The sequence below is a fragment of the Danaus plexippus genome, chromosome 4 (genome assembly GCF_018135715.1).
Source record: "Danaus plexippus chromosome 4, MEX_DaPlex, whole genome shotgun sequence".
NCBI classification, from domain to species: Eukaryota; Metazoa; Arthropoda; class Insecta; order Lepidoptera; family Nymphalidae; genus Danaus; species Danaus plexippus.
The window spans coordinates 2,445,295-2,506,242 of record NC_083538.1 but is presented as its reverse complement, the minus strand read 5'-3'; the positions used below and the strand labels follow the sequence as shown (position 1 = coordinate 2,506,242).

Below are 60,948 nucleotides of genomic sequence, written 5' to 3'. Positions count from 1 at the left end.
TAAATATATCCATTATAATTTATAAATATTGTAATGACGTCATATGCACTCGATGTAAGCATTTTTATTTTTCATAAGATTATTAAATACTTAAATACTCTTATTTACCATTTTTTTTAATGAAAAATTTATAAGGTTTCGTCATGAATGTTTTTTATAAATATTGGTCTTAAAAGTGTTTGTTACATTTTACAATATCGTAACTTGGACTAGACAGATTCTATTTTGAAAATAACAAAAACTTGTATTTTATCATATCATTTTAATCTTTAATATTTTTTATTGCTTTAAAAGAGTAACATAAACTTAAAGATCACTTTTCTTAAAATGCTTGACGTCAGTCAAAACAGTAATACAGAGTATATGAAATTTTTCAGACATCCACATGGTTTTGAGAGACGTTTCAAAAGACTAAAATTACACAATAAGGAGAGTGTTAAAATAAAAGCTGTTTATATCCTACACAGTTTCTATTTCTTTAAAGGTATTTTTAGTCTCTGGTCAGAGGTTTTTATTAGTATGATTGCTGGATGTACCTTATATCTCAATCATTATATAGGTTGATGTGGTTCTCGTTGTGAGATATAAGATAATGATATAAGATTTACTCGTCTAGATAAGTTTACCTATTTAATTAAACTGATTTCATCTGATCAATGAAACTGATCATCAGTCTCCAACATTATATATAGTTACATAAGATCAAGTTACTTAATTAGTCGATGTTGCTAATGTGCATATTAATCTTGCAAAAAGCTTCATTGACGTGTTAATTACGTAATACGGTACATGTATAGATTGGAGAGTAATTTTTAATGATTTTATCTCATTAATATATTACACTTTTATAGGGCTTCGTAAAACTGGAGGTTTTCAATTTGACTGTTCTTCCTTTTTCCTCCTATGAATTCAGTTTGGTTCATTGTAAACAAATATAAGATAATAGTGGTACACAAAAAATATCCAAGTGTGAGAAAATATGCAATTAGGAAAAAAATTATTACGTCTTCAGTATACCTCCCGGGCGAATCCCATTTGATAACCATTACGTAAAATTGCACGTTAAATTATTCCGCCATATGGTGTCGCCGGATTATTGATTTAATTTCACAGGTAACCATGTAAGCAAGGGTTGAATTTAGTTTATAAATAATATATCCTACTGCCTACATATTGAGGTTCATCATCTATCTATTGAAAATACCTAAGAATTTATAGTAGGAAAAAGACGAAGTAAATTGTCAAGTAGCTTTTAAAGTCATTAAAGAGGCAATTGTTGTGATCGAAACGTGAATATAAATTAATTCTACTTATTATTTTCAGGGCTAAAGTCTTATGCGTGTAAAAAGAAACTGGAAGCTACGTTATGAAATGATAAAAAGCTATGCCTTCTTCAAGAGACTCTATATCTCTTCCATTTTCTTTATTTGCTGTCTCTTTCTATATATATGTAAGACTTGTGATATCTCAAAGGTTTTTCAGTATTCATGGAGTACGATAAAAAATATAACCTTATATATAACCTCTTTACTTGTGCAAATATTTGTATTATTGTTATAACACAGTATAAACTGATATGCAAACATGTTAAATTAATTAAATTAATCAATTAAAGTTCTCGTATACATGGCTTTAATAAAACAATGTCCACATATACATATGTTCCGAATCAAAGTGAATTTTTAAATAAAAAAAAATATAGTTTTTCTCATATCTAACGAAACAAAAACTGTTTCAAATGCAAAGGGAATCCTAAAATAAACAATTATTATAAATCATACCATTAGTTTTTTCAATCACATCAATCAGAATGAAAGCCTAAAATATAACATTTAAAAAAATATATATTTTTTATATATTTTTATTATGTTACTGCTGTGATATATTTTATACAATTTTATCTTTGAAACTTCAACCGTGCTTTAAAACTAATGAAATAAAATTTAATAAAAAAACCATGAAAATAATATAGAATAATCATTCAGTATATTAATTCATTTAAAAAATGGTTTACAAAAAAAAAAAAAATGTGTTTATATTTTTTTGTATGTATTTCCATTAAGTATTTTTCACTGTTTGTGATCTAGCATTGGAAGTTTCTCATTTCACTGGATGTGTGTTCCAGTCACGCAATTGACTAAGGCGTCGCATTTACGCGCAAGCTATTTTAACCAGTTTCCTCTTTGTCGGCTACGCCGCGGTCGCCTCCGCGGTGATCGCTCCGAGCTACGAACAGCTACGAAGTGCTTAATGTGACACGACGCTGGAATAAAACCTGGTAAATAAGTTAAAGTGAAAAGTGATCACCAAAGTGTTGCCTAGTGCCGGAATATTTTAGAAGAAAAATTTGTTGATATGATTTATAAAAGTTTTTGCCGTTTCACGCGGATACTTTTATTTTTGTATCTTATTCAAGGTAATTAATTAATTTATTATAATATTATATTTACATTTTTAAAATTGTCATTCTTAATTAGTTATATATTCTTTTTTCGTTTGTAACTTAACATAGAACGCAATTTTTCCAAGGATAAACGATGTTTTATTATTTCCAGTGAATTTTATTTCAATTTTTAATAAAAACCCGATCATTACATAAACAGATTTAGATTGACAATTAGAACTCCAGAGAAAATTATTTTATTATAAAATTTATAAAACAAAATGAGTTCCCGGTAACTATTGAATCCTAAGTAGAAGGTATGATCACATGTTGTAGTGACGCGTTTTAAATATATTTATATAAGAAATAAGAATTTTTAATTTTAATCTTTAAATAAGAAGTTACAAGATTCATTTTTAAATAAATCAAGATTCATATATTTTAATTGTTTCACTATTTATTACTAATTATATGATAATTCACAACGTAATACCAAATAATAATTCAGATATGTATGTAAAATATATTTTATTAATCGGAGGACTTAAATAAAAAATAATCCTTCATAATAAAGTAAGCTAGTATAAAGGATTATTTGAGAGATAGAAATTCTGTGGATTATAATTATTTAGTTACGAAATCTGTTATGTTATATGGTTGTTTAAAATCTGTGTTCCTATTAACGATGTGGCGGCTTCATAAAACATAGACCAATTGGCTGTTACATTTCTTTTAACATCGTTGTATAACAACAAATACATACTTAAAGCTTGTGAACCTCAAACTATGTTACTAGTAAACATTAAATGAATACATTAAAATTATAAAAGCATTTATTATTATGTTCAATAAACAACATTACAGTGATTAAAAAATGAAAATTTTAGCTATTCCTTAATCTATCCAACCATCGATTTGTTAAATAAAATTTACAAGAAGCACTGTTTACCATATAAATTTACCAGAGATTCTTCCATCTCGACAGGTAATTTAGTGTTTTGTAGTCTTAGATTAAATGTAAATTTCTATTTTAACAGGGTCAATAATAACATAATGAAGTAAAAAACGATACTCGATTATTCAAACCGATACTTGTTTATTCAAACCGATACTTAACCGATACTTGTTTATTCAAACCGATACTTGTTTATTCAATCTCGAAAAATCTAAACACGTGGTGGAATGTACCGATATATACTTGTATTTCGATAACAGTAACCGAAGACTAACTTCTATATGTATATTTATAATAACAAGAATTTGCCGAACGACTGGTACCCGACCGTCATTACTCATTTAAAGTTTAATTGTTGTATATATAATTTATTATATGACAGTTAGTGACAATACATATATTGAGGAATCATCAGGAATTATGATTGTCTAAGTAATTGTAGTACTTAAAAAGTTTATTTAAATTGATTTCTTATTATTCAATTACATATATATATCTACTTCCACTTACTCTCCACGTTCATTTTCAATACAATTTTCATTAAAAATGCAAGAAATTTTGCTCGTCTCATATTAACATTATGATATTCTAAGTGCTTATTATACGGAAACACTGCTTAATAACCTTCGATAATACAGTATAGAAATATTAAAATTTTCATATACAGGATGTTTTAATTAATAATTTAACATAACTGTAGAAATGCCGTGCCAAACGCTCGAAATTCCTTTTCGTTTCCTAAAATAAAAAACGTTAAGAAATTAAAGAAACCACATTAAGTAATAATTATAGAATTTATTAACAATTAGTATTCATTCTGTAGATATATATATATACATTTGGTTTTTCTTAAATGTTTTTTGTTAACTTTTGTTGGAACTATAATAGAAACGTTAATATAGACTTTCAATAATTGGTAATGTATAATTCAAATACCTTAAACAGTAGCTTCTAAAATATCATTCTATTAAGATTTTGTTTCGTCATCCAGCTGCTGTACGATTCCGAATAGATGCAGCTTCTATGAATATATTCGCACTTGACAGCTCCTTATTAACAGAAGTACTTGCAGCAACTAAATAGTCTACATTTAGCTCCTTGACTAAAATTAGTCTTTTACTGTACTTTGTTGTTGCTTCTTGAAGTTTTCTCCTAGAGTCTCTTTTAAGAGGTTGAAAATGTATACCCAAAATGAATTAATATTATCTGATTAATAAAACAATAAACACGACTAGGCCATTGACCATTGTTTACTTCAAATACAAGTTATTTATAACTTTTGTTACGGAGTGGAGAAAAAACGGCGTAGTATTTTAATTGACATATATTGAATATTTACCAGCATAAGTTTTTCAATATTTAATATTAATTAAGAGATATTTCTCTAAAGGCATGAAATTTATTAACTTTTTTACGAAATTAACGGAATATTCCTTAATAAATTGGTCTTATATTTATTCCAGTATTGTAAATAATCCGTTTATTAATTCGTTACTAATAATGACTTCTTTATATTTATATTCTATTTTTTGCCCGCCATTTATGTATATAAAATTTTCCACGTATAAAAAATACACGAACTTAATTCCTTTTCTGTCAGTAAACCTTAAGGTCGTTAAGGATAATTTTATGGGATGTACAAAAAAGCAATAATGTAAGGACGTTAAAGCCACGTACATATTTGTAAGTCAATATAAAAAAAAAATGTTTTGTTTGATATTTAAACATGTCCAAAAAATAAATTCTATAGTGTTTGTTAAATCTTTTTCAAGCCGGCTTAAAAGTAAAATCCGAATAGATAAAAACAAGGCTAAAAAAAAATTATAATAAGATAGATACCGTCTCTCTTGGTCCTCAAACAAAAATAATATTCTATGTTTTAGAAATGAAGGATAGAGTAAGATCGAATACATGATACTGTTTGTTATAAAATTTCTGAAATTCTGCTCTGAATCATAAAAAATGTTAACTAACAGGAACACCAGCCAATCATATAAAATAATTTAATAATAAAAATTTTGTGAACTACATTCTTGAACTTCTAAGGCTAACTGTATAGGGATACTTTGACAAGACGTCGAATAGACTAGCGTAAATAACCGAGAGCAAAAACTTGAATTGTAAACAAAATAATCAGAGATTTTTCGAAAACTCTGCTTGATTGATGTAAAGTAAAAAATATGAAACTAATTAGGGAATATCAGTGAAACGCTAAATGATTAAAAAAATATATTTAATTAATTATTATTGCTGAAACATATTGTAAAGTAACTTAAAGAATTAATTTCATTGATAATTAATAATTATAATAACCGTCTGTATTTCATCGGTACAAGACGGAAATCGGTAAAATAATACACAGCATGTAGATCGAAGTTATTCCTTCATTAAATTGTTGAGGTATAAATTTGATAAAACATTTGCCTGATTCTTTTAGACGTAGCCTTTGAACTTCAGTTATAGAGCGACTTTCAGGTAGGATGCATTGATGAAAAATTTTTGTTTTTAAATCGCACCCTAGTAAATAATAAAACTCTTTTTATATCTTTGTTGAAATTGTGACAAGCTTCTGGGAACATCTGAACTAGGTAAAGATTCTCAGAGATGATTTCGTGGAAGAGTCCATTCAAGAACAATTCTCGTTAACCATGCTCGTTGGTATTATATACTCCCTTACTATACTTTGATTTTGTCTAAATAGACAAGAAAAAATATTATTGAAACGAACTAGCCAGACTGTCCAGAATTTGTTATAGGTCCTGAGAGTTTAAGCAATTAAAAAAATGTTGTTTGTAAATGGTAAGTGAGTAAAAGGTGTCCTTTATATCGAAATGGCGAGCAATCCATTGTCTAAGACATATTCTCTAAAGCTTTGTTGAATAGTTTCGGAAATATGTTTCGAAGATAATTTAAGTTTGTTGGTTTCGATGTTGGACGGACATCCTTGCAGCTTCGAGAAAATATTTCATCATCTCTATGTAGAGTCAATCGACACGACATCGTTGTAAGGAGTCCGGGAACAATGACACAAGCTTATACCGCCGCTCTTCATAAGAATCGTTTTCAGTTTTTCCTTCACAAGCCTGTGTTAATACTATCATGTATGAAGATTAATCAATAAAAACCGGGAAACATTTGAAATTTAGTGAATCGATGTAAATTTGTGATAAGGCCACAGGACAGATCTAGTTTCAACAATGTCCATGGCCTTTTCTTTTCCACAAAATGAGATACAATGCAATTGTGGCAAACATACTTTTAAACCTCCAGTCCGGAGGTTCGAACTTGTCAACTTAACAATAGCAGATCTGCCTGGAAACTTTAGGCGTGGTATATAAGGGCCTGCCATAAGACGATTTTGACAATAAACGCCACGACAGGCATGTAAATAGGTAAACGCAGGATGTCACTTTTTGCCATACTGACGTTGTTACCTGCCACACGGGTCTTGTAGCACTTTGCTACACGACTCTGAATGGTTGTATTTTTATTAAGGATATATGATTATTCATTTTCTTAGCGTGTCATCTTTTTTCGATGTTCAGAGAGCCTTTAATTTCAATTGTGACCTCAATTTTATCCTGCGAGCAAAGCGGCAAATGATAAAATAGTATTTTACCTACGTTGATTTTTTTACGTAACTCAACAGCATTACAGTGGTAGTGTTAATTAAAAGGCACTAAGTGGGTCTCAGCTCCAATCATGTCAATAAACCGTGTAACATAAATATTTTCGAAAAAGTGCTTTGCGTGATTTGTTTGTATTGATAAGTGATTTAAATAAATATTGGTATTTTTTTTTGGCTATCACGTTAATTGTGGTTATTTTTTTATTAGGTATATATTTTAACACCCAGGTAGTAATTAAAATGGATAAGTATATATCTACTTTGTTATTGATTTTATAGTATTATTACTATTTTGGGATTATTAAGTTAAAATACAAAAGCTTTCTTAATACCCGTATCTGAAATGTTTAGTTAAATAGATACTATCGATACTAAGTTTCAACTGCATAGGGTTTTAAGAAAGCCATTCCATACACACTACTTTATCCAAAGACATAAATCTGGTGTATTTTAGATTTTAAGTCTATGGAAGTTTGTTGAAATAAAATTTTGTGATATTGTTTTATTGTTAAAATAAAAGTAGTAGAGGCGTTTTATTAATCAAATTAAATATCTTTGAATTAAGGTTTAGTTTGTTTTATAATTTTTATGTAATTGACTGAAGTTTTAAATTTTTGAAAGACGTTTAGAAGTAATTATGTCTATTAAAAAAAGAAATATGGCTTATTTAATAATTCCATTGGCTTTGTGGAATATTCAATTAAATATATCTTAAATTTTTATCAAACTTGATACTTTTACATTAAGATTAAAATGTGGTAGAAACATTTATTGTAGTAAGAGAATTAGAAATACACGTTATCGGATCTCATGCTGAGTTGAGAAAATATCAATATAACAAGAACTATTGAACAAGTGAAAGAATTGTGCCTTATACTATATAAATGTAGAAAATGGCAACAGTGTCCATCCATAGTTGACCCCAGATTATATTTCCCAGAATAGAACATTCTCATTAATAGCACACTGTTTCCGGACCTTTATTTTCTACACTAAACCGAACTCGCCTCTTTGAACAATAAGAAAATTGAATTTTAGTCACCTAATAAGTCAATATTATATATAATGTCAAATATGTTAAAAATGTTAAAGCTCTTCTTTGAATTCGAATCAAGTGAAATTTAGTTTTGACTGAAACACACATGTTATTTAAAAGTTGAAACCCTAAAACTCTACGAATGTACACAAAATAATAAACGTAGCGATATTTATGTAAAGGTCTTTCATATCTTCTGTGAAGTATTTTCAAAGAAAAACAAATGACATATGTAAGTTGTTATAGATGCTGTATTTGTTAACAGCATTTCTTTAACACAAATGTTTTTTTAATACTACTGAAAGATAATCGAGGCAGCAACTACCCTGGGTGATTTAGACAGAAGCTATTGTAATTAAAAGTTTATCTAAACAAAATATCGCATCGTAAGCAGCTTACAAAGTAAAAAGGTACAAAATAGTAACCTGTAAAATATTTCAGGTTTTTGTGAACAGAATTAAAACAAACTATCAGCAAATTTAGGTACGAAAATTAACATTCCAACCAAGAAGTAAAAATCTGTGAAAAAATATTTGATTTATCATGTTTTACATTTACAATATAAATTGCATGTCGATCAGTTTCGTTACTGTCTCATGAAGATCATATTTTTTAAGTTATACTTAAAGAATAAATCAAAATTTACACAAATTTTTAAATAAATCGCTGTAAACTTTTTAGCATTTACATGTTAAGCAAAAAAACAAAAATATAGTTTCTAAATATATGTACATCGCGTAAAATGTAGTTTGCTCAGCTTAGCTGAGGATTATAAATAAAGTATATAAAGTTAAATAAGCGCATATACATATATGTATACTCGTATAAACATAACTTTTTTAAATATGGCCACTATATCATAATATACATATAATGGCCATATTTAAGAAAGTTATGTCAATGATGAATAATCAACATAGCGATGGATATTTGAATGGATTAGTGGCCATAATTGAGAGTAAAATTATATTAACTCATACTGTACACTTTAGAGCAAGTGCACTCTATCATAATGTTAATTTAACTGTCTTTAATTTAGTACATGACTTATAAAGACTCTCTTATCAATTAGTGCTAGCAGACGCCATTGAAGTTTTATAATGTTCTTTTTATATTAGTAATACACGTTTCTCTGTATTTATTGTATTAAACCAAACAACTAAATCCATGCTTTCCTTATGTTTCCGAGGGAGGAAATACACAATCTTTACGGCACATGATTTTATCCCAATAATTAGAACAACCTCTTGAAACTCCGGTGAACTTGATATGACTATATTGCAATATAATTTTAAATAAAGTAACATTTTTAATGTATAATAGTTCTAAATCAATCTTTATCTGCAACTGTTAAAAGACTATGAATATGGATGGTATAAAAAATATCTAATAATATATTTCTAATGTAATTTTATTCCAACTCCTCAACTTCCTCAACGGCTTATGTTTATATTAATAATTGGGTAAGTTAATCCTATATCATCCATAAGAATAATGACAGGTTTCATAACGCAAACTAATATTTGTTACTAGAGATTGAAGGGTTAAGGCCTCTTCAACTGCTTCATACTACGCCATGTGTTCCGCCGTTTTTATCTTACCTTTTAAAAGAATTGGAATTTCGAGTATTCGTTACTGTCCTTTCATAACGAACTTACGGTCAACAAAAGCGTTCAAAACAGTTTAATAACAATTATTATCTCCTTATTCGTGGGCTTAAAATTCACTTTAATTTCAGTGGGAACACTTAGCTTTTATTGTCTCTAATTCGAAACGTGATCATTGATTGAGTTTTGTAATAATTTAAAGATATATTTAGGGTTATTTTAACATTGTGACTTAGCTTTTATCTAAAATCTTGAATCACATCAAATAAATATAACTAGGATATTACAACTTGTTGTGTACGTATTTTCATCTAGCATCTAGTGCATTTAAATAAATTTATTCTTAGGTAGGTAAATATTTCACACCAACACCTTACTGCTTGTTTAACAACAGCCAGGAGTGTTATAGTCACATTTTCTCATAAAGCTTACTTTTCAGGATATTTTTGTTTTTATATAATAATGAGTTAATGAATTAAAATGTAGTCTTAAAATATTATTGAATTTATCATACAAAAATTATATTTTTTAATATTATGTTTAAGGAAATGAAATTCGTATATTTAATAAGAACGAATAACTATATCAAATAATCCAATATTAAAAATAGTAATTATTATTTAAGTAAATAGATATCATAAAGAAAACAAGTATCGTAAAGAAATCTGTAGGAAAATGTAATTCCCTATTAAATCAATTCCTCAATTTTCAATTAAATGCATTGTATACTAAAGGCTTTGGGTGTTTTATTCGCCTGAAATATACCGGTTCATGTTTCAAGGCTTTAGACATAGAGTAACTGTCATATAAAATTATTAAATTAGTCGCTGAAGGAATACTAAGCTCTGTTCCTTTTGCTAGTCTTTCAATTATCTGATTTAGAGAAAACGTTTTTAGCATGAAAGTTTCATTTCGTCTGACCTTTATCGTGACTGCTAAAAAGGAACCGAAACGTCAGAATTCTGAATTCGTAAACTAATAGAAAACGAGGTTTACTAATAGAAAACTAGATTTAATCGCGGCTATTCTTTAAATACTTATAAGATTTACGGCCGTCTGGTTTAGAAAATAAATGTTCAGCGGCTACCAGAGCAAAACCACTCACTCTATGTGAATATTCATTATAATTTTATTCAGGCAGTAGGACTAGAGTTCCCTTATTTTATAAAATGAATCTCATTCACAATAGATTTAATATATTAGTGTTCCTTTCATGTTACATATTCATTATTCTATATGCAGTGGGTTCTCAGTGTGGAACGACTATAAATCTCTTAATACGAAAATTATGATAAATAACTTTTACCACGTGTGTAAATAGTTACATTGATAGGACTTATTGTTTTTATTTATGTAAGTTGTTACGACACGAATCAAAAAAAGCCTCAGACACATTAAAAGTTTTGGTTTCAAAGGTTTTAGTCAAAATTGATGTATTTCAAACGGTATCAATATAGATATTATATAATGTTATTAACACTAGAAACCTGTTTATTAAAATTCAATCTACCATACACTTTACATTAAGACTAATTTCTAATGCTGTAGTTCTATATTATTATCTTTTTCTCCAATTTTATTTTTAATGCTTACCCATTTCTGACGTTAGTTTTAAATTTTCTCGTGATAGTCATGGAATTGAAATAATTGAGAATAATACAAAATGTAGATATTTTATAGTACATCTTTAATTATTGGAGTGCAATTTCGATAAATTTTTCCTGTCGATTCCGTATGCATTATCATCGTAACGGATAAATCATGCAATGGAACCTCTACATAGAAAAGCACGTGTTTCAATGTCACAGTGGGCCCCTGTCACTTGCAACTTTAATAGTCTCCTGTTCAGTAACTCAAATGCATTTGTTATGTTTGTTATCGGATGTTTTAACATGAATTTCTAATATTTTGACGAACCAAAAATTTCCCTTAAATTATCGCAATATACACAATAAATAACGATTCTATAGCATTCATTAAATCGTCGCTTTAGCATTAACTAAAATAATTACGATCGAAAATTATAATATATTTTCACGTAACAAGTTGTTTAATACATAATAATAAGAACTACTTTTGTAATAATTATATGGTACATAACATTATACTTTCGTGCAATCAGTAAAAAAAAAGTTTGTCTAAAAAAATATTAAAACTCATTAGTGATTTTTATTAGCTACAACAATTATTTTTTAAATATATAATTATATTGCGTACATGAAAACTGATAAAAACAGTCCCCTCAAAAATTTTTCGTTATACTTTACGAATGCTGTGATTTAATTCGTTTAAACTTTGAGACAATAATGGAAACACATCTCTAGTGATATACTTAAAAAATACTTTGAAAACAAACTTATTACTGAAATTTTTTCATAACAGCCGCAATATTATTATAAAAAAATTAACAAATTATTTTATCTAGTTCCTTCAAACGTCTTATAAAAAAAAATTCATTCTGGAATAACTGGCGTCATAAACCATTTTCATAAATGAAAAACAGTGAGGGTTAACAGTATCGCAAAAGGTACTTTGACATTAAAATTTTAATAAACTGTTATATACATGTATAGGTACAATTAATATACAATTTCACTTTAATATCTCTTTTACTCTAGTTTTAATTTGATACATAAATATGCTATATGACTGAACTCTGAATTTAATATTTAAACAGGGATATTCGGACACGTTCAGTGGTCAGAGCCTCGGTGAGATTATATCGCTTAGTACGTTTTATATAAAATCGTAATCATAATTATTATATTAAAAGTTTTCAGAACCAATTTCACAAATTTTTTTATCAATCACCACCTACCTTGAATATATCACCTCATAACTTTCTAGCACGCGTATCATTAAACGAATAAATATATAATTGAAAATTAGAAGCAAAATTTAAATCAAAATCTTTCCTCGACTTTAATAGCATATAATTTTCAAGTATCCAATTCGTATAACCCAAGAGGTCTATAGGCCTGAAACTTAAGAAACTTTCTTACTCTTCCATATGAACTTACCAACCAATTTACCATTTCAATGTTAAGCTTAATATGTTCGCCGATATTTATTGGAATAAAATTTTATCTTGCATTCTCTGAAATTCCTATACCTATACCTATATTTCCTAGTAAACAACCAGCATTGAATGAATATTTTTTGTATTTCTTTAAAATAAAGAGGTCTTTATCAGTGTCACACTTACCAATTAGGAATGAAACGTATATTAAAAAAAAATCAACAAAAAATTACTGTCACTTTCATCTGTCACATTGAATTCTGTAATAACAGTTACTGAAAAGTAATCTAAACCTCGTCGGGTAAAATATAAATATTGTTATCTGTAAACGTGATGAAGAAAATTCTAGATATCATATTATTACTATGTTCTATTAATAGTATCTTGTTATGAATTGTTGAAGCAAATTAAATTGCTGTTTCAATGGATTTGATTTGAAAATGGCGATATACCACCGAAACCACATCGAAAGTTTTAATTGCGAAAATCGAGAGTAATTTATAAATTATGAATATTTTATTTTTATATTATGTAATAAAAATTAAAATCTTCCACCATTGAAGTCAGATCACAAGTACTTTTAAATTACATACATTTATTTAGGAGACAATTAACAAACCATTTTGTAGGAGAAAACGTGGGCCAAATGATACTTCTCTTTAAATAATTTGATTTAACTAAAATTAAGGTTTAGCAGTAAGTGATTGAAGTCGAAGTCTACTTCAATACTGGTAAAGTAACAATTTTGCAAGGGAAACCAAACATAAAAACTTAACATTAAAGTTAAATAGGTATTAAACTTGCGATGCGAACTACTTGAGTTCAATGAAAGCCTACAGAGTCAGAATTATATTTGTTTATTAGAATAACTTGGATAGGTAAAAAAAATGGAAGAAAAGAAGGCTACGATTTATCACTGTTCTAAAATTATATTGCAATGGGTATTAGGCTGCGCCACATTAATTTTATACTTACACTATGTTGCTGGCTTTTATAGATACAAATACAAAAGTGATTAATTTTAGTTACAGTAACACGTCGCAAGTCTTTGGTTAACTCTAATAAATACTGGAATGTAAGTTTAGTTTCCAAGTCAAAACTTAATGAAATCTAAGATTTTCGCAAGTATTCATTTAAATTAAACTAATATTTTCGGATAACTAAGCGTATTTCATTATTTTTAAAAAGTCAAAAAGTTTTTTTTAATCAAATCATTATTGTTACGTGCAGTTAAATCAGAAGTATGCGAAGTTTCAATAATATGGAGAGCAATGAACTTTGGCTCCCATAGACGAGGGTCGTCTTTACTGCGGTCCTCCCTATTTATTTGGTCTGAGATATTGCTGATAGATACAATAATTTTAACAATAAAATAGGGAGATTCAGATGAGGGTGCATGGTTGCCATGGCAATGATCTATCGGATAGCTATACATCTTAAAGTAAGTGATATTTTTGTCTGAACACAAATTTTGTTCCAAGGCTATAAAATGGTCAAGGTGTACAGGGCGTTTCCCTACCATTTGTTTAAATATTTAAATACATAACCTCGATTCAGCCATCTAATAATCAATAGATACAAATATGTCGTCAAATTTACATTATTATTTTCAGTAAATGAATTTTTGTATGGCAGGTATTGTTATCGGCATCGTTTTCTGGTACATGTTTGAGCAGGATATAAGGTCCTTACTATTTAATTCATTTAAATCTTTTTTGTTATTTATAGACGTACGCAATAACCAGCAATTTTATCAAGCTTGTTAAATAAACAAATATTATTAGTGTTTTCACTTGATAACTCTATGGATAATATTATGTATAAAAAAATTTATGGGAATTTTAAATGAAACTAGTATTATTCGGATTTACTACGCGGATTTTATTATTTAAAAACTACATAATCCCGACGTTTCGGTTACTTTGCAGCAACCTTGATCACGGGTCAACACCTCGTCTGCCCGTGATCACGGTTGCTGCAAAGTAACCGAAACGTCGGGATTATGTAGTTTTTAAATAATAAAATCCGCGTAGTAAATCCGAATAATACTAGTTTCATTTAAATGAATACTCGCGAAAATCTTAGATCTCATTATGGGAATTTTGTCACCATGTATGGTGAAAAGTATATTCACTTTTGTTTTCATTTATAGTTTTCTTATTTGTGCTATTTATACGTTAAAAATACAATAAATATTAATTAACATTTGTTTCAATCAAGATACTTGACCGTACAAGCAAGATGTTAACTCATCGATTGGATCCCATGCATTACAAAATTATATTTAAGTAAAAAAAAACCGACTTCAAAAAACCGAAATAGGAACACAGAAACTAAGAAGCAATAAATAATTCTACACTTAAATACAATTTCTTAACATTGCCTATCTAATAATAAATTCTTAATATGTGCACAAAAATTGCCAAAACTCCTAATATAGATAAACGAACACTATTTCTATTAACTTTCCAATAATATAATTTAATGTATAACTAAATAGATGCAATTTCTTAGTAATTGATCACCCTTTGAAGTCGGTGCCTTACGTTTATAGCGGTACGGCTAATGTTTCTTAGTATAGAATAATTGCAAGTTAATACAAATATTGGTGACGAAATTTCGCTGTCTGTATTATGAAATACTGCTCCAAATGACGTTAATCTTTTTCAGTAGTTAGCTAAACCGTATTATATTCGCTTGTATATCTTGTGTCTTACTTGTGTTAACAATAAACAAAATTCAGTTTAAGTTACTTGTTATTTTTTTTAATTTATCGAATTTATGATAAGAAGTGTGAGTTAATTAAGGTTTAGGTACTTGTAGGTCGTTTTAATTTACTAGTCTGTTATATATTAGTGTTCAGTTCCCTAATCTGTACAAGGCACCGAATTCAAAAGGGGGTTAAATATAAAAAAAAATATTTATATTAATGAAAACTAAATAAAACGTACTTCTCTGGATGCCTGCATAATGCGCTAACTGTATTTCGAGGGATTGCGGTGTAGTCACAGACATGGGATTTTATGTTTATAATAAGGGGGTCATTAGTTTTGGCTTGATTCCAGCCATCTTCTCTATTGAAAGTGGAATGTTTTTTAAATTTTAACAGCCTCGCGGATTAGTCTTGGTATGTATCTGTCCTCACTAGCGAGGACCTGTGGTTTCAAATTGAATGTAATAGCCTGATTTGTCCATTGTGTGTTCACACACTGCTGATTTTTAATGTCTGAGATGTTTCTTTACCCCTGTACCGATTCTCCTCTTTGTTTGTTCAATGTATGACAAACCACAGTCATAATCGAGTTTGTATACATTCGCTTGTTGTATATATATAAACTCGGTATAACATAGTACTCTTATTTGGTCTAAAGAATTCGCTCACTTTTTTGTGCGGTTTGTATATAGTCTTGATCGAAACCTTCTTCAAGATCTTTTGTCTTCAGAATATTTAGAATTTATCAGTAGATAGGTTAAGTTAGAAAATAGTTACTAAGTGTAAATATATTTTTTTGGTTTTTAATTCCTGTGATCCTTTATTTGGTTTTTTTAGTCGATTATTATTACTTAAAAATATAACTAGTCTAAATGTAAAATAGGTACGAAGAATAGAGTAGCTGTTTCACGGTAGGGAGACTTTCCTTACGTGCACCTTGTATAATAAATTTCAAAGTCATTAGTCTGAAATTGACAAAAATGAACGTCTGAGGCGTAATAGAGAAAGAAGTACAGCACAAAGTCTTTAAGAGGCAATTGGAAAACCTGTAGAAATACTTCACAAAAGCGCATTTTTAATTAAAGAATTGATATCCCAATTTTTTTTTGATTTCCCAAATTTTTAAATGATCCCATTATATTAACCTGACTTGGTGACCATAAGACCACTAGGGGGATGTAATCTTTCAGATAAAAAAAATAAAATTTTAAGTTGATCCAGCACTATTAGAGAAATCGGGGACATACATAAAAAAAGGATTCGGACGTAATGGGAACCTCCTCCTCTTTTGAAGTCCGTTAATAGTAAGATTACGAAATCTGTCTTCCGATAATGAAGGTCAAACATAATAAACCTTAAGGAATACTATTACTCAATGTGTATTATGCATGCCTACACATTTTTATTTTTTCCTCAATTTGTATAATTAATAAATAAAACGACATTGGTTGGCGTCGAATTTAATCGTTTATTTGTCGTACACGTACTTGATGCTAATTTTAGACTTTTATGTTTTTGTCATGGCCCTGTCAAAACTGGACCTAATTGAAATGGAAACAAACAGGAAGCACCAGATTTCAAATAAAAAAATCATTAAAATCACTTTACTCAGTAAAAAGTTATGAGGTAACAAACATAAAGGTGGTAGAGCCTAGCTGTGGTAAAATTACTAAAGCTCGAACATGGCTCGACCGGGGAAGTACCACCGTCTCACAGAAGATCGGCGTGAAGTAGTCTTATACGGCTGCATTTCGTCCGATGAGTGAGAGAGCCGGTTGCCTTATCCCTTTTCCCACCCTTGCCTCTTCCTCTTCCCCAAATAAAGGTGGCAACGCATCTGCAAAATTCTTTTGTGGATGTCCATGGGCGACGGTACTACCTCCCTAGTATCAGGTAAGCCGTCTGCTCGTTTGCCCCTTTTGACATAAAAAAAAAAACAGACGAATTGATAACCTTTTCCTTTTTGATTCGGTCGGTTGATTATGTCTTAGCCCGCTTAAAATGAAAAACATATTTTTTTATTGAAAAATAAGTGAAAATATGTGAAGTTAAAAGCTTGTATATTTATGTGATTTTTTTTATTGTTTGTCGTCACAAATGTGGGTCTCGATGACGATGCAAAGTTTTTAATGACGTGAATTTCAGTGAGTTTTGTGGACGAGACGAATATATAACTTTCAATTTATTTCTATATTAAAAAGTTTGAATAATTCGTAGCTAGGAACTACTTCTGGCATTTGGTATCAACTATTTTCTTAAGTTACGAAGAAATGTGAACACCGTCTACAGATTATTTATAAAGAGAATTTAAGAATTTTTGAGGTTTTAAGTTTTAAGATGTCTTTAAGCTAAGGTTTCCTTGAACCTTTGATAAATCAGATGAAATTATACGATCACACTTTCAATATTCTTTCCCTTTTGTAGTTATAACACAGTATTAGTTATATATTTCCAATAAGCAAAAATGGCTAAGCAAATTTGGATATTATTTTTTATAGTTCTTGGTGTATTTAAAAATAATAAAAAGAAAAAAAAAAGATAATAGTTGGACAAAAACCTTTGGAAAAGGTGGAGAATATTATAAAAATGAAGGGAAAAAATAATTGACCGGCTATCTGAGTTCGGGAAGGGGCAGGAAGTGAGTTTTTAAAGAGAAACTGTTTATTGCTATGTTCGGCAAAACTAAAAGTCCTATGGAAAAAAGTAAAGTTTTAGGTAATAAAAAGATCTAAAACTTTTGTATTTACACTTTTTCACATAACCACAAATTTTATGAGAAAAAATCCAAGAACCAAAATTTGTAGATTTTTATTATTTGCCTTTCCTTTTTTTTTCACGAAATATTGTGAAAACTTATCCTTTTATGTTCTAAATAAGATGTAATTTAATGAGATCTAAGATTTTCGCGAGTATTCATTTAATTGAAACTAGTGTTATTCGGATTTACTACGCGGATTTTATTATTTAAAAACTACATAATCCCGACGTTTCGGTTACTTTGCAGCAACCGTGATCACGGGCAGACGAGGTGTGAATGTGAAAATCCGCGTAGTAAATCCGAATAACACTAGTTTCATTTAAGATGTAATTTGTTAAACTACAAATACTTATCTTTTCACCTTTATTTGAATTATCTTTTATTAAAAAAATAAATAAAAATTAAAAAAATATTCTTCTCTAACTAAATCTTCTCCGAAAATGCAAAAAATTGAAAAAGCTCGAATTCGAAAGTCATGCCATTTATTGTCTCAAACCAGGTTCTGGAAATGTGAAAGATCTATTTTTCACGTCTTATAATTTCAAACATGAGTCTTCAAAAAACTTAGTTGCATTTCTGCATTGTTTTTCTGGTGGCGATATATTATCTGGATAAGCCGGAAATGAAAAAAAAAATTGGTAAACTCAATATTAGGCGTTAAAAAATATTATTCATTATTTGGCGTTAACAAATAAGGCAAATGCAAGTAAAGAAGATTTAAACATTGAGTTATGAAGTTAATAACTTTTAATTCTTCTGAATTATTGTATTAAACCTGTTGAATTTATTCCCTCGTGATTTTTTGCTCGACTAAGTTCATAATTTCACAATATTTTACGAATTAACAGGTAACACGAAACTGTACCAAGATCCTGCCCTAGGGAATGCCTAAACGTAATTAAGCTACGGCGATCTTATTAAATATAAAGTCATTTATCCTCCTAAATGAACGTTTTTATATTTTTTTTATTTAACCAAATGTTTTTTATGTTTTAATATATGAGAATTTCATAAATCTTTAATTATATTATTTGAAATGTATAAAATTTTAATTTATTCTATATTATTTTTTTATACGTATGTCTCAAATGCTTCTTGGTTTTAGGCATTAAAAGTATGAATAAACCAAACAACTTTTTCATAATTTTGTATGATAACATAAGTTAAAAGTCTGATTAAGAAAAATACCCCTGGGAGAGTCAAATAGGGGAGGCGAAAGATCTGTCTATCGGTCGATGTAAATGGCGAAAACGGGGCGAGTACGGACTTGAAATGCCCTACGTGCGGGAAAAATTACAAGAGACGGGTATGGTACATTAAACATCTGAAAACACATAATGGTGCACGACAATCGTCGGTAAGTTCTTCAACTTTCACTTCGGATAGAGTGGACCCTCATGTATCCCATGGTCAATCATTAACTGAAAACTACCAGGAGTCCATTGACATCCGGACACGTCTTAGCATTCCAAACATAAAATAATCGACTTGGAAATTTAACGATGATAATTTTGCGGTCCTGTTAGAGCATCCGGGCTCGAAGCAGGAATTAAACTCGCAAAAACAAAGACAATTCTTTCAAGATAAAAATGAGGAGGAAAAAACTCGAATTAATAAAAAAATCTTCGTTTTGCTAAAACCCTAAGCACCTTAGCCATCAACTAGCTAGGGCGATAAGGTCATTTTTAAAACTTATTCGAAGAATATCGACGCAAACCGCAGAATATCGCGATAATTTTGACCGGGCAACACAGGAAGTTGATTTTGATAAAAATCCTTTTGGATATTCGAAAACCATTTTTGAGAAAGAACACGGACAGCTTCTCTTGACCAACGAACAAAGAACGACCATTTTAAGAGCACATATGAAGTACCTAAAAGTGTAACTCTATATACGGATCCCAACGAATAAAAACTTTGAATTCCTCATATCGATTTTCATGGCATTCCACCAACGCTAGAGGAAATAAGTAGTCAGATGAAAAGAAAATCGTCTAAATCTGCACTGGGACCCGATGGTATCCCATATATAGTCTTTAAAAAATGTTCATCGGTTCGTAAATATCTCATAAATATAAACGGTAAAATCAAGTCAAGGAAGCAAATCCCGGAGTGCTTCGGGAAAGCAATTTTGGTCCTCATTCCGAAAAAAGATCGAGTTTTGATCCGAAAAATACTAAACCGATAACTTAACAAATAACTATATCTAAAATCTTTTTCTCAGTTCTACAAACGAGAATGACGCGACGCATGCTCAGCAACAGGTAATTTAGGCCAAATCACCGAAAAGGGTTTTACCCGGAATTTTTGGATGACTAGAATACAACACTTTGCCGTCGGAGAGTTTAAAAGATGCTAGGAAAAGCGAGAGGCAAATCACAATTTGTTGGATAGACTTAGAGAACGCGTTCGGGTCGATACAACATGAATTTATGCTATTCTCGCTAAGATGGTACAACTTTCCACCCCTAGTTAGTGATATGATCGCGTCGTATTACTCAGAATAAAAATTTTCGATAATAAATAAAAAAGGTCCCTCAAAAACTTTGAGTTATAATGTAGAATTACTTCGAGATTGTTGTTTACCTCCAATAGTATTTAATATTGTAATTAATATATTTTTAGATAAACTAATCAGAAATGAGAAAAATGCAAGTATTGGTTCAAGTTTAATAATAAATACACAGAATCCATTTTACTCGCAATACTGACATACGTGTCACGTGGGTCACGACCCCAAACACTATCAAATACTATTGAATGAAGTGATTAATTCTGTAAGTGGACAAATGGATTGAGGACAAAACCAAATAAATGTCACTGTCTGTATTTTGGTACGCGGAATACAAGATATACCTCATATGATCCGGGATTATTGTTAGGCGTTCAATGCGTTTCTACGGTTACGGAAAAATCACCATTTTAATTTCTCGGTCATAAAAGTGATAATATAGGTCGGACTCTATCTTTAGAAGGAATAGTAGATAGCATTTTAAACGATTTTAACAAGGTAGATAGCCAACAGATCAGTAACGTCAAAAAAGTTGGAATGTACGACAACTACCTAACTTGACGTTTAAATTGGCCTTTCTCGTCTATTATTTTTAACAAAACCCTTTTGTTAAAATTAGATGAAATTAGAAGTAAAGATGTTAAAGTTTTGGCTCGGGCTCGTGGTGTCGGCTGATTCATCAGCTTTATTCAGGAATCGCAATAGTTTTGGGATGAGTCTAAAAAGGCCATCGGAGCTTTATAAACACCAAAGTGTTTCACAAAGTTATATCCTAGGGATATCATATGATGTCTCCCAAAAGACAAAGATAACCCAGAGCTAGAGTCAAGGCTTCAATTCCTTAACCGGTTTATGACGAGAGCACAAAGTAACAGAGTAGGGTTAGGATCAAGCAAGCAGGTCCAAGATACGGATATATTGAAATCTCTTATACGGCAAGACGAGAATGATAAATATAAGATCCATGCAATGGGTTAAGAGATGGAGAACAAGTGGTTAGACATAAGAGATTTTTGCATCCCGTCAGCACTGAAATGGCGCACTTTAATAAATGATTGGCTAGCATTGCTAAAATTTTATCAGAATGCGTTCCAAATGACTTTCCCAGATCAGAGTAATTTAGTAAGATGGGGAAAAGTTACCGAAGAAACTTGCTATCTCTATGGAAAGGTAGTTACAACTACTAAGCATTTGCTGGTGGGATGTTAAGTACTCCTGGATAGCGGTCAACACTCGCGTCGCCAAGATAGGATTCTGGAAATCATAAGTGAAGCGGTTAGTCTATCGGTAGCCAGAGCGCAAAGAGAAATAACCACAAATGAGCGGTTAGTAGGTTTGGTAAGAGAAGGCACTAGGGCTACAAAATCAAACGTCAAGCCTTACTCTATCCTTAAAGCGGCTTCGGATATGACTATAATGATGGATACGTATGAGATACAAATCAAAATCCCAGAGGATATTTGTGCCTCGTCCTCCAGACCAGACATATTTTGTATTATTATAATAGAGCATACGGTTCCTTGAGAAACCAACATCCCCATAGACTATGCCATCAAGGTCAATAAATATTACGAGCTCACCCGAAATAGGTTCGTCGTGGATTTGTAAGCGGTAGAAGTGGAAGCGAGAGGCATAACGGCAAAATCTCTACAACCTATTAAAAGACTTGGGCCCGTCCAGAACTAATATTAATTCATTCCTGGAACGTACTTTGAAGGTAGCCCTAGTAGGTTCTTTTCAAATTTGGTTAGGTAAGGAGAGGAGCTTGGACGGCGGAGGTGAGTGTTTAACGCGCGTTACATAGGGGTTTCGGTTACTTTTCAGCAACCGTGATCACGGGCAGACGAGATGTGAATGTCTGTCAGTTGGTCCTTGTTATTTATCACCTAGGTGAAACGTCGGGATTATGTAGTTTTAAAATAATAAAATCCTCGTAGTATATCCGAAAATATATTAGTTTCATTTAAATTAATAATACTCGCGAAAGTCTTAGATCTCATTCGGTTTCGTCTCATTAAAGGAAAAGAAACATGAACTCGTGCCCTTTACTTAAATAAATTAATATTTTTATGTATACCGGCAAGAGTCGAGAGATGATGAAAGTCTTTAAAAGGATGAAATAAAAGTAAATAATCTCAAAGAATAAATAAAACGAAGACTTTAAATGCTGTGTTACAGACGGAATAAAAGTAAGGTATGGGACACGAGGATAGAGAAACACACCCGATGCAAATGCGCTATTTTCCTGTCCACAAATACCTTTGAACACGCTTGACATTACTCTCCGCAAAAACCTGCCACAATCACAATTTCTCAAATATATATTTTTTTATCAAACTTGGGAATTTTGTATCAGGTTGTCATAATATAAGTATTACGTTTTATATTTATGTTTCTGAATTTTTTTTTGAACTGGGAACTGCGCTATTCACGCCTGAGGAGAGGACTTTTGAGAACCCAGTGAAGTAGAATATTTCAAAAGTGTAGTATGAATATTTCCCTGGAATTTTCGATGTAAATGCATCTATTGTATTTTTTATAATAGCTTCCAGTCGTGGTAGACAGCTGAGGTTGCTAATCAATGGAAGCCTGAATAGTAAATATATAGCTTTAAAATAGATTGAAGACACTCCTTGTTCCCAATTGGAATTCTATTGTGTGACAAGCAAGTAAGGTTACTATATTTATAAGAAAAAAATATTGTTATGTAGAAAATAATAAAACAAACCAGGAATGAAATTTAAAAGTTAAGAATTCTAATTCCACAAAAACAAAGAAAAATAGAATGCATCTGCATTTGGTGATGGTGATATTTTTTCCACTTTAATAAATTTTGCATTTTATTATTTTTGATTTAAGCTTAGTTTTATTTTATTAAGGTGGGTTGAATTTAAATTGGATACAAGTTATTGGTATCATATTTATCATTTTTATAATAATTCAAGGGCCACGTTAAAAGCGATACAGGAAATTTATTAAATTCTCCAACGTGGATAAATTCTTTAAAATATTTATTTAATTGATGTAATTTATATAAAATAAAAATCTCAGTTTTGAAAACAATGTTCTAGAGAGAAATGAGAACATCATAACCGATTTTCGTTTGCGTCATTCATTTATTTCCACGTTGAATCTTTGCCATCTTGCCACACAACTTGGCCAGAACTGACAGACTTGGCCAAAGCTATTTTGGTATTATTCCAAGGCATGAGACTTCTGTTCTATAAAATCAGTCGGAATTAAAAAATACTAAGTAAAATCCATTTATAATATTGGAAGATAAAAATACATATTTTCTTGATTAAGGAGGTTATTATCAAGTTAATCTTCTCTTTCTAAACTATTTGGTCTACACCGTCCAGGATTTTTACCATCATCCGTTAATTCAATCTTTCCATGTCAATGTTTAAAACTCTCTGTACCTACATTGTAAATTACTCTAACCAAAAGAAAACTAAAAATCTTTTTTTTCTTTTATGAACTTGTTGAATTTGCACCTTGGCATTCTCTCTTAAATTTCTCTTTATCTGAAAAGTTGTGTGTTTCTTCTTGCAAAAGCAAATTATAAATTTTAGTGTGCTCATTGGGTTTAATCTTAATTCAAACCGATATTTAATACTCATACCTCTGATAAGTACTCTTAAGAGAACGCTGAAATTTACTTATACGCCTTACCTCATAATGCGGGTTTCAATACTCATCGACGAATCGTTACTACTTAAACATTCCTCTTAGGAACTCCCGTTGTGTGTTTTCATCTTTACAATAGCCTTGATAAGTTATTCCTCAATTGGTTACGAAATAGGAGAGATTTAAACTTCTCTTTTGTTTTATTTGTTGTACTTATAATGATAAGTAACAGTCTAAACTTTGCTGTAATCTCTTAAATTGTGAGAATGTATGATAAATTTTTTTAATCATAAGTTATATGTGATCTCAATGTAAGTAAAGACTTTTTTCTTTATTGGAGTCACAAATTCTTTATTTTTTGTCCTCTTTTTTGTCGCTTATAAACATGGGCTGCAAATTTTTATAATCTCTAAGGTTTTGTTTAAAATTTGACGAGTAATTACCTAATAGTCTCGCTTATTACAGAGTTTAATTTTAAAAGTGTCAATTAAAAGGAGATATTTTTTATCTTATTCTTCAATCACTTCCAATACTTTACAAATTTTATCATGAAAACACCCTGTCGATACATCCGAAATATGACTAGCGCGTCATGAATTGTCTTAATATTATCTCATTGACGAGCAAAATGTCCATATCATTGATTAAGATGTTTATTTTACAAAAGATAAATAATGCCTCCAGATTTCCTTGCATTTGTGTTTGTTCGATTAAAGCTAGCGGCCACTAAAACTCCATTGATATTCTAGTCGTTAAAAAGCAGAGATTAATTTTTAAATATTATATGCAGTGAAAGATTTATTACAATCGAAAACCTTGAACCACATCGTATTTACTTTTAATATGTTATAAACATATATTAAAAAATAAGACATTTTATTTAATTAATCTAAATACTTTGAAAACTAAACCTTTGAAAATGTAATATCTTGTGTTTCTCATGCTCTTGGGTTGGTATATTAATTTATTTAATTTAGTTTTGCAGTAAACATTATAGGAATATTACTATACTATAGGTACCTCAAAATATGCTCGCAAAATTTAAATACATTTTTTAAAGCTGTTCGTTTCCTATGCGATCAGATCATTTACATCACATGTGATACACAATCTATCAAATTACGAAATCTTTTTCATGACTATAGACATTTGTTACAAGTGCACGTTTCTCGCGTTGACATTTTAATTATATGTGTTACTTATATTTTTAAATAGACAAACGTAATAAAGTAAAAATAGGATTGTAAGAGGATAAATTTAGCAATGTCTAGAAATTACGCTATAAACGTTTTAGGTTCTTGAAATAGAAATGTTTTATACAAATTGTCATGTATTTCATTCGTCGATAAGTTATGTGATATGTAGAAATAAAAAAAAAATGGTATTTGTATTATTATATGTTAATTAAATTGAATTTAGTTAGAAAACAAATAAATAGATAAGGTAATAAGGTAATGCGAATTCAACATAGTCCTGCTAATTGACATCTTCGGCAATGCGCCAACATACTTTGGAGATTGGCCTCTACTATTCTGGCTAATGCCATATTTAAACTGGAAAGTTCTCTACCGTTTGTAATATATTTTTTTTAGTCAAATATAGTAGAAAGTGTTATTGTAACAAGAAATTTATAACTTCATTATTATGAAGTTATAAATTTTATGAAGTTAGTAGATGTAAGTAAATTAATTTTATTTATATCCTCGCTGATGTTTTTTTTTGAGGAAATTCTAACAAATGGATTTTTAATAAGTATACCGAAGTAATTGTAATTATTATATATGTGTTTATCTTATAAAACAAGGAAAATAATTCAAGAATTATAATAACAATTTATTTTTATGACTGAAGTTATACCAATAAAGAATGAAAAGTTCAAAAAAGTAGATTTTTTTTTTTAATTTTGAGTCAAAAATCATTATGAAATGCTAAAAAAATATATGTTTAGTTTTCTTTTCTTGTATCACTTTAACGTCATCAGATTTGAGCTTTAGGATTAATCTTGATGCTATCCCCATTAATGATGCTTTTACTTTTTAATTTTATTTGCTTTATTACTTATATGAAGAACATGTTGCAGCTTCCACAGCCCTGGGCCACGATATTTGGAGTACAGGGGATATTTAAAGCCTATTTGAAAATTGCGTTAAAACACAAAATACTTTTTAATTATTGTCTACAATTCGGAATGGGAAATCACAGGAAAAGATATTATCGTAACATAAAACTTTAAATTTTTTTAGCACAATGGATATGTATTTAGGTGACAGTCAAAATAAAGATATGTTAGATCTGTTTAAGCGTCCATCCCTTCATCCTCATGGGGACAAATAAAACACATATCTTATCACTAGATGATAAAATAAGTGAAACCATATAAGGCCATCACTATACTAAATATAGATGTCGTAAAATATAAAATGTTATTTCTCATAACTTTGAGCACACAAACGAGAGTGAATAGTAGATTTAAAGTAAAAAACACTGACAATTCCTTTTATTATTTAAATAATATTAGTATTTATTTCCAGGTTCATTCAGTCTCAAAAATGTCTATATGATGATACCAGAAGCTGTGGAACGTGGCAAGCCGGCAGTCATTAAATGTATGTACGATCTAGAAAAGGAGGATTTATACCAAGTGAAATGGTACAGAGGTGATAGAGAATTCTGTCGCTATTCACCACGAGACGTACCGCCCCTTAAAGTATTTCCGATATCGGGAATAGACGTGGATGTGAGTATTTTGAAACCGTATTCAAACTTTTGCGTCCCCGTTGTCACAAATATTTTAATAATTTTCGATATACGGTTTTGGGATGATTGTTTTTGCGTGGTTACATATGACTTTTTGGGAAGTGATTGCATAATAAAAAAGTATATAAGCAGAAGAATTAATTACGTTGTTTTATAACATAATACCTGAAGCTCTACTTTTAGTTTTTTGTGATATTGTATATCGAACTTCAGGGTAAACAAAATGTATACAATTTACCTAGTCCCATCTGTGTAGAATTGCATAAGGCCACTGCAACAAATTTGTCTACATGAACAGTGGCTATAAATTGTACGGCTTTAACGTTTTGCGGTATTGGCTGATGGAATTACTCGTAAACCGCGTTTTATGTGGGATGACGTCATATACTGTTAATCACTTAATTAACAAAAAATTCATTAGGATTTGGTGAAGAATCATGACCAATCAATTTATAATAATGAATAAGAAGACAATTTCTCATTAAGATATTTTCAGATTTAATAATAATTTGATATATAAATAAAACCGTTTAACACTTTAAATGTTTAAACACTGAGTTTAATAACTTTCACAACTTAATTAATCTTTATATCTTGTTTTAAAAGGTCTTTAATAAGATGTTTATAAATCAATGACAGCAAAGTGCTTAAAATTAGCTTCAGTTAAATTGCTGGTTTTTTATAGTCTTGGCTTGTTTACGGCGGGAGATTTTGGTGGTCCCCTACCATCCAGTTGATTTCCACCTGTCAAGAATATATGTATATACGTTGTTTAAATGCCTAAAATATTCACGTTTATAAATTTCGAATGTCAATGAGATGTTAGTATTAAAAATGTATAACGTTTTTCATTAACATAAAATATTCAAAGCACTTAATAAAAATTGGATACAGTTCTTAAGCCTTCTTCACTTATATAAGAAATAGCATTTGTGCTTTTTATTGTATACAAAGTACGTTTTTCTTCGCTTTAGTCATTCATTGTTCTTGAATATTGCCATAAAAATATAATAAATGTGTAATATTATTACCTTTATATAAGAAAACATATTAAAGAATTTGTTGTTATTTCAATAAGTGGCAAAGGCTGAAGTTTAAGTAATTAGTGAGATATATTCCTTCAAAAAGGCTTTATTCATTTGACTATGAGTTTTTTGAAATAATTTTTATATAAAATGCTTGTTGTTTTCTAATAAAATAAACATGAAATGGAGTAGCATAGAATGAGTTATTTTTTATCTGTTTTAAATCTTTATTAAAATTAGAGTTAGTCAGAACGTTTTATCATTATCTAAAAAAATATTTCTTATATACAATAATAAAGATGAGAAAATTAATTAATTAAAATGTATTATTTGAATTGTTGGTTAACAATAAGAGACTCATTAATTTGTAGTCTGTTGTCGACAAACTTGACAAAGTTAAATGAATATCAAAGATGGATACGGAGAATATAAATGTGTCTTAAATACTTATGTTATTTATATAAATCTATATTAAATATTGAATGCCAAGAAAAATATATCAAACGTCTTATTTTTATGATCGTAATGTTCATTATCCTACGTGAAAGTAATAGGTGAATGAAGATGAAACACTTCTTAAAAAATATATATAAACTCACTATATATAATAATATAAAATAAATAACAAATAAGTCGTAAGTACATGTTATATCACACTGCTGAGACACCCGATCGTCGCTGCAAAGTAAACCCCAATAATACGTAGTATTGACACTCGAGACTATTTATGTATTAAGGTTTAATAATTGAGAGACATTCAATATTATGTGACCTAGCATCGAACATTATTGATTCCTAGTACAAGATCTAGTCGTAACATTTAGTTTTAAATATATTATAAGAAAACTTTGGTTTTATAAAGTCCTCCGGTTGTTGTAAACATAATTTACATAACAATACTAGTATTATCAACAGATAACGAGAATAGAAGAACTTGAAATTCTTGTTAGGATATAAAAGTAGCATGGAATCGATTTCCATCAGTGGAATAGAGAAGGCAAATGTAAATCCCGGCGGTGACGAATGAGAGCCACTTTAGCTTATTAATAAATACAGAGATGGGGATGATACCACGAATATCAATTTGTCTGACCCCAAAATAAACAGTACGAGCATGGTCAAGGTTTGGAGACCGTAAACTTTATAGTGTTATTGTTGATTTTTGGTAGGTAGTTTATAATAATATTTTCCAAAAAAATATAAAAACACTGGCAGTAAAGAAATTTAGTTCTTAACAAAATTAAAAAGGTAACGAAATATTTGAAATTAAATAACTGTCAGCAGCTTAACTTTCTTAATCCTGCATACTTTGGATCTTTTATCACGGAGAGAGACTTGAAGCATTTTTCCTACTGCAAATGAAATAACATTAACTGCAGTTATACCTGTATTTTATATTTCATTTTAATCGAAAGATTTTCATTTTCCTTTCTTTTGCGAGTTGAAAAGCTATTTAACTTTTGAATATACCTTGAAATTGTGAGGCTTTGATTTCAATACTATAATATAGTAATTTAATCAAATGTAGACTTCAAAATGTTTTTTTCTAGTCTTTTATTGTTTACATATTTTGTTCTATCAACCATTGCAAAATAACTAAATTAATTACATGCGACCTTTGAATGATATCTGACTATGTCCGAGGAATGCCCTCTTGTTTTGTCCGAACCGTCACTTATCGTTTTACGCGAGGTAAAAATTCGTATTTTTGACTCAGTCAATTGTTTCCACTTCTAGAAGAATTGTTATAAAACGAAATGTGTACATATTTGAAATTCTGTTTTATTTATACCAAGAGCGGATGATAATTCAGATAGGAACGCGTTATGTGATATTTTGTCAATACACCTTTTTTTAGGTACACAGCATGTCAGTTACCTTACAGACTTAGAAAATCAAAAACCTATAATACATTACTGTTCCGCAAATACCCCGCTTCCCACTCGCACGTGATAACGCTTACTATCGGGATCAGCATTTGGAATCAGGACAAAAGTTGTCTAAGTTACTCCTTATTACATCAAGTACCTTACAATTAAAGTCCCGTCAAAATCAATCTAACAATTGCAGAGATTAGACGGAACAGACAGACAGACAAATAAAAAATAAAAAAGATGTTATTTTGGTGTATGTACTATATATAAGAATTCATGTACACGTAGTAAAAAACGTTTATTTCAATATTTCAAACAGACACTCCAATTAAATGAAACTAATATTTTTCTGATTACTACGCGTATTTTATTATTTTAAAAACTACATACTCCCGACGTGTCGGTTACTTTGCAGCAACCGTGATCACGGGCAGACGAGACATGAATGTCTGTCATTTGGTCTTGTTATTTATCATCTACGTAAGTATATCAAGAAAAGCTAAAGAATTATTTACCTCTAATTCTATAGTAAACTGAATATTGTTATTGATAGAATTAAGATGGTTCAGAAAAACAGATGTTTTATTTTTATTTAATATCGTGAAGGTGTCATCTACATACAGTTTATATATTAAAGGTTTTATTGGAGGAGGGTAAATAGCTTTGCCCCTCTAAGTGCTCCATGAATAAATATATCAGCGACAACAGGGGAAACTAATGAACCCATTGCAACTATCTACTTATATGTAGAATTCATCCTTCCAAAATGGACAAACCAGGTCACTACATTCGGTTTGATAAACCACAAATCCTCGCTCGCGGAGACAGAGATATACCGAGGTTAATCTGCGAGGCCTTTAAAAATAAAACATATACCAATTTCAATAGGGAAGATGGCTGGAATTTATCCAACTCCTTAAAAATATATAATCATATGTCCGTTACCATACCGCAGGACCTCGTGACACTGTAAGCGCAATCTGGGTCCATCCAGAGCGATACGGAACAAAATTAAGAAATCTTTGACGGTAGATGATAAATAACACGATCAACTGATTCACATCTCGTCTACCCGTGATCATGGTTATTGCAAAGTAACCGAAACGTCGGGAGTATGAAGTTTGTAAAATAATAAAATACGCGTAGTAATCCGAAAAAGCTCAGTTTCATTTAAATGAATACTCATGAAAGCCTTAGATCTTAACAGACACTACAATTTTATATATAGTAGCTACGCTACACATATGTATAAAGAATATACAATGGGAACACATACAAACATACATATGTACGCATTTAATTATGGGACACTAATTAACCGTCGTGTCCTCAATTGTTTATATGGAAATTAAAAATAAAACCTTCAGTTTATCATAAAGTATTTTAATGGAAACATTTATTTTGATTAAACTATTTTATATATATTGGGTATTGTACAGATTTAATAAAAGACTGCATTTTCTGCACTGGGAACTTTTACAAAAAGTAAACAAATAAAGCACCTGCTCAAAGAACATTTCTAGGAAAAGTAACACGTGGAAGCCAATAATCAATATTTGGAAATAAGCACTGTGGCGGTCGTCTTACCGAATACAAAATTTGTAAACATACCACAACATTTCACTAAATAGGGAGACTTGGCAATTGTTTAATATATAAATATTTACACATCATAGTAATAGCGTAGGAAGGTGCCACTGCCGAAGATCGGGCTAAAGTATTTTAACTATTAACTCCGATTATTGGGGAATCGGAAAGAACAGCAACACTTTACATTCTTCTTCAGTCCCTAAAATCCCATCTACAAACAAATTTCCATATTCAATGTCACAGTTAAGAGGTTTATACTCAAAGAAAAAAGTTTTGCTGGTTTTCGAAGAGTATTTATTCGATGTTAATAATTTAAAGCTTATGTTGTTGCACTTGTACAATTAATAATAATTTGACAAAGTTTACCAGAACTTTATTAAATACTAGTTAGACATAGCCGTGGTTATTTGTGGGTCACTTGAGGTAATGTTCATAAAGACTAAATGTATATCATAATAAACCTTAGATATTTAATGTGGATCTTGTTTACCAGTCCAAGGTACCATTGCACAAGGAGATATTGAAGGTATTTACTGTTTTCTAAAGAAAATAGATTTTATAGCAGCATTTATTTCCCGAGATTAGATATGTTTCTAGTAATACGATTTCTATCAGAAAATATGAAAAGCTGAGACTGGTACTTTGCATGTGTCAGATACGAAGTATCAGGTATACACGGAATACGTTCAGACGTGGAGCACGTGGTGACTCAAAGTGCTTCACAGGAAGGCAGCTTCTTGCGGTTCAACGCCGTTGGATTTCTAAAAGGCCTAATGATGGTGAATGAAAATTAACCACAAACAAAAACCTTCTGGTATTGATTATATTCTTTTGAAGAATAGAAATAATAAATAAACTATGTTCAATAAAATACAAGCTGTTTTAAACCTTCAAAGGAGAAAGGTCGTCCGAGCAATAGCAAAATAATTATGTCGACCCTTAGAGATGACCTATCGGACAACTAGTGGAATATTATCATTCATAATATTTTTATTCCATTTAATTAGTCTGGGCTAGATTATTTATTACATCAAGGATCCAATTGTACTTCTGATGACTTGGAATTAGGAATGGCTTTGTGATGCATAAATATTATAATTATTACAAACAACAGGCTATCTGTAAGACCAGCAACAACATGCCAAAACCTTAAAAGTATTTATATGCACTATTGTTAAATTAATTAACTTAGTATTCAAAATAATTATCAAAACTTAGGGTTTTAGTTTTGTCTTGTTTTATTATGTATATGTGTACTATATTTAGGCGTATAAACAGGAAAACGCTAAAGGATTGTACATCTCAAATAAAAAGGTTAGATATTGAAAATTCAATAGTGTTAAAAATTTAGGACATGCAGAAATAATTTTAATATAAGTAACTAAGTGAAAATCAACTTTATGAACCCACATAGATTAACCCAACTAGTTTAAGAAAATTATTATGTAAGTAATAAAAAAAAATAGGTACAGTTGCAGCAGGACAGTATCGACGTAGGTTAGTGGATGATAAATAGGAAACTATCAGTGTGTAGTTGCACAATGCAAATTATATTTGACAGTAAAAGTGAGCCGATAAGAAATTGATAAATTATAAGAAAAAATCATCCTCGTTGAATATCGGAATTCTAGTTTAAAATTTATTATTTTATTGTTTACGTTTTATTAAACACAAAATGTTTTTTAGACGAAATTGTCAGCATGATAAAACCTTATTAAATTGAATACATCTCAGAACAATGCTTAAAGTAAGAATCCCTCACATCAAAGAGTAGAATAAAGCTGAAACTATGTAAGAAATACAAGTTTTACGTAAGAGAAATATATATTCTGAAAATAAAATTACGAACACCGCCTTGCAAAATCTATAAATTAAATATTAAATTAAATAATATACTGAAGAATATAAATTAAAATATATTCCGACATAGAATATTTGAAGATATTTTGTTTGTAACAATTGTTCCTATTCTCTCAATAAAAGTATTTTCTATAACTTGTACATTTATATTTTAAATTGTGTAGAATAATTTATTAGTACAATAATATGATTCTACCTGTGTGCAGAGGGACGCTAGCGATGCCAAGCAAGTAACAATAAAGGCTGCGACGAAGAGAGCTCATGGAAGATACACCTGCGAAGTGTCTGCAGATGCACCGTCCTTCTTAACAGCTCAAATGCATGGTTTTATGCACGTTGTGGGCAAGTATTACGAGTACTTTTTACGAGCTTTGTTTGGAGTTGTCTGATAAATTTTTATATGAATTTAGTTTATTTTGATGAAAGTATAAACAATTTTGTTTTAATATTTTACAGAGACATGAATTATAGCAGTCAGATAATAAAAAACGTTTATTATAATACGTAAATAATTTTTGTATTAATTTGTCTATTTTAAACTATGTTTATCATTTATTATAGTTCTTTTTTAAACCGTCAATCAAACCGTGTTCAATTTTGTATAAACCTAGTTACAGTGACAGCAATCACCAAACACTTTCGAAAGCTGTATTTATTTATAATTTAAATATGTTGTATTATTTCTATTTAAGGGCCATTAAATAAAAAAAAAGTATTACTTAATTTTGACGAGATGTACTTGTACATGTACACTTCGAATTTCGTTTCGTACATTTAACTTTTTATTATTTAGTTAGACGCGGTATAAATAATTCGAGCCTGGAATGTAAAGATTGTTATAAACTTGAATGTATTATATTACTTTTTATCAACAACAATACTATATTTTTTAATATTAGGTGAAAAAAATTCTTAAATTAAAAAAAAAATAATTCCTTTTTGAAATAAAACTAGAATCAGAATGATAACATATAATCAAAAGCACAATTAATTGAATAGTTTTACATAGCACTTACAATCAATAATTTGTAATAACTTTTTTATAGTCTGACCTGATATGGTTATTGAAAGTCTCTAAAAAAATAGGCAAAAATGAGACAATATATTGAAAAGTTAAGCTTGCTCACACAAGATAATTATTTAATTATATTATTTTAGGCATTATAACAATCAATAAATTATAGGCGTTATAACAATTAATATTAACTAATAATAATCTTATCAACCAACTTCAAAAAAAAAGAAGGTTATCAATCTGTAATATATATTTAGTTGATTATCACATGAAATTATTGGGAAGTATAAAAATTGTAACAGGTGTAAAAATGGTGTTCGTTTATCTATCACAGTAATTTTTTATTAGATAGGTAAGGTTAGGAAATAGTAGTTAACTATACAATAATTTTAAGCTTTATAGTTCCTGTGTTTTTTTTTTTTTTTTTGAAGTCGTTAACTTTTTTTTTTCTAAACTTAAAATAATTTTGAAATAAACTTTATTTGATATATCTGAACCTAGTACTATGTTTTGAATTAGGTTTTACTCAAAATATCTAGTGCGGTAATTGATTGAAATTTTGTCAATAAAGTACGATTTTGAAATCTATATTTTGAAAATTATGTTCTCCTAATAATTGCTGGACCTCAGATTTAGTGTTTAGACGTCTTATAGACCATAATAGCAACTTCTTAATTTTGATAATAGAAACATTTTGTACTGTAGCTCTTGCTACATTGCATGTTATTTTATGATTATATGTTTTTTTTTAATTACGTTATTTAAAATATTAAGGTATATCGTGATACCTGACACGAGCAAACTTTATGGATAAAATAAACGGTAACTACTTTTTCATAAAATAAAGCAAAAATATATATATTTTTAAAATATGGCAACTTGATTTTAATATTTAAATATATACTTTTTATTGAAAGCATTTAAAGGCAATTACAAAATTTGGTTTCTCAAATTTAATTTCCAAAAGTTTTGAAACCCAGATATAGAGGTGAGCTTCTGTGCCAACGTGTTGGAACCTGAGCATGAGTCCCAGTTTTGGAGGTTCCTCACTTATCCAAGTCACGCTTCACCAAAATTCACTGCCAAAATGTCATGCTTGCTAGTTTCTTATAGTAAAGTTGTGTTCATGAAGATATTATCTTATCATGTGAATATTATTCCTTCGCGTCCTTAGTAGCCTCTGTAGTAGTTACGTGGTTTGCCCATATATCTAATCTGAGTTCAGTATCCTTTTATTTTTCCCAAACTGACAGTAATTATATTTTTCATTTACTATCAGACTGTAAGTTAGTACTAAGGCACATAATGTCTTAATTTTTTTAATTTTGTACTTAATCTGTAATTGTAATGAAATATATGTTTTGCGGAGAAGCTCTTGGTATTAAAAATATTCTTTTTCGCGTATTACTTTATTAGTGCTAATAATAGTTATCAATTAAATCGTTATAACTTTTCTTAAATTGTTTAAGTACTCACAATTGTTAAGTATAATTTACCATATAAAAGTCGAACATCAACGTTCTTAATTCATTCTACAATAGAGTATTTGCTATTCAATTCTCGACAGTCACTATTTAGAATTTGTTTGCAAAAACTTGTATTATTTTGAGTAAAGACTATCTTTTCTCTAAAGTGGGAAACCGTTACTGGTCTTAAATACCAAAACTGGAAGATAAGAACAAGGGTTTTCTCGTCGGTTCTAAGAGGTTCTTTTATCTCACTATACATATAATATAATTATGTGCAATTAATAATTTTCTTTATTTAGGACCGAATTGACAGTTAAGTTATTATTATTAATAATATCTTATAAACTAAATCGAAAGTCCTATTTTTATGTGGCAAGTAAATTTATTATTCACTTTTTAGTTTTCTATGTGACAGTTGTTAGTTGTTAAAAAATATCTTACTTAACGTTTTTACCATCTATTTCAAAATATACCTAATGTAACATCTTCCGTATTTTGGAGCTTGTATATCAAAGAGAGTAACTAAAAAAAGATAAGAAGATCTTGATCAATGCTCAAAAATGAATCCGATGACTCTCGTGATCCTACACTACTCTACCCATATTATACGGGTCAGAATGGCTCGAAAGCGTTTTTCAATTTTTTTTACGAAGCAAGCGCTCATTGACTCATTTTAATTCTTGAGTGGTTGTCAAAAGAATCCTATGAAGTTTAATCAGTTCATTAACTCGATTGGAACTGTAAGCCTTTGAAAAAATAATTCGGTCAAGTCTGCCCTCATTCCCACAGCTTGATTCGAAAAGTCAAATAAATCTGCTACTTAACAATATCAACGATTGAGATATATTCGTTATTATATGCACGAGGTATGCTTAGTAAAACTGTAAGAGGAAAGAGCATTCGAATGACCGTTCGTAGAAAAAGGTCACGTCATTTTAACAGTTGGAAACAGCAGTTAATGTTTTGCAGGCGTTCTCTGTGCTATATAAAGCAGATAGTCTTATCATACGAATTCGAATGAGCTTAAATTTTTGAAGTTTGTCCGGGACTTTTCTAGAGTAAAATGATCTAATCCTGGTACCCTTATCATTGTATCAACTTTGGGATATCTCTTTGCCAATAAAAGTGAAAAGTCAAAATTGGTTCATGAAAGCTGAAGTTATCCGCAAATATACATAATTAATAAGCGGTCGAACAAAGAAATCTCTTGTTTATTTGGAGTAGAAATAACACTTTGTGTATCAAACACTTATCACATTATTACTAAAGCGACGAACTGTATTATTTTTTCGATATCGGTTTTGTCCTATTTAATGCCATGATCATGTTGATGATTTACATAATTCATGGATATACCTTAGGTCTTGAAATTGACTAATAAACACAAAAAGGTAAAAAAATTACCGAAACAATAATCTGAGTTTTAAAGAAGGAAGTCAAACAATGGAACGTCAAAACATTGTACTATACAATAGTTATGATAAAGGATGTTGAAAACTGAATGAACATATCCGATAGACGTCAGTGTGAAGTCTTCACAAATAACGTGCATGGTAAGAAGGTAATCGAGTAAAAAATATAATAAAAGTATATTCAAACTTTAAACATCCGCACAAAAATAGACTTCAAAACAAAACAGAGTAAAGAGGTTAGAGTAATGACAGTACTCGGTAACGTGGTTTGAACAAAAGTGACTGCTAATGTGGTTCGAAAAAGTCCAAGCTTTAATTTAACTATTTAATCGATTTTATGTTCATTTCAATGCAATAAAAATTGAACAAATGATAAACAGGTTCTAAATAATAAACGATTATGAACATGAAAGGGCAAACGAAACGTGTATATTTCAGAAGTGATGGTATTTTGCACAGGTGGACATGTTTGGCAGCATTAAATTAAAAATAAATTATTATTATTATACTAAAAATATATTTTTATTTTTGAGATCTTAACTATTCACCAACTGTGGCCAAAGAACCTATCGTACCTAAGGATACCTATTGTACTTTCCATGGTAAATTTATCCGGAACTAGGCTATAATAACAGGTTGAATGATTTTGAATCCAGTTTGAGACCTTGGGATTGGCAATAATATGAGCCTTTGGAGTAATGGCCAAAAAAGTGAAAATTTGATATAAGAATAATAAATCAAGTGTTCAATATAAAAAAAAAATTAACGAAATGACAGGGATAAGAGTAAAAGGAAGTGGAAATAGAAAACAGATTCTAAGAGTTTTGGAATGCTCGTAAAAATAAAAAAAATGCATTTTAGAATTGAACAGGTTATAATATATTCACATATTTTGAAAAACTTTACTATACTGAATACATATAAATCTGCAATAAAAAGGCAACGTTATAAAGGAAATGGTAAAATAAAATAACTCAAAATATTTTTTCTTTAATTAAAATTTGTTTAGTTACATTTGGAAACTTTAGTGAGATTTGCTTTTAAGCAAGTGAACACAAAATACACAAATAGAAAAGATATTCATCAATCCATATCAAAAAATTTGGTTCTTGTTTCCTAAAGATAACATTTGTTTTTAGATTTTCGAAGAGTTTTACTATAAAATGGAGTTTTAAGCATTAATTATAATATTATTTTGGGAAACTAACGAAACCTAAGTTAATTACTGGTTACATTTGAAGTGCTCGTTATTGCAAAGTGTTTCATCTTTAAATTTCAGATATTTAATGATAAAACATCACTGACAATATTATTACGAACGGTACTTAGGACATCGACACAAGGATTTTGTTAACAGTTCAAAGATGCGTAACATTAAGAGGTTTTTAAAAAATTCATTGATTTATTCAAAATAAAATAAGGTTTACATAACGCAAAAACTTGAAAGACCATAACCGTTAGTAGAAATTTTATAAGGGAATACAAACTGCGGATCTAGTAATTTATACGTGGCCGACACAACGTTCGGGTAAACAATGAAATATATGGAAAAATCAACGTATCTCGAAAAACAGCCCTGGGCTCTTTGAAATTTGCTAATGAAAAGTAAAAATAAAAGCATTAGGTAGGTATTCTTTTTGTAAATACTTTTAATATCTGCTGTTTGTGTGAGCATTCTTTTCTTTATTCCAATAATCGGGGTTGTTAACATCCTTAAAAAATGCTCATATAAATCAATTCTTTGCAGATTAAGTCTTCATGCATTATAACGACTGGTCGTAAAAGTACTGAACATTTTTTCATAGACAAAAAGAAATGACTTTATCTATTATGGCATAGAAATATAAATGGAAGTAGATGAAAAGTAAGCTTGCCAGATAACTTATTATACAGACTAACTGTAGAAGGATTAATTAAAATATTAATGATTAACCGGGATAATAAAAATTAAGCGGCAGGACGGAAAAGAAGATGAGCTAGTTAATTAAAATTTTGTTTAAGGACTCAGGCTGGCCGTTTCACATTTTCAAATATGAAAATAAGACAAATGTCTTAGAGATTAAAGTGGACTTCTATGTTTTTTCTTTCATTACCTTTGGGCAAATGAAAACTATGCCTTTCAAATAAATTTATCCGGAAAAAGATTAAGAACGTTATGATTTTGCGATACATTAATGATTTTGTATAATGCTCAACCAGGAAAAACAAATTTCTTTAATGACACCTTTAAACTGAGTTGAACACCCAAGATTTTTACATATGAACTATTTGTCAACATTTCGAACTCGGATTGTCTATGACATTTTTTAATGACGACTGTATCATAATTTCTAAAATCATTTTATGCTAACCAATGCCAGTTCTATGAACATTTCTCCAACTGATCTTGTGTAAAATGGAGCGTGGCTTCATCATAATTCGTCCAAAGTTAAGACCAAATCTGTTAAAATAATTAATAATAATCATACAATTTTCACTATGTTAAAAAAACTTACTTTTCAATGACTCCCACTACATAGTAACATTAAAAATAACGAGAATGTTTTAAGCTGATGAGCTTACGTAATTAATATTATTTTATTTAAAGTAAAGTGATCTGATCCAAATTTGTAAGACTGGGCTTGAAAATATAAACTCCTTTTATCGGATTAAAAAAAAACATTCATAGTAGTTTTTTTTTTTAGTACAGTCACTATATACCTTATAAACAATAAGAGGTTTATTATTATTTACTGGGTTTATCTCGTTAGCAGATTTAATTGAAGTATCCGAATTAAAATCTAAGTACTTAAGTTGGCATTGTAATGTTTTAAAATAGAATCGGAGCAGAGAACGTAAAACATATAAAATCTTATATTGACAAGGTCAATAACCTTATATATAACTCACTTACTCCATCTACTTACTACTTGTACTCTACATATTTGCTGGATTCTATAATTTATCTTAGAATTTTCCAATATTTGCGAGGCAGTTTGAGTGAGAGAATTTTAATTTCCGCCGCGTCGTGACGAACACAATTTTAGTTATTACTTGTCATCATGAAGCCATTCCTAGTAGTAATATTTTTGGTGGCTTTGAATCTGAATAGCATTTTATCGGTTTATGTCTTTTCCTTTATTTTATAACTCCTTCAGATATTTTATTTTTGTCTCGTTGACTTGAGTAGACTATTTATTTTTTTATTTTATTCAGATTTTTTTCTTCTAATAACTTGAAATACCATAATTTGATACTCATTGTATGTACACCCTTCACAGGCACCACAAGTTACAGGAAAACTACGAATCTTACTTAGATGTATATAAGAATTATGTATTAAAAGTTATAACCTAAACCTAGAACTACTTGTTTGCCGCTCTTTTAGGATAGCAATGCCATCGTATAGCTTGTGTTGTACATTCAAAATTCTTGTCAGATGTCAGAAACGTCACTCGTGATATGATATGTCAACCATACAACTATGTTGCCCCGGCGATGTTCATATAAATTTTAATATGTTAGGCGTACGTAACGTACTTTCAATTATTTACTATGAAAACTCAATAAAATAAATGGGTTACTCATTTCTACATATATGTTATTATTTTATAACAATTTAAGTAATGTATTTAATATTTACTACAAAATTATTATTTTTTATTAAAGTTTCGGTATTTTGTCATACCTGAATCAATAAAAATTGGTATTGGAGTCATCTTATTGGTCGTTGACAATTTATTGTCTATTTAAACTAACTAAACTCAGAAGCATATAAACTCGTTATATGTCAGTAAGAAAATACGGTAACTTAAAAAAAATCTATTAATGAAACGCATTTTTTTTAGATATTCATATGCAAATAATGCTTTATAGTTTACCATATGCAGATGACCATGTCCAATTTATTTTATATTATCATGAACACAATGAAAGCGATCGCCATTGTATCGTAAGACCTTCTTTTGTTGTCACAATTTTTTTATATCATCAGCCATTTCCCTTAAAAGTGTTTCACTGGTTGAAACATAGTATTATATCTCATTTTTCTTAATTAATTGTTCCTTTTTAATTTCGTGTAACACTTAAAATAATGTAATTAAATCCGAAATCCGAAGTCTGAAATCTACGAGATCATTAGTAGTTAAATATTACACGTTTATACAATGTGGGGTTTATCGAATTTACTAAATGTTAAATCCATTAAATTGAAATCGCGTTTAACACGAAACTAAGTACGTATAACGTTGTGAACGTGTTGGAAAATGGGTCGATAAATATCACGGTAATGGAAAGAAATTACCTAGTGGATATTATTATTATTATTATAATACAAACCACAATTAAAATTTATAGAGACTCAGAAAGATATGGTATTTTACAGACTTTAAGATCTTTTGAATCTAAAAAGGTATTTTTAAATTAAATATATACATATATCTCGCTTGAAAGCAATAATAGGAAAACAAATCTGATAATTATTTCGAATAAACTTGATTGCTCCTTGTTGCATAAAACTCTCCAACAGTATCTTTTATGATATATTTTTACCGTTTTAATAATAAGGCTTACTGGAAGAGTAATAAAATAAAAGTGAAACAATTGAATGCTTTTCTCAGATTTATATCTAGTTTTCATAATAAGTTTTTAATCACTTTCATTTCAATTATTAAGACTATTCTTCATTTTAAAAATCTTTTTAATGACCTAAAAGTTATCATAATTGTTTTTCAGTTGTCGATATACACATATATGCAAATAACAGAGTTGAACAATGACAATATTCGGTTCGAGTTGAAAAAAAAAATTAATGAGATGATAATTTATGATCTATTTTACTAAAAAAGTATGAAAAATTTTTCATTATAAAAATTCCTTTAATAGATGACCAGTAAACAGAAAAAACTGTTTGTAATAATGAAATATGTAAACATTACATGAAAAAATTTGTCTTTCTAGTTAATCAAATGGTTCTTGTTTTTTATTAATTTATAAAAGAACTTTAACCAAAACAATAAATAAATTGTATTTTATTTCAAAATTATTCGAGAATAACTTTTACGAATTTCGTCTCAAAATATCAATTATTTAACAAGTTATTTTTTTTTTGCTTTACATGTAACAACAAAAGACATGTACAAGGATACGTAAACAAGCACATATAATCTTGCCTCTTTTATGATTTATTACTATTGTAATAAATCATAAAAGTAGTAGTAGTAGTAGTAGTAATAGTGGTAATAGTAATATGTACCTACATAAATTTATCTGACGATTTGTTGAAACCGATTTCTATAAGGAACTGATAACATTTTATATGCTTCTGTGATTTTATGAAATTTAATAAATCATGTCACAGTTTTTATTATTATAAACAAAATTTGAAAACGCATTAGTTTGCATCAGTGGGAATTTTTCGAAGATGCGTTATATCGATATGAGGAAAATGAAGACTGTGTGCAATTGTAAGCTTCACTTAATTACTGTATTTGAAACGTTTGTAGTAATACATTGATACTAAACAATTAATTGTATTTAGAGACAATAATAAAACTTCGATACATTATTTTTCAAATCCTTATGAATTATAAATATAAGTTAAAGCTGTACAAAAAAAATTGTATTACGTAAGTTGATTCTTAATAATTTTCATTTATGTAGATTTTCTTTTCACAGATCTACCAAAGTCTGATCCAGAATTAATAGGACTAAAAAAGAGATATAAGCCGGGAATGAAGCTTAAAGTGGAGTGCATTAGTTACGACTCTATGCCACCAGCCAATCTTTCTTTCTTTGTGAACAGTGAGCCGGTACGAATAATAACTGTAATTCTAAAATTGAATGATTTATCATTTCTTATATTTTTTTATAAATACTTTTTGTTATATTTTAATTTAATAAATTGCATTATAATAGAAGGTATTAAATAATTCTATGTTATGTTGAGAGTAACTTAACAGATATTCTAAATTGTCACAGGCACTTTCACAACACGTTTGGCATAGAGTGAGCGGAGGCGAGAACGGTAGCTTGTGGACTGCCTACAGTACCATACAGTTTACAGTGCAAAAACATCACTTCGTGAGAAGTAAAATAAAGGTGAGTAAAATTTAAGTCTTTAATTATAATTTGTTAATTCTGGACTAACGATTACTATCATTTATTTCAAGGGTTCTTATCAATCAGGTCAAAATTGGCGAGGTAGTGAAAAACTTTTACTTTTTACCATCATCTAGACTCCGTCTTCTAAGTGGCGCTAAATGTATCTCATTTTTAGTTTATACTCTATCGAAAACATTAAAAAAATATAATAAACATATCCTGATTTTTGAATTGAAATATTTATATAAATATTGTTGATTTAGAGCAAAGTTGTTTGTTAAAACGTAAATATTTTATTCTCCAATAATAATCCCCAATATAAATTGTTACGGTTATAAAATTCAGAGGTTTTATAAATTATTAATTGTCAAAGGATACCTTATAAGCATATATATGTGTGATATGGGACGAATGTTTTCTCGTGATATATGGCTTAATTACTTGAAGTATAAAACTTGTATAAGTTGAGTTTATGTTAGTCGAACGCTTGTAGCAACGGTTTGAGTTTCAAATTTTGTTGAACCGTAAAATCTCTCTGATGAAGTGGATGTTTACATTATTGTCTGAAAATTAAAAATTAAGTTGAAGTTCACGTATTTACTGAAAATATTTATTGAAGGATTACTGGACATTTAAAATTACTTTAAAATTCATATAAATGTGTTCGATGCCAAATCAGATAGCAAAAACAAACAGACTTAAAAAAAAAAACATAGGAATTAAACCATTTTAATTTACTTTTCAATCATCTAATTTAATAGCTAACTAAATATAAACAATGTCTGAATATGTGATCAACTTCTGAAGTCGGTGCCTTTTAATAACATAATTACGAAATCTATCTTCCAATAATAAAGGTTACAGATAATTCACCTTAAGTAATGCTATTACTTAATGTATAGTATATATGCTTGCACATTTTTAATTTTTTTCTCAATTATCCCAGAATATCATAATAAGATCTTGTTGTAATCATCATGGGAACATCTGGGAAGTCTAGCCTTATAAATAAATAAAATCGAAATCACTTGGCCTTAAAGTTGGTCGTTCTTAAAATTAGTACTAATGTTAATTTTAGACTTATATCGTTTTCATGGGTGCCATTTTCAGAACTGGACTAAATTGAAATGGAATCAAACGGGAAGCACCAGCTTTCAAATAAAAGAATCATTGAAATAGCTTTATCCAGTCGAAAATATGGGTTAACCAACATAAAGTAATAACAAAAAATGCAGACGAATTGATAACTTACTGCTTTATGGAAGTCCGTTAAAAAAATTGCATTAGGCAGTCGGTTGAAAAAGTGGTGAAGTTGCTACTGTCCTTCGTGTACCCGATTCATCGATTTAATATACACCGATGCTTAATTAAATCATTATTTGCCATAGCTTTAAATACCAGCGGTATACGTTGCAAATAAGTTCGTGACAATAAATTTATAGTCTATAAAAAATTGCTTGCCTCCCTGGATAAATATAAAAATTGTTTGTTTACCGATTGTAATATGAAGAGATTTATGGAAAAATTTAATAAATAATTATTATATAAATTATATTTGTTCAAAAACAAATAATAGCCCTACTTTTACGTTCAGCCTAAGCGTTACGTTACGTAATCATGATAGGTATTTGTAATTTTCACCTGGTGTTTCGAATACTTTCGAATAATCTACTATTATGGGTTTTATTTTTATACTTCATTCAATATATATATATATTCTTCATACAAAAATAAACGATGCTGTAACCATAGACAACATTCAAATCTCCAGACAAAGACGTTTTCGGAGTCACTCTACATTTACAACCAATTTGGAAGAGAGTAGAGTTAGAATAAAGCATTACTTCATCAATGCATATACCTTACATGAAATGCCACTGTCTTAGGCTGTCAGGCTTTTCCAATAAGCCACTGGGCATTCACGGTATTTCTGGTTAAGTATAGAAACTCTTGAGATTATGCGGATTATCCTGGAAGACTTTAAAACGTACCCGTCCTGTGGGGTGACTGAGTAGAACCTCATACCATGTAAAGACCGGCGTGTATGTTGTCCCTGACACCCCCATAAAGATCAACTGTCCTAAACGCCAGCACATTTTACTCTACAATTGCTCTATATAACTCCTCGATATGATCGTGCACCTGTTTGTCTCCAAAAATTAATTATGATAGATATAAATAAATTAAAAGTAAAATTAAGCCCTATTGTTTATGTTCAGTCCATGATGTTTTAAAAAAAATAAAAATACTAACTTTCCATTTCATTTACACCACGTTTAAACAGAAGAATTAAGATAATTGATGAGGAAACTGTAAACAAACTGAAAAAATATTCGAATATGTCTTAGTAACATGAATTTGAGTGAATAATTTTTGACTTGATACAAAATGTATTAAATTAATTATCACTGCTATTATAATAACGTTTTCAGATTTTTTTGTGTAATTAAACTGAATTTTAGTTGTTTGAATTCAATAAAAGGCGTGCTTTCGGGGTGGGCTTAACGAAAAACGATCATTTTTAATATGTAGATTTTTTTTATTATTCAATTGCAATAAAAAATAAAAGGCAAGCTATGACCTTAGAAGAAAATTAAATGTTTATAATTGAATTAAACCTTCATTTTAAGAAATAAATATGTACATAAATACTTACATAACATTTATTTTATGAATACTGATATTTTTATGGCATCAAAAAATTTTATCGCAGTTTTTAAGTTCTTAACATTATTTTCCTGAACAATTTCCAAAAAAAAAAACAACAAAACAAAAACATTTAATCTTCCTTACGAAAATTATCGAGATATCTACAATCTGCATCTTGTAATGAGTTCTAACTGAAACTCATCACAGTAATTTTGCGCTAATTCGAAAGTACATTTATACTTTCAGAACATTATTTGCTTTAGTTTACACTATACTATAATAATACTTTAATCGTGTAGATATTTTTAAAATGTACATATGTAGACATCTTTGCTGTTCTGCTATAAAAAAAATTTCATGATGAATATTTTTCATTTTTATGTAGATCCGATGCTCCGCGTACATCTACTCGATATACTTCAAAAGCCACGAGCAGGTGACGGATGAAGAAGACCCTAGAACGACCGTCGCACCGGCACCTGAAACTAATCGCGCCGTTTTGTTTCCAATACATCGTGTTTCTGAAAACAGTAAGCAGTAAAATATGCCTAAAATCTCTATTGATACCACTTGGAGCGTTAGTTAGTAGTTAGTGAAAATCTTAAAAAATATTTTACTTACTCAGTCTGTATAATAAAATTTAATTATATTACTACATATAATATATCTAAACAATTTTTTTTTATTTACAGGTGCTTTATCTAACAGCGCAACTTTGAACAGCGACATAAGGCAATCATTCAAATTAGCACTTATAATCTTTTTGTATCATATTGCTAGATAAATAATATAAACATTAGCTAGGTACTTGCTGTTTGATCACAATAAAATATATACGAATATTGATAGTGAGGTTTATGAATGTAAAAAATATAAACTGAGAACTTAAACTTTTCAAAGTCTAATACTTTACTGTTAGTTTAAGTTTTTGATTAAAGTTTTTGAACTTTCTCATATTTATGTACATTTATATTATATTCCAGATTTGGAATTTATGTTAATTTGTATTATATTCCAGAATACTGTGATATGGAATTTTTATGTAATAAAACATTCATAAATTAATATTCCATGATGCATTTTGTTGTGATCATTTAGTAGTTTATAGATAAAAAAAAATATTTAATGTTATTCAAGAACCAAGGACGTTGATGTTTTCATGACTGATGTTTCAATTCGTGGATTGTTCATACTTGTAGTTGTGCCAATCCGAATTTACTCTATCTGTATTTTATGAAATGAAATACATCTATTAATAACTTCTACTACATTGGATTATATGGAAAAGTATGAATATATATGTTTTTTAATGATTAAAACTAAATAAATTTTCATGTCACTGATTAAAACAGAAGTTACACTCACTTAATGTTTAACGTTAAATATACGTTCATAAAGACTTATGATATTCTACTTGATAGACATCAAATTACAATTTTATGAAATCAATAAAATTATCAAGGAATACTATAGCAAATTCTTGATTTAATTTCGTGTTGTACGTACTTCTAAGAAGATATATGATAACACTAACGCAATTTTTTGTTTTTCTGATTGGGTGAATAATTTATTTAAATTATAATTTAACCATTGTTTACGAAGAGTTTATGTTTAAATTTATATACTAGTGTATTTAAAATAAGAAATATGTATGTATATGTAAATAAAATAAAATTGTTGTATTTAATTTTATTTCATGATTGACGCAACCTTTCCACCCAGCGACTGAACGTGTTCATCGAGAATAGAATAGCCAGTATGTCAGAAATATAGTGTACGGTTGCAGCTATTTGATTTTATTATGATGTATTTTAATCTGATATGATAGTTATTATTATCCATTTAAACATGAGTAGAACTCGGGAAATCTCTCATATTGATGTTCTAAATCTATCAAACAGAGGCATTATCAGAAATACGCCGCTTGTAAATACTGTATCCCCCATTACTTTAGTGGCCATTGTGCCTTTGGTTATTATTTTTTGATGGTGTAAATTTTTGCCTGTTATATCAGTAGTTCCCAGTGTTTTGGGTATTTTTTCCCAATTCCCGACATCTGCTAATTTCTGTTTCAAATAATACTTACTTAGTTTTTCTATTTCCTTTCGTCTAATTTTGTGTTAGGATGATACGGTTGCGTCTATTGAGAAAGGTTTATTTTCTGCTCCATATAGATATATTACATACGGCCAATTATTTCTAACTGGCATCTGTTTGAACCGGGATATCTCATATTAATTTTGAAGTTCCATATTCTGTAATTTCCGGCTGTGTAAGATCATTTTTATCAAAGATGATGATCTTTCGAACTGTCTTTTATGTATGGTCCAATATACATTCTGCACTGAGCTATTCTTTTATTTATAAGTTTCTCGCACTATCAGATGACGTTTTGTATTGTCTCATCTTTCTTACTACAAAGTTATTGAGAATATCTTTAGAATATTGTCTTTTTAGAACAGCTTCATCGTGTATGGTAAAACATGGTTGCTTCTAATGCTTTGCTAAAACAAAATAAATTATGTGTTCTTCGATTCGCAATGTGAAATTAATCTGTCAAATGCTACATGTAACGATTAAGTTTTAGATTTTTTTTTGTTTGTTGTTATTTCAATTTATTTCGTTTATGTTTTTACTTTCATAGCGTTTTATCCTTATGAAACATTTCCCCTTTTCTCCGTTTGATACAATTGTCCAATATCCGCTCTGAGTTATTGGCCTTGTGTAAGGCGAGGAGCTTTCTGATTTAGTTGTCTATTTATATACTCTGATTTAACCAAACCATTCTCAGATTTTGTCTGCATTGTGAGTATCTCCTGAGTTTTATTAGTCATTAAATGATTCTTACAAGCACTCTCTTTTTGTGAGCCACATCTAAGGTAATGGTGGTCGTAAAAAGTGAGCAGACAAACATACGGCCTCCAATTTTGCGGTAACTTAGCGTCTTATTTTTTTAGTAATTAATACAGGTTTTCTTGAAGGAAACAAATCATTTAACAATTTCATTCCACATTTTACTTTCTTATATATTTTCATAATGTGTTCATGGGTATTGGAAGGATTTTAAAATCATAATGTTATATTTAATTACATCCAGGTCTTTTTTGACTTACGTGACTTTATCAAAATGAATATTATCACTTATTATTATTTTTATTACATTACAAATTTTTGGTCTTTATATTATTTTGAGGAAAACCGTATTCTTCTAAATCCGATACTTTTTTAAATAATCTGACATCCATGTATCACCTTTATTGTGTAAAGTTGGAATACATAGAAGAAATTTAGAGAATTATTGATACTTTTTCAAGACCTTAAGTTAGGTGTTGAAGGTTCAATTTTAAAATATACGTATTGTTTTGAGTTAGATATAATAATATAATATCTTCTTTTTGTAGTGTCGAAGGCACTCTTTGGACTAAATTAAAACTCCGCTGAATATTAGTTTAGTAATCTTTTTGAACAATTAAAAAAAAGTATCCAAATGAATTGAGCTTACATACTTCATATATATTTCGACTTGTTTGAAGAAATCTTGTGTTCAGTATGAGTGATAAGAGTTTGTACCGTCACGCTACATATGAATTATCATTCAATAATCTATGCTAATAGTATAATGTATCTATGAATGTATATAATGTCTATGTGCAAATATTTATGAATGGAAAACTGTGAACGCTCGCTATGTAGTGTGACTATGGAAAATTGGTAATAATGTACAGAGTAAGCTGTAAATTAGTAGTTGCTATAGAAATCTTCTGTCTCTCTGATTTAATCATTGAATTTTTGAAAGATTTTCGCCATCAAAATCATACACTTAAATGGAAAACTATGATGGAAATAAAAATAATTAATGATGTAGAAAATAATAAGTTAGTATTATCAAATGTGAATCGGTGTATTTCACGTGGTACGGACGTTGGCACCATTGTTACTCACTCATCCTAGTATTGTAATAGTAATGATATTAACAAGTGCATATTTGTAGGATTAATCTTCTCTTCAACAAAATGTAATATATATCTAGCACAATGTCGTACTCCGTTTAGTTTACAAACAAGCTCTTGTCCATCAAAACAGCTTAAAATTTTTAGAGGTATTTGACAAAACTAGATTCTTTATGAAGTTCTAACGTCTATTCGGTTTGAAACACTTATTTGTATAAATTAAAACTACTTGTCAATATTATATTTCTTAAATTGTTTAGACATGTAAAAATACTGAAAGTTGTTTAAACTCCTCTTATAATTGTTATTAAATTATGAGAGCACTGAGCTCGCAGAATCGGTAAGAATAATATATTAAAACTTTCATAAGAAATAATTTAGAAATATCTTGAGCAATAAAAGCTAACTCAGTGAAAGTTACGGAAAGATAAAAATAATTTTAACTTTAACATTTTAAATATCCATAAAAGCAAAGTTAACGTGTACTATATTAAATGTTAGCTCCACCTGGAAAAACCTATCTAAACTTATTGAAATAAACGAATAATTATGATAATTCTTAAAATGTGAGACACATTGATACTATTCGTTATAAAAGTGTGATATCGTTCGAAAGAAAATATTTTTTCTTTATGTCTTTTTTTAACATGCTTTTATTGAGTATAATATTTTGAAAAGTTTTATACATCCATGACATCATAGATAGATCTGTAACACATGTTTTAGATCTTGGATCTCGACCACGTTTAGGAATAGGAATTTGAGTGATATACAGCCAATAATGAGCTATTTGGCTTTGGCTGGAAGCAAGGAATAGATTTGGTAGTAATTGGAATTTCCAAGGCTGAATTATTCAATAAATAAGTTTTAGAATATAACAATATAGAACAGAAATAGAATAAAAGATGATAATTCGCAATGTAATCAATTCTAAGTTATCTCACTATTGACATAATATTAATCATTAGCACGACTTAATTTTAACAAATTCACCTTGTGACGTATAAGAAAAGTAATTTTTTTTTTGTAATGATGAATAAAATTCATATCAAATTTTATGCCTTTTAAATATATATTTTTTATATTTGAATAGTCCTATATATTTGATTATAATCTTGTATAGGTGAATAATATAACAATGTTTGGGAGAGAAATAATTATTTGGAATCTGGTAAATAAAAAAAATTGCCAGTTATTATATGTGATTTTACGTCCTTGTTCCTTTTTATTTTTAAATTATTGTAACTATTTAATAAAAAAAGAAAATAAAAAATAAAAGGAACTTAGAATTTCAAAAGAGAATATCGATTTTTTATGTGCTTTTGAATCATGATTGTTTGAATACTGTAACTACTATTGATAAAATTGTAATATACTAGCAGGGCCCTGTTCCGCTTCGCTGTGGTTGCATGGGTGAGAAATGAACAACAAAAGACAGCATACGTTTTATTGAAGTTTATTTTTTCAATATTTGTGGGTAGACAATATTTTTTGTTTTCCCGTTGTTTGTGTAGATATCGAGGCTATCTGGTTTCCAACACGGAAACACGCAGCATACAATTGTCCATGTGAAAAGCAATCCACATTCAAATCTAAACCACTTGTTTCTAGAAAGATTACTTTGAGCTTTATTAATTGTTACTGCGAACGCCAATCGAATTGGGAATAACAACCTTTTAAATTGCAATTGTGTTTCAGTCCAGATCATGAGAATTCGAAGAATGAGTCATCTTCACCTTTGAAAGGCCGCGTTAAAATCCTAAAATTGCTTCCACTATGTTGTTCATTAATATTTTTAACTTCAAATAGTTGCCCTTACAGAGTTTTGGCTGATTAACGACGTGCTTAGAGGTATGTTAGTATCATGAAAAATAGGTACAAATAATTCTTGAAGCGTGTTGTATATTTTAACATTTTAAATAGTTACTATCTCCCAGGCAATCTACTTAAATCCTAATCCCAAGTAGAACCAGTAAAGGGACTAGCTACATTCGATAGGTATAGTCTGTAGACTAGTAATTTTTGTCATAATAATAATTGCAGCTATTATTTTATTATTCTCTACTTATTAGCCCCCGGCGCAAAAACGACGGGGTGTTATAAGTTCGACGTGTCTGTGTGTATGTGTCTGTCTGAGGCAACGTAGCTCCCAAATGGGTGATCCGATTTTAATGCTGTTTATTTTGTTTGAAAAGTATATCCGTCGAGAGTGTTCTTAGCTATGTTTAGTGGAAATCGGTTCAGGTCTTCAAGGTCATCAGATCGTTTGTTAGGTGTGATAGAAATGTTACACGCACTGTTTGCTTGCAAGCATATGTGGGATCTGACATTTGAAACACGAACCTTTTGTCATAATAAATGCGTACTTTTTTTGGTCGGGGGTTTTATTTAATTTTTAATTTATTATAAGTTATTAAATTCTTTACGATGTGAAGAATTTTAATAGTATTTCATAATTATGTTCCAAGCATCTTGGATCACATCAAATTTTATAAAATAAGGCAAGGAATTTCTCCGGGGTATCTGCTGCTCCAGCACGAATCGAAGAATGAATTTAAAATGAGTATTTTATTTAATAAAATCATTAATCAAAGTTTAAAAAAGGTCTAATTTGAGTTACAAAACTATCAGTAATAATTTATTTTAAATCAATTTCAACAAGTCTTTACACTTAATTCAGCTATTCGTGGTGATCAAGAATTGATACTAAGAGGATATTTTAAAACTTCGATCATCACCGAAATTGTAGCCACTTGAAAAATCCGTAAATCTAACGATTGGTTTAGCTTTGCAGAATAGGGTGAGAACGTTTTTACATATATACCTACATATTTTTGACGGCCCTTTTTAATTATTAAAAAAGTATTTCTTTTATGTATTTATTACTCAAAAGTGAGTGCAAGAACTAAAAAAGTTAGTATAAGTTGATTTACGAAGCTGAAAATCACTACTAGGAGCGTCGTGTAATCCTGAAACATAAGAAATGTTTTAAAGGTAAAACAATAGCTGTATACCAACAACAATTTTCTTTCTTCATATGATTAGGCTAACCTGAAAATAACCAAATGGTGTCTAAGAAGGCACAAGAGATGAAGAAATCACTGAAAGACATTTTATCTGGTAATAAACTGTTTGTGTTTTATTTTTAAAGATATACATTATTAAAAAAATCATATACTTTTATATTATTAACCCTTTTTAATATATGAACAGGCCCATAGTTCTAATTATTCCTTTTTTTTCATTTATTAAGTTTTTCTATGAAACATTCAGTGTTGTTTATTTAGAAACAATTAAGTAAAAATCAAAAAGAAAAAATTTCCAACTGTAAATTACACGTTTTAAAGGCTAAATAAGATTTCGAATTAATTCGTTTGATGGAAATGATTTCCTCTTAATAACAAAAAATATAAAGTAATACCAACTTTTCTACGAAAATATTTCTGCTTGCCGTATTAATTTTTGAAATCCAGTTTTCCCAAAAGTCGGTCGGTAACTAAGTAACTTAGTTGTTTAGATACTACGCGTTTTTATTATTCTGTATTTACCTGATCAAGGCTTTTCAGTTCATTTACAGCAACTGTGATCACGGGCAAACGAAATGAAAGGGCATTGCTTAGTATTCGAAAAACAACTCAGTTTCATTTAAATATGTACGTGGCAATCTTAGACATCATTACATAAAAAATAATTTTTAAGCAATATGATAATATTGCCCTATAGGCTGATGATGATGATGATGATGATGATGATGATGATGATATATCATATTGCTTAAAAATTATTTTCACATCTATATCCAATGGTGTTATGCCTGGTTATGTTTTATGCTTTTTCTGAAGTAAGACCAAAACACTCATCTATATCTATATATTGTAAGCTGAACCGACGAACTTTGTCGTATTATATCTCACATATCACAGTGAATCTGGAGATGGGTAGGTGTCATCAGTATTGTGTATGGATTTCTATGATAAAGTTCTTGTTTACCAACGATATTGGCATTGTTCTGGCAAACCATTCAACAATTAACATTTATCTCAAACGACTAAAGCAAAGAGCATATAATGCTGTTAGTTTATAGAAAAGGTCGATTTTACTTATAAAATAATCTTCTTTATACAATTACAGGTTTTGCAAAAAAATATATGATTGTAATCAATATGGCCGTTCTTAAGCACATGTAGCGTGACCAGGAGAAATAGGGATTCATTTTTGTTAATCCAGATTTTACAGAATATTTATTTAAATTTTTTATGTAAAATATCAGTTTGCTGTCAAGATATTATTTAATTGAACCAATACATATTACAGATTTCGAAACTAAATTAGCTTATATAAGTGAAATATTCATTATTTTAGATTTATTTGATTTGTTATGAAATTAATTTCAAATTATAATAATTATAATATTACTACATTTTGCCAGTCAATTCCCGAAATAATGATTCTTGGCAGAATTATGATTTTTACTTAAATATCGCCTTTTCCATCATCTATCGATTACATGTGTAAACATACATTTATAAAACCAAATTGTCTCTCTTCTTAAAGTATTTTTAATGTGTATTATATACACATACAGACTAAGAAAATGCAAAAACAAAATCATTGTCTAAAAATTAAACAAATAATAACGAGAACTTATACACGACGAAGAGGACACGATGCGACGGTCGGACAGTCTAGTGAAAGCCGCTGGAACCTGATCGACCCGTTTAGCCCAGAACTGGTCATCATGGAAATGTTTTTGGGTAGGCCTATATCCAGCCAATATACATCTAATGTATTTGGTTGATAAATCAATAAAAAAGGCCTTACATGATTTCCTTGTAAACAATATTTGAAATATTTTTCACTATTTGCCAATATGATGAGGTTAAAGGCAGAGCTGAAACGTGAGCAATAAACATACTGTTTCCATGAGGGAAGTAATTTTCTTTTAAATCAAGTTTGAAAGTTTGCCCTTTTCATTTATCTTTCGTCATCTCAAAGCAAAACTTTCAGAGGAAATTATGTGTGCTTAAATTTAAATAGAAGATTATTTGGTATTAGAAGGAAAGCGAGCTAAATGTGAGGTCTGAGTTACATATGTACTATTATTATAATATGATTATGTGTTTGTCAATGATAAAATAAAATAAAAATAAAAAAAAAAAACTTATAATCGACTTCAAAACAAAAAAAAAAACCAGTCAAGTGCGAGTGGGATTCGCAAACAAAGAGAGTTTTAAATAACAAATCAAACATTAACTGGAACGAACTTATCTGAAAGAGTTTTAACTAATTATTACTTAAAAAAACAAATCACCAATCACTTATTTAAACAAAACTAGCGTACTTATAGAATAATAAGAATACCAACAACTTTCATAAATAAATAATTTTTATAAACATTCACAAATTGGGTCAGTAACTACCTTCTCGCGCCAAGGTTTAAAAGCAAATATCATCAATTCAATGTCACTTCGGGTGCGTTCGGAAGTTTTTTTTTTAGGTTGGGTTCGAATTAAAAGTGTGTTCCCTAAATCGGCCTATTCTGAAAGAGCGTCGTCCTCGACGCGGTCTTTATTGTCGGTTTATAGAGAAGCCTGGTATACAGCTCAAGAGTCACCACTATATCCACCTGTGTCGGTACTTGGTTGGAGAGACATTAATGATAACTCTATTCTAAGGTCATTCAGCTCGTCATTTTAAATGTCAATATCTTGAAGGGCATGTGATAATCTCACTTGCCAGATACATGAAAAAAGTGTTGTGGCGTGTAAAAGAAAACTAAAATCTGTGAGGGCCCTAAAAATTTGGGTTCCTGTTTACACCACTTTCCATAGCGAGCTTCCGATGAACCGAACACCAAGCATGCGTCTGTAAAGAAATCAGATAGGAGGCGTCCCTTCAGTCTGAGGTTGACAGAGGCATCTCTGAATCGCACCTTCAATATACATATATCATCCTGGCGTATTTGGTATTTTGAAAATGTCATGAATAATTTTACTACGGACTGAGGTATCTCTGAATGATAAGAACAACTAAATCAAAGAAAAATGCACATCATTCAGGGCGCAGCATCCCGTTCCAAGGAACCATACCTTCAGTGTCTGATTATGTAGTTTTCCCATACAAACCACTGATGAGTAGCTACCACTTGGTAGCAATTGAACTACCTGGTAAGGTCCACGTATACCACGATCTAGTTTTCCTTTGGATTGTAAATATTTAATTACGAAAAAAAATCATTAATATTATAAAAAAGTGGAGTAAGCCTCTAAAAATTTAAATAAGAGTCTTATTGAGCTAGACCTTCACAACTCCCGCCAACTCGCGAGGTTTTCAGACATCTCAATAGTTACGTCCCCATTTAGGGTTCGGATGATAGTTGTCGTGATGTCAGGACTCACAAAATTTTTAGGAGCCGAAGCTTGTGGCGTCTTCAGCTTCACCAAGCTTAATATAAATAATATATCACCATATTGAGGGTGAGTTGAAGCCTAATGAGATCTAAGATTTTCGCAAGTATTCATTTAAATGAAACTAGTGTTATTCGGATTTACTACGCGGATTTTTGAGTTGAAGCCTGCATAATTAGGCAGACCATTCAGCTTATTGATGATTAGTTTCAATGAGGTTCATGTTCAAATCGGTTCCAACGTACCTTTGCAACTGCCCTTTAGCATTATGCATTTCGGGTGTTATGTAATAAATGTCGCAACCGAACTCGGTAAGTAAAGTAGAAAACTCGGAAGATTGAAAATTTCGCCTACGATCTTAGGAACGCCAAAGAGTGAGAATGTATTGACAAATAAGCGCTTAAGCTATATTGTAAATTGACGCTACCAGGAAAGCAAAAATGTTTTAGGATTAAATCTATGGTGTTCTCGGCATAGATACGAGTATGTTACTGTTCGTCGTATTATATAGTATACTGTTATACTGAAAAATCCTTAATAGACTTAATCGATGACTTTTGGGTATAAAACAAAGCAGTCTACTATTTTTGCCTACCGGAGATATCTTTTTTCTTTATTTTTACACCATAGGTTATGACTTCCAACTGGCGCCAAAAAAAAAGGAGGCAGTGGTTATGGATGTTAATATTAATTCCCATGAATCTAAAATTTTTCAAATATTTAATAAACAAAGATTTTTTTGCGTTTTACTGCTTAAAATTTACTTAAAAGTACGATAAAAAATATGATTTAATGAATACCCATTTCCTTTGTGTAATTACAGTAAGTAATTATATTTCAACGATATCATAATTGATTTTAATTTAACTTAAGCTTCAAGGAAGCAGAAAATAAGAAAGCAGAGAGATTATTAAAATAGCTACAAGTCCATAGACATTTTTATATATATAGCATCAAATAAAAATTAAGTTCCTTTAAAAAAACTGTATATTTTAATTAAATGTATCTTGCTCCGGCCTTTGAAACCATGCTTATGTTAATATTTAAAAGACTTCTATTGCTTATTAATGTTCTTATATTTGCTAAAAACATGCTACTCTCTTTATCCAATGAAAAATTTTATATTTCCAAATTCAGTTCCTTCCCTTTCCAAATGGATCTAAATACTTAATTGTTGTAAGGACAAAATCTAATTCCTAGAGTGTTTGAACATAATAATATAATAAATCGAGCAGTTTATTTGAGAATCATAGCTTTATATAATTGTGATTGGAAATAAATAGTTAATTGTTTTCCACTCCGTTACTTACGTTGAATAAAAGCGGCTGAAATGTTTTTTATATAATGGAAATATTATATAAAAATATTTTTTTTATACATTTAAGACCAATATTTTTAAACAATTTTGATATAAAAAGTTAATAGAAATTTAAATTGTATTGATAGGAGATATTAATAAAAAAATTGATAATCAATAATAATATATATATTATTGATATAAAAAATTAGATTCATTTTAAGTTGTTGCTACTTTTAGCTCTATTAGTAAATTTACAATTACAGAGACACCATGATGTTCACTATTGTGATATTAAGTTTTCTTCAAAGATTGTGTTATTTTATTTCAATATTTAAAGTCAATTGCATGGGGTAGTGTTACAAAAACATTTATACCGTATTATTTACAGAAACATCCAACTATTAATTGGATGTTATGAGAGATCAGTACTTTTATAACAAAAAGTATTTTAAAAACTTGTAATTCTCTTTAAAAATATCATAATTAAATATTTTGCTACAACTACTTCACGATATAGTACAAACATCACATCACATGAAAATGTCTAGACGAAGTAATATATAAACTAACAATGTACGTTTATTAAGCTTTGTAGTAACATGTGATTTATGAAGTCATAAATGCAGATTAAGTTTGTTTAGGTCTGTTTTGCTCGTCCAAAGAAGGATAAAGTAAAGCAATTAATTATCTCATGTGATGCTAAAAAAGCGTTTTTATTCATATTGTAATCAGTAAAATATTTGTAACATAATACATTTTTAGATAATTATAGAAACAAAAACAAATTAAAATAGAAATGAGAAGCACTTTTTGATACATTTTTAGAATTTTAGTTAAACTTGTACTTAAATTTTATAAAGTTCCATAGTTACATAATCAATTTTTAACATAATATTATGTTCTTTTAGGAAATAATGAGAAATATATTTCACAATTCAGAATAAGATACTTAATTTTAGTGAATAGGCTGTGTCGTGTGTCATAATGATAGTAATTGTAATTGTATGTTTCTTGTAAGAATTATGTTCGAATACAAAAAAAAAATATGAATATCTTTATACGTTTCTGTTTTATTAATGTTTGTTACGACTAAGTTAATATAACCGTAGATGAAATTTAAAAAAAGAGAATTAATTATTAATTTACGTGACAAAACTTTAGATAAATTTAATTAACTAATTAGACAATCAAAACAGAAAAAAATAAACACGTAGAAAGTATGACAAAATGTGCATGGGTTTTATATTTACAAGATATGAAATGAAATTCGATGAGAAACCTAATTAAATGTGGTTTATTGGAATTATAAACTGAAAATATAATTAACAAATCCGTGTGTAAAACGGACGTGATATATATATTTTTAAATAATGTATAATTTTTTATATAAAAACGATATTCATAGAATATTGAAAACTTTATTGTCGTTGTGGATATCGCAATTGAATATTATTGTTTCCATCCACTTTTATTTTCAGTCGTTTTCAGAAACAGTATTTTGTTTTTATTATTCATCGTATTTTTTAGAAGCCATGTTTAGCTAGTAGCTTTATTTTGACACTTATTAGTTTTGTCTGACTTATAGAGTGATCTCTGAAACAGGAGACTGTTTCAAAAATGAGGTTAGGATTATAGGAATACAGGTGTAGATTTAAAAGTGACATATATGTACGAATGTGTAACAAAGAAAATATTATAGTTTTATACTTTTTGGTCATGAAACAAGTAATGCGCACGTGTTCATTACTCGATCAATGCGTCGTCAGTGGCGATGGTGCAGTAGGTTTCACTTAGCCATTTTTGATGATTTCGAGTGCTGAGAATTGTTTATTCAATAGAGATATCAATAGTTTAACTTTCTTTTTTAGTTAACAGAAATGGAACCTAACAAGGATATCCATATGACAAGGATATCCATATAACAAGGATATCGAATATAACATAAATTAAACTATTATTATCCGAAAAACAAGTCATTTATGTGATTCAGAGGTTGTATAACAAGTTACTTAAGCGTGTATTGTGTAGATATATTTTATGTTTGATTTTGAACAAATTAATATCACACACTCAAATTTGTGAAATTAAAAAGCCTCATTACCACCAAATATGTTAATAATAATGGAAAATTGTAATAATAATGGTCTTAAAACATAAGCTGCGGTGATGCTTATTCAAAATATTGAACGTAAATATTTATCAATAAGGTGAGAATACCTATATTAAGCGTATATGGTAAAATTAACGAATCTTTTTAGACTTCAATTTCTATTTAAAACATTGCAGTTTTAGACGAAATATAAAAGTCTATTTGTAGGTATTAATTGTGAAATCAAAATTATAATATTTTTCTTCCTTTATAACATCTAGCTAATAATATTAGGTATTTTATAAAATATTTTCAGAGTACAATTCTTTAGTTCTATTTTTAAAACCTTGATGTTCTTGAAGTAAAACGGATTAGTTATTATAATAAATTGGGTAATATCTAACAGCACCCGTTTTAGTGTGTGACACATTACGTGAACTTTAAAAAGTGTCTCCAATATGATGATTTAAATTAAATTTTAGGTATTTTAAATAAACGAAGTAAAAACAATAAATAATATTCACTATAGTAACTACTGATACTTGTGTTTTTTTTTTTGGTTTTTCTTTTTTTATTCCCTCTTTATATTTACTGTTAATGAGATAACTTACAACTCTATCCAATCTGCGATGCTTTTGTTTATTTCAATCGGTTTGTGTGTAAATAGAGACATTATTCTATGATTAATAATTTTTTTGTTGGATGTTCCAACATCTTATTACTTCGACTTTTGTTTGACTTTTAAAATTGTTTAAGAAATAGTAATGTTACCTTCGTTGAATCTTTCTTTGATTTATTTGATTCTTAAGTATTTTTCAACTTATAACTTATAACTTTCAAGTATAAATAAGTTTATAAAGTTCTTTGTGTATGTAACTAATTTGATTTAGTTTTATATCTTAATGCTACCTATTATTACTTATATACAAAATCTGGTTTATCCTATGATAAACATGAAATCCAATACATATATTTAAAGTGAAATTAATTTTAGAAATATAACTTGACACAGCTTGTTAAAATATGTGAAAGTACTAATTGTTATGAATCAAATTAACAACTCATCTTAATATAAGGGAAATTTAATATTCTTTGATATTTTCGAATCTCCGACAGATATAAGGCATAAGAGATTCTGACTGATCAGTTTAGAATTCAGCTTAAATGAAGTTATGGATATAGTTTTTTAACTTTAAGAAAAACATGTTCACACATGTGACCTTTTCTTG

At 29.2% G+C, this 60,948-nt stretch overlaps 1 protein-coding gene across 1 annotated transcript; it reads left to right on the top strand.

Moving 5' to 3' along the window:
* Window positions 1–2,187: 2,187 nt before the first annotated feature.
* LOC116768496 (uncharacterized) lies at window positions 2,188–47,660 on the top strand. Its single transcript, XM_061525691.1, has 7 exons — window positions 2,188–2,416; window positions 26,773–26,978; window positions 33,554–33,689; window positions 42,899–43,032; window positions 43,202–43,321; window positions 46,359–46,503; window positions 46,666–47,660. The coding sequence occupies exons 1-7, from the start codon at window positions 2,356–2,358 to the stop codon at window positions 46,755–46,757; spliced, it is 894 nt and encodes a 297-aa protein (XP_061381675.1). The 5' UTR covers window positions 2,188–2,355; the 3' UTR covers window positions 46,758–47,660.
* Window positions 47,661–60,948: the final 13,288 nt, after the last annotated feature.

What these genes read in the sequence shown, in the direction of transcription:
- LOC116768496 (XM_061525691.1), top strand. Translation starts at nt 2,356, where the DNA reads ATGATTTATAAAAGTTTTTGCCGTTTCACGCGGATACTTTTATTTTTG. An exon ending in TATCGGGAATAGACGTGGAT is followed by an intron (nt 26,979 to 33,553) that starts GTGAGTATTTTG and finishes ACCTGTGTGCAG; the next exon opens with AGGGACGCTAGCGATGCCAA. An exon ending in TCGTGAGAAGTAAAATAAAG is followed by an intron (nt 43,322 to 46,358) that starts GTGAGTAAAATT and finishes ATTTTTATGTAG; the next exon opens with ATCCGATGCTCCGCGTACAT.